This window comes from Cyrtonyx montezumae, unplaced genomic scaffold (assembly GCF_038088225.1).
Source record: "Cyrtonyx montezumae isolate F1298 unplaced genomic scaffold, pur_monq_1.0 scaffold_3, whole genome shotgun sequence".
Taxonomy (NCBI): Eukaryota; Metazoa; Chordata; class Aves; order Galliformes; family Odontophoridae; genus Cyrtonyx; species Cyrtonyx montezumae.
In genome coordinates this window covers 5,598,463-5,670,551 of record NW_027072034.1, presented here as the reverse complement: position 1 = coordinate 5,670,551, position 72,089 = coordinate 5,598,463, and positions in this window count along the sequence as shown.

Sequence of the window (72,089 nt, the reverse complement as noted above, 5' to 3'; positions counted from 1 at the left end):
CCAGGACAGATTAGAGGGGGAGGATCACCTCCCTCGACCTGCTGGCCACACTCTTTTTAATGCACCCCAGGATGCCATTGGCCTTCTTGGCCACCAGGGCACACTGCTGGCTCATGGCCAACCTGTCATCCACCAGGACACCCAGATCCCTCCCCTCAGAGCTCCTCTCCAGCAGCTCATCCCCCAACCTGTACCAGTGCATGCAGTTATTCCTCCGTGGGTGCAAGACACTACACTTGTTGTTGTTAAACCTCATTCGGTTTTATTTTGTTCAGCTCTCCAACCTGTCCAGGTCTCATTGAATTGCAACATATTCTGGCATATCAGTCATTCCTCCCAGCTATATATCATCAGAAAACTTGCTGAGGGTGGACTCTATCAGGACTCTATCAGGACTAGACCCAGCACCGATCCCTGAAGAATACTGCTAAGTACAGGCCTCCAACTCAACACTTGTTCCCAAGTTTTACATTCAGTCAGCATAGTCAGTCTTCTGCATTCAGATCTCTGTTGGAAGCTGAGAGTAGCCATTTCTTATCAGAAACTACAGAACTTCTTGAACATAAATTATTCTACCTCCATAAAAATATATTAAAGAGCACTCAGATAACATGATCCTTGGATACTGAAAAGAACTACGGATTTGAAATTATGGTCACCATTGAAAGATTTCTTCATAGCTAGTGAAGACTTTTATATTCATTTTTCAAAGACTGTAAGTAAACCTGTTATTCTCAATTAAAAACTAGAACTAATCCATTAAGTCAAATTAAATTTTGAAAAATGGGGCCTTATGCACTGAGTTTATGCTGAAACTATTAGATCTGTGTGTAGGAACTCTAAAACACAACATCAGGAGAGGGAATCCAAATAATACCCTGCTGAGCTATACCCCAAAATCAGCAAAGGCCCATCTGTACAAATCAGAACAGCTTAGCAATGGCAAGCAGAAACCCAAATAAAGGACTTTGGAGCAACAAACCTCTCTGTCCAGTCTTGTGGGGATTACAAAAGTCTTATGGATTGTTCTGAGAAGGAACAAAAATTGAAAAAAGAGAGGGATTTAAGTGGTGTGGTGGGGAGGGGGTGGGAACAAAAACCTGGAAAAAGGAGAGGTAAGGGAACAGGAAAGGCCAGCAGCATTCAAATACCTTGCTAGTCTGTGTGTTTCTCCAACACTGCCTTGCACATGATCAGCGGTCTGTCCTGTCTTCTTATTTAAATCCTTTCCTAACACCTTCCCAGATGAGGGAATCACTATGCTGTGTGTGAATGGGAGTGTGAGTGCAGCAGCTGGACTCAGCATGTGTCAGAAGACCCATGCATACATGTTGCCAGGGAAGTGAATAGGCTCTAGCAAGATTTAAGCACAGCCTACGAGGAGAGGACTTGACCTGGAAGCCATGAGGGTACAATATATTTTCTTCTAACTCTAACAGAAATTATACTCTACAACATGTAAGAATTTTCTGTACTAGCAGCTATTTACCAGCCAAGCATTTAAATCCAAGGAAAACCTGGAATTTGTTCTATGGAAAGGAAAATGTTCTATGGAACTAAATTACAGAAAAACAACACATAAAGAAAAGCATCTGGAATTAAAGACTTTTGATGTTCTTTCACTCAACCCTGACTCCCATGTTCTTATTTTCTACGTATAATTTTATTCATGCATTTACATTTGTCAGAAATGACTGATGACACAGTATGTCAGCTCTCCATGATCCCCTTTGCTCCATGATCCCTTGTTATCTCCTGTAATTTACACGAAATTGTTTCATGAAGAGATGCAAAGATGCTAGGATAGAAATACTCCATATATATTTGTGGAAAAATAGCTTTCCATAGCCAAGTAACTAAGGAGATTCCAGCAAGAAGGAAGACAAACAACAATCACAGATTTAGAGAAAGATACACTGTATTTTTCAAAATTTCAAGGTATATTTCTGTATTAAAATATATAAACAGAGTTTCAGTGTTAAGGAGAAGGTTTGTTTTGATTGTTTACTGGTTAGTTTTTTGGTTTTTTTCCCCATTGTCTAGCATTGTCTAAATCACCTAAAAGCTTAACTGTTGTTTTTTTTTTTAATGAGTATTAGAAGTCATATTTTGGTGAATAACAACCTCAGAAAGAAAGCCTGGGCATTAGAATCTGATTTTCCTTTCCACTTAGTTTTTTTTTTCTTGGCCATACTCTGGGTGATTGCAACCCACTGTCTCCAAGGTGGAGCTTTGCACAATTGGACATCTCAGGGCATGCAATGTATATTCATATATGTTACAATGTTAGAACAGCATTTGAAGGCAGAACAATATAGCTGGGCCTTCATTTTCTGTTTTTTCAAACACTTTGAACTGAAAATTCACAAAAATAATTACATATTGTGTTCATGAGAGCAGCCAAAAGATCCTTGAGAGATGCAGGGTGAAGAGCTATTTCATGTGGGCACAGGAAGTCTGCTCTAGATTATGTATACTTTCAGCAGTGTGGGTGAAAGCCAATTCATGCCTCTTAACCTCTCTACCTGTGTATGGTTCCCCATCCCTTGGTCAGATAGTGAATAGATACATAGATACTAGTAATCACTGTCAGGGCAGAGATCCTTAGTACACTATGCTCAAACGTTGCTCACAGGAAATGGAATCCTATATAGGAGCAGAAGGTAAACCAACGCTAATCTTCCTGTTGAATTTTCTTTTACCTTTCCTTCCCCTTCATAAAAAAGTGAGATTTGTCTCTTTGGGGAGGCTTCTATTGAACTCTAGTAACTGAAGGAATGCATTAAAAAGGGAAACTGAAGGATCTGCTGTCATTTATATGGAACTGAGGACATATTCATCTAAATTAATTCGGAATTGTATTATAATTTCAACTACAATTATAACAACAGTTTTGAGCTAAACAAGGAGCCAGAAATGGGGTACTGAGGATTGTTTCTGTTATAATATGGTGATGAAGCCAATACCTTTTGATTTACTCACCAATGATATTTCTGAGCATGAGAAAAACAGTACATAATAAATTCAGTGCACTGACTGCAGAACTAGGAGTACTAAAATATGCAAATCTACTGGAGGTAGAGAACTAGCCTCCTTTCCTTCAACAAAAAATAGAACTTACCTGAGCGAAGAGACAAGATTGGCATGGAGAAAAAAAAAAGTATGACCAGTATTTATAGGTAAACAAACCAGAATAAATGTATGATTTTTTTTTTTGTTGTTGTTGTTTTGTTTTGTTTTGTTTGCTTATTTCTTCAGACTTTGGCTATGTCAGACATGGCATACCTCATTTGTTTCAGTCTTCAAATTGATCCAACTTCTCCTGAGGCAGGAAGGTATAGGATTTTTTTTTTATACCTCATCTTACCAGTTTATCCGGAACCTCTGATTTGGCCTAGAGATGATAAGAGCTATACAAACACAGACCTATCTACTGTTTCACAGTACTTTCAGGAAGTCTTTCTGGAACAATACTACAGCCTGTTTCTTATACACAGGACAGAATCTCAAAGGTATTGTTTAGCCAGGATAATCTCTGAGAGATTTAGCAGACTGGAACATATGCATTGAAGTGTATTTAGAATTTTGAAAAATGACACTCAATTCCAACTAAAAGTCTACAAAATAAAGCCTAATATACTACCATTCTGGAGAATAATGACTCTATATCAGTTAGAGCTGAGAATATAATTTATCAACATTAGCCTTGATGGGGCATCCAGTGTGGTGTGATTGATTTAAATGTGTAGATTTTTAACATTTTGAACAGGTGGCTAACTTATAACAACAGTTTAAACTTTTATAGCATCTTATCATGCTGAGTCAGTTCATGGTGTTTTACAATATTAAAATTAAAATATAATCTATCCTGCAGAGTTAATAATTAGAGAATGTCAGTTAAAAGTCAATGAAAACAAATCAATCTTAAATGTAGGCTTAATAAAGAAGAAATTAGGGATCTCCTGATATCAAGAATCAATGAGTTCCACCAAGGAGATGCATGGTGGTGAAAAGAGCAAGCACCCTAAGTGACATTTTAGTAGGGGTTAAAATTTCTAAAAGATAGGGTTTGATCTTGGTTGCTAGGTCATTTTATGACTTTATTCAGTTTTTGATTTATAAAACAGTATATCAGTCCTTGGAAACAGGGTTAAGAGGTAGTTGTCCTCTCCTCCAGCAGATGACTGCAGTCACTGAAATTCTACTTTTCTCTCTAGCTCAGTGAATTCTACAATTATTTCTGCAAAGTAGCACCATTTCAAAATGAAAAGATTCCTTGCTATCTTACAGCTACTTAGCTATGTGGATTTTATACCTTTGGTTTGAATCCCATTTAAATAGTAGGAACACTATATCCTGACCTCTATATTTTACAAGAAAGAGGTGCCTGTTATTTTGAAAAGAGAGACATAAGTGCATTAGTTCAGAAGAGGTTTCTGAGTTGTAAACCTAGTCTGACATAAGTGAAGGATTTAAGTCTTGACCTCCTCTATTATATAAACTGTGCACAGTGTGCTGTCTGTTGTGAATCCCATTTAATCTCTCTGTGCATTGTACAGAGAGTTAAGGTATTTAACTAGAATCTATGGATTGTATTTGAGAAACGAATTTTGTTTCTACCCTAAAGTATTCATTGTTGATGCCTGCCACCCTCTGTGGATCACAGAGATATCCTAGAAAACCAGTTTACTCCAGATTAGATCTCCAGTATGGCATGGCTAAAGAACATAGGTGTTGTGAGGTTCAGCGTTGTTAGGTTTCCTTGTGATCTAGACTTCAACTCACTTATCTTTTAGTTTTCTTCTTCAGTGGTCTGATTCTTACTTTCATTAGAACAGCGTAGTATCTGCAAGAAACTGGTTAATTATCTTTAGGCTTGGTCAAAACTGCAAGGAAAAGGTGCAAATGTAACAGATTAGCCTACTTTTGATATCTTAATCCATCTAACAGCTGTAATGAAAGATGGCAGTATGGGTACTTGCATGTATATTCCCAGAGCATCTGGGCAGCATGCGTTCACTACTTGTTGCTGTTTACACTAGCTTAATTAAGCCATAACAGGTGGGCTACATATCTGTTGAGTCTCATGCGTTGCAGGTGAAATTCCTGCTAAATTGCATTCTCACATTCTTCTGTAGTTCTGGCTACAGTTTCACATGAAGAAGACTGCAGAGATGTTGCTGTCTACTGAGCAGAGCAGAGGCAGATAGATAAATGAGTCTCTTTCTACTTCATGGAAGTGCTCATGTAAAGCACTCCTCTCTCCCCTATGGAGGTTATTGCCAAACTGCCCTGGTGACACAGTCCAGTGTTGCTGAAACACAAACACATGTACCAGACAAAGCTGGAAATTCTCTGCATTTGCATACTCTAAACTACTGCATTAATTAGTTATACAGGTTTAAGTTAGACAAGAAACCTCTACTTAATAAGCAAGTGATTTCTATTTCCTCAGCAAAGTTGCAGATATAGGAAAATCTTATAGGTTAGCACATATATTAGTGGGAAAATGTATGCAAAAGTATGTGCAGAAGAAACATAGCTCTCCAGTTCTTGTCAAGCTGCCAACAGGACATTAGTCTTGTAAAGTTTGGGCACCCTGTAGAGCTTTATATAACATCCTAAGCACCTAGTTAATGTTATAAAAATTGACTGATAATAAGTGTAATTAGGTCAAGAGAGAGATCATGTCTCTGAAGTGTTTAATGGCAAGATCTCGACAATAGGAGAAAGCAATACAAGGGGAGCATCAAAGAAGATACAAAAAATGCATAATTAAGGGGTGAAAGGTGTCAGCAATTACCACGTGGACATTTCTTCAGGATAGGATATTAGAAACAGAAGAGGATGTGAGTTCAGTTCTTACATATAAATAGGACAAAGATGCTGCTAGTTTCTCTGATATTTTTAAATTATTTTGATATGCATGTTATGCACATTATTCAAGTTTTTCTTTAATTTTTAATGAATAGGAAAAACCTAGGTATGTTTTTATGACTAAAGTATTTAAGGTGATTATTTACATGCTAATTACAGAGACAAAATAAGAGTTAACATGTTAAACTCCTTAAGTAGTTGCTGGTGCTTGTAGCTTAGAAAGACATGTACAACATGATAGCTTGGTATAAATTAAAATGCTTATTAAATGTCAGTAGTTCTAATAACTGATTGATATCTAATTAATGTGTCATATGTGATAATTTTAAAATGTTAATTAATGCCTAAAAACTTAATAAGTGCTGCTTGACCTATTAATTATATTACACAAAAACATACAGTAATTGTTTCCTAAATGAAATGCTTATATAAAGTGTTTAAAGTGTTACCATATGATGCCGACATTGTGTCAGGCTGATTTTATATAAGGTCTTGATTCAGTGATAACCTTTGAACTTCTCCTTCACACATAAAGGTAGAAGAAAGTTGAACTGTTTATAGCTTCATTGAAAGATTTAGTAGCCTCTTCATTCTCCTGAATGTGAGAAATTAGTACTGCGTGCTACACACTGCTATAATTCAGGCAGGAGTTGCGAAAATGTTTCCTTGAGTGTTTACAAGTGCAGATTGGTCTTTGGCTGCACTTGTCTTCCTGTCTCAGCTGTGGTTATCTCCTGAATGGACAGGCAGAAACGATACGCTCTGGTGTTCAGCATCACCTCTGAGAGAGACCAGCTTTAAGAGGGATGTGGCTATTAAGCAAAGAAATGGAGATGGAGTGTGGTTGAGAGACAAGTCTTTATAAAGGACAGGGGCTGTTTTCACAGGTTTCTTGTGTATCTGGGAGAAAGCCAATCTGCTCTCGTAAAGACTCTATGCTCTATTTTCCTTTACTTCCTCTGTAATATAAATGTAGAATTATCTGTTCATATAACTCTTTTGAAATTAAAATCATTAAATATTAGAAGGTGTTCATATGGTACGATAGTTGGTCAACAGAAAAGTTGTTGAAGTTTATGTATAATTACAGTGAAGTGATCACTGTTTCCAGACTCTTCATGGAAAGTTTGAGTTTCCTCAGAATTATTTTCACATTATTTATATATGCATATATATTATATATGCTTGATCAATAAATAATATGGTCTTTATCTAATGTATATATAGTGTATACAACTAATAACTTATGAGCACTTAATATCCAAAGTTTAATAGAAAAAAAATCTTAGTTTCATTAAATTAATCTTTTAAAAAAATGTTTTATCTGGAATTTTTATTTTGGTGTGTACTGATCAGATGGAAAGATCGTGTGAGGTCAATATTCTGATGCAAATAGTCTGATACCATCAGCTGAAGAAAAGAACCTTTTCTTGTGCTGTGACTGAGTATCCACTGGTGGTCAGTATCAGCAATAGGAAACTGGACCAGAACTGCGTTACATCTAGAATTTAATTTTCCACCTTTAGTAACATAACATGACATATATCTGGGGCAAAGATAAAAATCAGTTTTGTGAGTATTGGAAATGAGTTTATCATATTAGAGTCATAGAATCCTTAGAGTGTGAAGGGACCTCTAAAGGTCATCTAGTCTAACTCCCCTGCAACGAACAGGGACATCCACAGCTACATCAGGTTGCCAGGAGTGTGATCCAGCCTCACTTCGAATGTCTCCAGGGATGGGGCATCCACCACATCTCTGGTCAGCCTGTTCCAGTGCCTCACCACCCTCACTGTAAAAGACCTTTTCCTTATATCTAACCTAAATATATCCTCTTTAAGATTGAAACCATTCTCCCTTGTTTTATCACCACAGATCCTGCTAAAGACTCTGTCCCTTTCTTTCCTGTAGCTCCCCTTTAGATATTAAAAGGCAGTATGAGGTCACCTTGGGGCTTTCTATTCTCCAGGTCCCTCTCTCAGTCTGTCCTCATAAGAGAGGTGCTCCATTCCTTGGATCAGTTTTGTAGCCCTCCTCTGGATGCACTTCAACAGATCCATGTCTATCATGTACCCAAGGACTCCACATCTGGATGCTGTACTTCAGGTGAGGTCTCACTAGCACATAGTAGAGGAGAAGGATCACCTCCCTCTATCTGTTGCCCATGCTTATCTTGATGCAGACCAGGATATGATTGGCTTTCTGGGCTGAGTGCACATTGCTGGCTCATGTCCAGCTTGAGATCAACCAGTACCTTCGGGTCATTTTTGGCAGGGCTGCTCTCAATCGTTTCATTCCTCAGCTTGTATTGGTTGTTGCCCTGACCAAGATACAAGACCTTGCATTTGGATTTGTTGAACCTCATAAGGTTCACCTGGGCCAGTTGCTTAAGCCTGTCTAGATCTCTCTGGATAGCATCCTGTCCCTCTAGCATGTCAACTACACTTCATAGCTTGATGTCATCAACTTGCTGAGGGTGCACTCAACCCCACTGCCAATGCAAGACAAATTATAAAGATCCAATCCGTTTTGGAAGCATTCTGTTTCTTAGAGTGCTTTTGTACACTGACTTTCATACAAATATCCCTATTAGTGACTATTGCAATGTAATATCCTTTAGCATTCAGAATACTTGACTTGCAAACATAATATAGTAAGCGGTATGTGTGTTTGAGAGAGAAACAGAGAACGGAAGGGTAGCTAGTGTTTTCAGCCAGAAGATAGTACAGTTCACACATAAACCTGTTTAATGAACTAGAGTCATAAATAAAGTTATTGCTGCTAAAAACTAACAACTTTATACAATGTTGTATTTATTTTATTTTATTTAGCTATTAGGTAAGCAGCTGTTTAAATTTGACAATGAAATTAATCCCTGGCAAAGAAGTGCATAATGATGAGAACATCTGCAGCTACAGAAAGCAATAGATTTCTTGCCTTGATTTGTATCCTTTGAGTTATGACCTTGTGTCACTCTGATAGAAATGTACACGGCAAAGCACCACATTAGGAATCATAAATAGTATGATCAGCAGCTACAATGATTACTAATAGCAAAGAAAACCACAATCTCCCAGGTCACTGAAAGTAAACCAAGTCAAAACAACTGTGAATTTAGAGTAAGAATGAATTTGATCCTGAGGTTCATGATATACCTGAGAGTTGCATGAGTTTACATGAAAATGAGTCTGTGTAAAGTCCTGGGTTTATTACAAATAAATTACATGCAAATTGGGTGAGAATTAGGACCTCCCAAACAAGCTTTTTGCTGTGTGTAGACACCTGAGTTAACTTGTATACCTTCACAGTATGATCCAGAAGGCAAGGGACACTGGGTGTGTTGTGAGTCAGATGTATAGGACACTAAACATGCACAGCATGACCAGGATAATATAGAACAGTGTCTTGACAGTAGGAGCTGAACTATTGTAGGAGGTTTATATATGAAGTTCTTCAATGAGATCCAAAATGTGAATGGAAATGGCACTAATGTAGTGGACATGGGAAAAAGTGCCACTATTACAGAGGATATTTTTCCTTTTCCCATCCTTATTGTTTGTGGACATAACAACTTATTCCTTGTAAACCCAGAAGAACATATATAGCTGTACATTTGATACAAGTTTGGGCCCATAAGTGCATTTTAAGAAGTGAACTAGATTAATTTAAATGCTAATGTGCAACTTAAAATAACATGCATTTTAGCTCCTGGCTGCCATAAACAATAATTGTTGGTCTATTTACATTTTTCTTAGTGCAGTGCTAAGACTGAAATAGTCTTTAAGGGTGAATATGTTGATAAGATCAGTGTTAGGTGATTTTCCTGATGATTATTTTAGTGTTTGTTCATTGTTTTTCAGGTGCAGAAACTAATAAAGCTGGTCCCCTAGTTTTGTGTGTATAGTGGATACCTCTCCAATTATTTAAAAATAGGTTAAATTGTGCTCAGTTTATAAGCTTATCAATAGTGGAAGGGAGAGGTTAGCCTTTCTAATAGTTCCCATTTCAATTATGCAGACTGTTTAATAGATACTGAAGGTGCATCAAGTTAAAGATGAATTAGCTGGTAAGCTTTGCAGATCTAGGATAACTAGGGCTATCCTAGGGAAGCCTATCCTATGGGAGACAGTATCAAATGCCTTGCTGAAATCAAGGTAGACTACATCCACCACCCTGCCCCCATCCACCCAGCCAGTGACAACATCACAGAAGGCCACCAGGCTGGTCGAGCATGACCTCCCCTTGGTGAACCCATTCTGGCTACTTCTGATAACCTCCTTTTCTTCCAATTATCTGGAGATGGCATCCAGAACAAGCTGTTCCATCACCTTTCCAGGGACAGAGGTGAGGCTGACTGGCCTATAATTACCAGGATCTTCCTTCTTGCCCTTTTTGAAGACCGGAATGATATTGACTATCCTCCAGTCATCAGGCACATCCCCCATTCTCCAAGAATGAATACTTAAGTTAGGATGACTATCCATGAAACTGATAATGTGATTAAGTGGAAGAACTCTTAATCACAATGCAAATGGCTAAATTTGTCTTTAAAAATAGGAGCATCTTGAGAAATACATGTATTGAATGTCTAGCTGTACTGAACATGTCTAGCTGGCTTGCAGGAGGTGAGATTAGCCCTATCTTAAGCTGATCCATTGTAGGCTGGAGGCTGCACTGGATAGTAATCAAGTATATAATAGGAAGTATGTATAAAAAGAAGTCACAAAAATCCTGGGGTGCGTTAGCTTTGTGGGAGACCCCCTGGTATCCAAACTTACACAACTTTACAACAAATTAATGTCTTTGTGTGTGAGATTGCCGTACTGCAGATAGGGTAATGAATCCACCTTTGGATGATACTCTCACACAAACACAGGGGGTGTGGCATAGAAATGTGTCTATGCTCTTTCTCTCTGTGCTAAACTGCTTGGAGTAATGATGAGGTATGGTATGACGAGCACAGATAGAAAACATAAACCACATAAAGCAGTGGTTATCTTTGTATATGAGGTGACCAAACTATTTCAACATGTGTATTTGTTTTGCTATTGGAGGTAAATGATAAATAATGAATTCCATTCAGATCTAAATGAATTCAAATGAGACACAGATTAAAATTTTTATACTGCTTTCGCCAACTTACAGACCCAATCAGAGGTATAACAACTTAAGGAGTCACGGAAATGGGCTTGCTCCTTGGAGGTCTGTATGAGATTAAAAATAAAATACTCTACAGAAAATGAAATATCTTATTCTTGGAACTTCACGCAATACCATTTTGTAGTCCCAAAGGATTCTTATAAATGTTTTGGCCAAATTTGCAAATACGATTAGGAAGCGTTACTTTTCCATTTTCAAATCTGAAGAGTGTTGCAGGATTTTTGAAACACCTTTTTTGCTAATAGCTACGTTTTATATCTTTATATTCAAAACTGGTTCTAATAATAATAATATAAAAAAACATATAATAACAACTGTTATAAAGAAGTAAGAGTGAAGACATCTTAAGAAACACTACTTTTAATTAAGAAAAAGTTATTTTCCAACGTTAGAGTTAACTTGTATAACAGCAGTTACGTTAGGGAAATGATGCAGAGGGAAGAAATAAGAAGACTGGGACATCCACAAACACTATAATTAAAATATATATTAAAATGTAAAGCTTCTAATAATAGTTTGTTTTTTTTTCTTTATAACTCCATCCTGTCCTGAAATATATTCTTGAACATGACACATGACTGATTCTCACCTACCTAGAATCTATGCAGGTCATTGCCTCCCATATATAGAAACCTACAAGTATCTAACAGAAATTCAGAATTAGAAAACCTGCTTCTCTGCACCTGTTTCAACCTCATATTCCAGGCCCACCTGCAGATCACCAGATGTTCTGGTATTTCATTGCTTGCATGTGTACTTTATTGTGTTTACAAAAGAAAATGCTTTAGATAAAATTATTGGAGACATTTATTTTTTTCCCTGCTGAGTAACAAAACAGACTAGAGATTCTCAACAGATTTTCATCATACCCTATTCTACAAGTGTTAATAAAGAAAAAAACTTAATGCACATAAGGGAATATATGAGTCAATTTTGTGTGCAACATACTATAAAAATTACCTGTGGCTTCCCAAAATTCACATTTTATTGCATTCATTTAAAGTAAAAAAAAAAAAAAAAGTAACAATAAAAACAAAAAATAAATAAGGAAAGAGAATTGATATGAAAAATTACAAATTTCAAATGTGAAAAACGTTATGTTCATGAAAAATTACTGAGAGAATGGGAATGTAATCAAAGAAAGCCTTTATGAAAATGCAACAATTAAGGAAAAAAAAAAAGGTAGAAAAGACTTGGACTGCCTAAGGGTACTAGAAAATGATGATAAATCAATATGCCTGTGGTTTCCTAAGGAGGTTAGAGTTTCTCTTTTAAAAAACCTTCTGGCTAGTCATTTTAATTTAGATTGCTACCTTAAAGGGAATATTATAAATGATTACAAATCACAGTTAGATTTCCCCTGTACCACTAGGCAAAAATATATTAAATATCACAGTACTAAGAATTTCCAGATTTTCATTGTAAGCTTGTTGGATCATCATACCCCAACAAAATAGACTAAGAGTACATTACTTGTGTTCACTTGTTTCTAGGTGCTACACTTCCATAAAAGAGCACAGAAAACTCTTGGTTCTTTGGTCTGTAGTCACTGAGTGATGAAAAGCAGATTCTCAAGGAATTTTTAATACCTTTGATATTTATTTCTGCTCAGTAATTAAAAAGTGCTTGTATCAGACTGTATCAGACTACCTAAATAAATAATGTAAATACATTAATGCATACCACCACCATACTAATCAGGGTCATATCTTTTTGTACCTCCTGCGAGTCCAGCAAAAATGTGTGAATAATGACAGCTTAACTCAGGACTTATACTGCTGAAAATAATACAAAGAATATTCCTAAAGTAACTTTTGTGCCTGAGTTTGTTTGCAAATTGACCTGAACGATTCATGTAATGCAATAAATAATCCTGCATCTCATATTCATTACACATATTTGTTGACATGTCCAGCCCAAGGCAAAAGACAGACAATGCTTTTTGCAGATCCTTCAGAAAGCTCTGTTTACTTATTCAAGAAGTCTGTTTTTCAGTTTTACCATCAGTTGTTTTTGTTACTATGAACTAATAGATTTATTTGCTGAATACCACATAGTTCACATTCAACAAAGGTACCTGAAGTGTCTGTTGCCAATTGTTTTGTCACTATTTCTGTATCCATGCTGCTTCTGCCAGCATGCTGACAAGGAGAATAATTTCAGATTTATCGCAAAACAGAAATCACTGAAACAATCACTGTAATCAGTATGTGGTGGGAGTGCTAAAGAAAAACAAGGCACTGCTGCTGTTGACAATAATTGCAGAATATCTACAGGGGTCTTTTCCCAGAAACTGAAATTAGTCTTCTTTTTATTTTTTTTTTCCCTAACGGTCTTAATGGTCCAGATATTTGGGTTAGGAGCTACAAGGTTTGTTTATGAAGCTCTGCTGTAGTACATGCTGTTGCAGTCACACACTTTCTTGGTTGCTGACTTTTTTAAACTTGAGGGATCAAGGAATGTACCACTTTTACTATGTTTTTGGATTGACAGGATAGCAGACACTGGACCTTTAGGGGCTTCTATAAGGCCTCTGTGAAGAGGTATTACAAAGCCATGGCTTCCCATGAACTCAGAAACTTGAGGCTTCTTCCCCTCCCAAAATGCTGGAGCCCAGCCTATTGGAAAACCAGAAATTTGGATCTTTCCACACTAGACTGATGGACATGCCTGATATTTTCCTATTTGCACATTCAGCAAGGCTGAGCATGCCCCCCAGAGATGTGTGCCCACACAGATACACAACAAGGTTGCTTTTGTAAGCTGCCATACCAGCAGCCACAGAGAAGGAATTGCCTTCAACAACGCCCTGCCAGGACTCATATAAATATATAGACATGTAACTAACTTTCCTCCTTTTTTTTTTTTTTTTTTTTTTTTGTATCAGGACTGATCATCCCTGGTGCAGGCACATAGTCGTGCACTTCCAGGCTCACCAGGACATGCTTGCAGGTTCCCCAAGCACTGACATGACTCCTCTTCCCCCCAGGAATCCTGTTTGGATACCAGCCCCTGGTCTCTCTCAGCTACCCAAGGGTCTCCTATTTGTCAACTGTTCTGGCTTAGTGCTGTCCACACACGCACAGTACTCACATGCTCATCCCATAGGCACTCATACTCCTATGTCCCCTGAATACCAGGACAGACCCTCTTCCCATCTGATAAGCCAGCCAAGACCAGGACTTCCTTGTAGAGATTTTGAGTCTCTCTCGTACATATTCTCCTCCTGCTCAACTACTAGTCCAGCTTGAAATTTCCTACACAAATTACGTATACTCATCCATGCTAAGAGGATAAAGCAAAATGCAGTGATCAGGCACGGGGCTCAGGGAGACAGGCATACTGAGCAGTACCTACTTAACACACTACTGAACTCTCTGTCTTGCCTCCTACCTTCTTTTCCCACCCTTCACTTAGACATTCCTTAACAATTTTGCACTTTCCCCCTGAAATATCCCCGATGATCATGTTCCTCTTGTTTTCCTCTTCTTATCAGGTACAAAACCCAGGCTGGCCCTCTTCAAGGCTGTACCTTAATGGCCCCTCACTCAGTGCTTGAAGAGTTTTGGTGTCTGTTATTGCCTCTCTAATTTGTTTGCTTATCAGGTGTGTGTCCCTGTATGTTTTGTTTATCACTCTCTTTGTTATTATCCCCTTTGACCTGAAAAGCTTCCTGATCTGCTGGCCTTAATGAACCAGATTGCTCTCACATTCCAAGTGCCTCTACACCCATGACCCCTTCTTTTTAGCTTAGATTTCAAGCAATTGAATGTGTGCACGTGTGAGAAGAAAAAATATGAAGGAGAGGAGGAGAAAAAAAAAAAGGAAGATAGAAAAAAGAAAGAAAAAGCTTGCATAAGAACATATTCAAAAACTTTCATAATATCATCTTCCTATTTTTTGATAACTTCCCATTCTCTACAAGGTAGTCTAGGGAAGAATTAGGAAATGCAAAAGATACTACTGAGGAATTTTGATTCTGACACTCTGAGGTGAATATAACATACATTGCATTTAAGTATAAAAGCATTTAAGGAACAACATGATGGAGTCCTGCCACCATAAGCAGTTCTGCTCGGAGTCTGGAAAAATTTGTCAAGAGCAGTCTGCTTCTGTATACCAGCACCAGCACCAGTTCTTTGAGCACTGGCATGAAATGCCTCATGCTGGTGTTTGTCACTCAGCACCTCTGTTGCTGTCAGTGGACCCAGTGCTCACATTCCACAGTTCCTACAAAACAAAGACGACAAGTTTATTTCTGATCTCATCAGTGACAGAAACTTCACTCCCTTACAAAAAGTCATTCTGTCGCTGGTATTCCTGATCCCAACCAGTTTAATCCATTCTGCAGTTAGGCTTTCTTGCTTTCCTGTCAGATCATTTTTTGTCCGTGGATTAATTGTGAGCTACATCACGGTATGCAAATTGCTATAATGGAGGAATACATAAATAAATTAATAAATATTGTTTCATTTTCAGGTTGGACTTGAGATTTAAAGGATTAGAACACATATCTATAAAGATCTACCTTTGTACAAACTTACCCATCTTTGAAGTTATTGAAGTTGCTATTGAGATCCTATAAGAAACAATTTATATATACAAATTATACTTGCATAATTGGACACTAAAACTTAGGTTTTACAAGAGTTTTACAATGGACTTGAAGAAAGGAACTACCTAGTAGGAGAAATAAAACAGATGATATCAGGAAGGGAATAATAATTATGACAGCAGGCACAGAAGATCTATTGCTGCCTTCTGTAAAGAATGCCTTTTGCCTCTGCTTCAAAGCCAATTTTTCCCTCTTTCTATTTCTTCAGATATCACAACATCTTTATGGAGTACTAATCACTGCTAAAGAAGTGGATAGTTATAGGAAGTGAAGATAAATACTCTATCTTTATATGTAAAGTGCTCTCAATTTCTCTGATCTGCAGGGCTAAAAACATCAGTTTACTCTTTTTGTTGTATTAACTATGTTGGAAGAAAAAAGATACATTTAAAAGAACAGACAAACCTTTGATGAGTTAATAAGACCAAGAGGCATTCTCCTGGGTTTTTTGTTTTTTCTGGGTTAATGTTTCCTCAAAAGAGTTTGAGGACTTATAAATCACTTATAAGATAAGTAGCCACTTCCTTTTTCTCAAGTGCTCTTTACTCCTGCAGAAACACCCTCTGAGAATATTTCCTCAGTTTAAACAAAACAAAGAGACCAAAACTGGAGATGCAAAATTACCTAAGTTAAATCATAAAATCATAGAATCTTTTGAGTTGGATGTTACACTTAGAAGGTCATCTAGTCCAACTCCCATACAATTAACAGGAATATTCACAGCTAGATCAGATTGCTCAGAGCCCCATCCAGCCTGGATTTGAATGGCTCAAAGGATAGGGCACTCACCACCTCTCTGGACATCCTGTTTCAGTGCCTTACCACCGTTATTGCAAAAATCTTCTTATGTGCATTCAAAATATCCCCTCTTCCAGTTTGAAGACATTTCCCCTTGTCCTATCACAACAGATCCTGCTAAAGAGTCTGTGCCTTTCTTTCTTACAGCCACCCTTTAGATACTAAAATGCCACTACCAAGTCTCCCCGAAGCCTTCTCTTCTTCTGGGAGCCAGCTCTCCCAGCCTGTCCACACAGGAAAGATTCCATCCATTGGATCATTTTTGTGGACCTCTTCTAGACACACTCCAACAGGTCCATGTTTCTCCTGTACTGAGGACTCTATACCTGGATGCAGTACTTCAGGTGAGGCCTCACCAGCACAGAGAGGAGAGGAATCAACTCCCTTGGCCTGATGATCATGCTTCTTTTGATGCAGCCCAGGGTGTGACTGGATTTCTGGGCTGCAAGGGCACAGTGCAGGCTCATGTTCAGTTTCTCATCCACCAGTACCCCCAATTTCTTTTCAGTAGGGCTGTGCTCTATTCTTATATCCCCCTGCTTGCACTTATAGTAGGGTTTGGCTGCAATCCAGGAGCAAGACCTTGCACTTGAACTTTTTGAAGCTCATGAATTTCCTCTGGACCTACTCAAGCCTGTCTAGGTCTCTGTGAAGGACATCCTGTCCCTCTGGCACGTTGAGTGTATCACACAGATTAGCAATGAATGTTAATACCACCATCTGTGTGCTAATGGATACTTGTAAATAAATCTTTCATACTTTTCCTTTAGGTGTTAAAATGCTAATGTAATGTAACAATGGGGAAAAAAAGTGCCATTTTTAAACAGAAAAATATTTTCCAGTGTCTCAAATACATTTTTAAATAACTTTATTTTCTTTTTTAAATACATTAATGCAGCATTAGCAAAAGTTTTTTGTTTCTTTTTTAACATAGTTGTTATGAATTGATTTATACTACTTTTTTAGTAGATGCTCCTAGGAAAAGTGAATTTTAGAACCAGAAATTAGTGATTAGACTTGGGTAGCTTTTCAGTACATTTCAAAAATCTGTTTCTCAGTTTTCAATGTTTCATGATTTTATGATTTTTATTATTAGTATTCCACATCATAATATTATGCAAGGCATTGGGAGTTAAAGAGTTAATGCTCCAGCTCTATGGACTGATGAATTTCCAGGTACCTGGCTCTCAGGAGAGAGGAACTACATACTCCAGAGGACTCTGTGCTTCCATTTTCCACTCAGAGGGAAAAATAAAACTGCACGCAAGTCCCAAGACTTCCCTCCATTTGCTGGTTGTTTCAGCAGTGGAGATTCCCTAGCCGTCTTGCCTTCTCCTTTAGAGTAAGACCTTCAGTTTTGGACTCTCTTTCTTTCTCTCTCTCTCTCTCTCTTTGCTTGATTTATTAACTTCAATTCCAAATTTATTGTATTATACTGTGTTATTTTACATTCTAATGTCTTATTTAGTAAATTAATTTTCCTCCTCAGATTGTTGCCACTATTATGTTTTGTTGGTTTTTTAAGCTCATCTTCCTACCCTTTCCTTTTTTCCCTCTTCCCCTTTCCTGGGGCATGGGTCTGTGGGTCCCTTGTCCCATTAGTCACAGAACTGGGCCGAACCAGCCCACAAACCTCTGACACATGATGATGACATTTTCATTTCCTTGCATTTAACATACAATTTGCAATTAACTACAACAGACAAAATTGAGCCTGGGAATGTTTCTTAATAAACTGTGAACTAAAGCAGAGATTTCATAAAACCACAGGATCACTTAAGTTGGACAACATATATTCAAAGCCTATACAAACAGACAAAGATTCTCAGGGACCTTTCCAGTTAACTTCTGAATCTCTCCAAGGATAAATGTACCACAGTGTTGCCAAAAGCTCATCAATCATGTGCAAGCATACTCTATCTCCTTTGGTCTACTTTCCTTGTCCATTTACAGTTGCATGGATGTCTTAGGTGGTCTTATAAGAATAGAGTGGTAACACACCAATGCTTTCAGTTGCTGCAGAGCAATACATGCACAGTGCCAAGGCATTCAGGCTTTCATGCAGCCCTGCTAGTCTCAGGATGCACAAGGAGCTGGAAGGACCACAGCATGAATAGATCACCCCAACTCACCAAAGGGATGCTATATACTGTATGATGTCATGCATAGCAATAAATGATAGGGGAAAGAGGAAGGAGAATAAGATGTTCAAAATGGTGGTATTTGTCTTTCCAAGAAAACATCAAGTGAGACAAAGCCCTGCTTTCCTGAAAGTGGCTTAAACATGAGTCAGCTAATAGGAAGTAGTGAATAAATTCCTTGTTTTACTTCACTTGCAGGTGCAGATTCTCGTCCCCTAATTAACAGTCTTTATCTCAACCTATGATTTCTCACACTTTTAACTTTCCACTTCTCTCTCCCATTCCATTATGGGGTTAGTGAGCTGCCTGCTGGGGTTAAGCCACAACACTTGTGCATTTCTGAGAATAGTCCAGCTCCTTCTAATCAACATCCTTCAAATAAATAATTGAATTATTTTATATAATATATATAATTTATTTTGTATTTTTATTCTATATACACATAACAATATAATTGTATAGGTGAATGATGTAGAAAACCTACCAATAGGATTTCAATGGTACCCTCCATAGGTTGAATAAACTTTGATTTGATGTGACAGCACGTGTGAAATCTTGCTCTCTCAGACTGTCCTTCTACTTCAGGTGTTGCTTAATCATTTTTTCTGGCTGGAAAAATTAAGTGATTTAAGTCATTTGTCACTTGGCTATGCTAGCAATTCAAACTTCGTGTTTCGAGCCTGCATGAATATTTTGATGCTATAACAACATTTGAATAATGTTTGGCCCACTTCACTGAAGTGCAAGGTACTTCACCACTACAGTGGTGAATCTGTTTTTCGTCCATATTCATCTATTTGTTGAATACATGTGCTTCCATGTTGTCTCCCATCATATTCATTAGTTCAGTGTTTAGATCTTTTACTTGTGGAGCTAAATTTCAGAAGCCTACAAGCATTTTTGAATATTCCCATACTGTTTAACATTGCTTCTCCTAACACAAAGTAACTTATTTGTATTTCAAATAAGCAATGAGGAAAGAGTAAAGAAGTACAGTGTGACAAGACTGGATCACTGGTAAGGAAATTACTGAGGTACTCTTAGTCATTTGTTAATTAGTAATAACAGCATAATTCAAGGTTTGCAATTTGGCCTTTTACATAATAAAATGGTTACAGTTGATATTTTACAGGAGAAATTGATACCAGGAAATGGACACTCATAACTTAAGAGAACACTCTGTCGACATCCTACATCATTTTTGTCTCTTTGAAGGAATACCAAATACTTGATGAGGATTCGAGATAAATTACATGGAATAAATATGAAATGGTAAAAAGCAATATTTTATTCTATACTAGTTGCATCACAAGAAATGAATGCCTAACACTGGCAGCATAAATTAGAATACTATATTAAGAAAGTGATAATTTCAGTGAATTTAAGACCTGTTAGAAAAATTGGTAGATATATTTCTTGCCCAGGTACACCTGAAGCAAGACAGAACCAAGCTACTGGTCAGAACTGTTTGTCTGATTGGAATAATCCAAAATATATAAACTTTGCCATAATTCAAACTAGAGGATTTTTCATCTAAGGAAACACAACCTTGCTTCTGAGATAGACTGAAATCAACAGTTGTATTTGTACTGAGAGAATAACATGGTCAAGTCAGCCACTCATTTGGTTTCTAAGAAGCAAACTATCCAATTATGTTTAGGATATTGAAAATGAGTACAGAAAATGTCACTTTCTTGATTTGGTGCAAGAGAATAAGAAGTTACAAATCATTACAGTGTCATTACAAATTGCTGTAGTGAACAGGAATTTGAATGCATTATACCTATCCTTGAATATATGGAAAATAAGGAAGTGATTTTCACTATAACACAAAGGCAGGTGGCAAAGGCATACAAAGGGTCCCTACATACAAATGTTGAATGAAGAACATTCTTGGACATTAAATTATGTAGTACACTTTGGGGAGTGATGAGTTTGAGAATGTAGAGTCTGTTTTAGTAAGTCAACAAATACCTGAGAAAAAAAAAATCTAATAAGGAATATGTATCAATTTGCATGAGCCTTGGACAAAATGGATAGCATTAGTCTGGCTTGGTCATTGTGTCTAACAGTGCCAGCTAACAGTTTTGTAATTAATTTTCTGTACTCAGAAAAAGCTATTTTTTTTCCTCAATTGCTTTCCAGCATGTAAAGAATGAAGAATGTCGACAGAAAGAGAAGAACAAACTATCACTAAAAATAACATTGAGTCTCTGGAATTACAAAAAATTGGTTTAAAAATGAAAATACAGGAAAAAAAATGTTATAATTCAATAAGAGATTATGTTGATAGATTTTTCTTTTATACCACTGTTCAGATATTGCTCATAGAACTTCCATGTTCGTCTGTATAGAAGTAATAAGCCATCAAATGATGTAAAGTACACAGAAATTATGTTCTGCTTTTAGAAATAACAAAGGACATGATGCGACACTGAAAAACACTGCTTACAGCTTCCTCATTAGAGTTTTATACTTCTACCTCAATCTTTAATTAGAATTTAAAGTTGAGATCTAAAGCACTAGTTAAAGCCAAATTACAGCTGGATTTCCTGACCTTTAGCTGAAGTGTCCCTTTTATCTGAGGCTGCGGTAACTTTTCCACTTTTAAGAGAAGGAGCAATTTGCTCTGGGATAATGTGATTGTCTGCCTAAAGGCAAATTTTCAAAACATGTTAGATGCAAATATTACATGTGTAAGGATCTGTATTTCTACAGGCAAGCTGACATTTGCAAGTGCAAATTAGATGGCAGGAAATAGTGTTATCCAGTTTACACATTCAAGAGATTAAAGTTGTTCTCAGAATATTTGGGCAGATTTGTGTCATAGCAATGGGAAGGCATTCTTGGGGGTGGTAGTTTACAGAGTATTCCCAGCAAAATATACAAGCAGACAGCTTGAACTGGTAAGGGAATAAATACATGCAATTTCTATGTAGGCAAGTGAAATATGGTATCGAAGTTATTTCAAGTTTAAATATACTTTTAGAAAACACGACCATCAGATCCTCTTTACCAAATCACTGTTTATTAAAGAAGCTTTAAAAAGAAAGTGGAGAGACTTTATGCAAAGTGGAAAAACAAGGAGAAGAAGTCTGTTACTTAAGAAATACTCTAGCATAAAATTACCAGAGAAAACGTAGAAAAGGGAATGTTTTGTCCATGTCAGTTCTGTCAACCAGAATAATGGTCTTGGGGTTGCAGTTATAGGCTTTCTGTTTTGTTTTGTTTTTCCATAAAATACTCAAATTTCAACAGCTAAAATTCTTGCTGGGATTACTGTGCTTCAAATTTATGCAAGCAAATTAGTAATCTATATCTAAGATACTTTCATGGCCTCTGTTATCCAAGAGGAGACAAATATCCCTCTGGAGACTCCTCTTCCTTACTATTGATAATAAAAAGACATTAGAGTGATAAACTAGGATTTTATGGCTATGTTTAAAATAGATGATCTAACTACTGAACATCTAAGTAAGACAGATGAATCCCACCCAAGACTACCTATAGACATTTGGAAAGCAATGGCTGTACCAGATGCTGCAGAATGTGAAAACTCAGGAACCAGACTGTGCTGCACCTGAAACTGTTGTAAAATCTGTTTGTGATGACTTGAGACATTGAACCTACAGTGATGTTTGAAATCTGTTATTTTCTTTCTTTTTTTTCCTCCCTCCCTCCCTCCCTCCCTCCCTCCCTCCCTCCCTCCCTCCTTCTTGCCTCCCCTCCCCTCCCCTCCCCTCCCCTCCCCTCCCCTCCCTCCCCTCCCCTCCCCTCCCCTCCCCTCCCCTCCCCTCCCCTCCCCTCCCCTCCCCTCCCCTCCCCTCCCCTCCCCTCCCCTCCCCTCCCCTTCCTTTCCCTTTCCCTTTCCCTTTCCCTTCCCTTTCCCTTTCCCTTTCCCTTTCCCTTTCCCTTTCCCTTTCCCTTTCCCTTTCCCTTTCCCTTTCCCTTTCCCTTTCCCTTTCCCTTTCCCTTTCCCTTTCCCTTTCCCTTTCCCTTTCCCTTTCCCCTTCCCCTTCCCCTTCCCCTTCCCCTTCCCTTTCCTCTTCCCTTTCCTTTTTCCATTTATTTATTGAAGGGTACAGGAAGAAATAAGCCTGATTAAACTAATTTTCTCTAAATAATGGTTCTTGCCTCTCTGAAGTTCTGACTCTCTGACGACTGCTAGGAACTTTGTAAGATTTGCCTTTTTTTTTTCTCTCTCTCTCTCTCTTTTAATTTTTTTATTATACCTTAAGGAATGGAGATTTATTTAATGAGGTTATTCATGGACATGACTTGTAGAGGTATGTCTTGATGCATGTTGTAACATAATTTAATCCTATTTCTTTTGAAAAGAGTGCTCTGGTAAAAACCATGTTTCTACCATACTATTGTCAAAAAATTAACAATTACCTAGACTGCAAAGAACTTGCTTTTAGTACTTATATAATTTCTTAATGTATCCTTTCTAACAGGCTTTAGTATTTTTATTCTTAATGATTATAGTACATTCCAATCTTCCCAAGCAGTGTTCTGATCATACTCGTTACGGATTTTTTCACTACCCTTCACTTTTTACCATCTCATGGAAAAGACCTTCCACATCTCAAATAAAGAGACACTATGTTCTTTGTTTTATATAAGAGTTTGTTTTTCTCTTTTTTTTTTTTTTTTTGGGGGGGGAATACTAGTATGGAGCTATTCTCCACTAAATTCTTACTTTTCCCTTCCATTTCCTCTATGCTTCTTATTTTTATTCTTATATTCCTATATTCTTATTCTTATATATTTTATAGTCTTATTCTTATATTTCCTCTGTATTTCTTATTCCAACCCATCTTTGTCTGATTGATACAAGGCTATTAACTCACGATATCTGGCATATCAACCAGGTAAAACACCTGTCTGGTAATATTTGAACTTATCACATGAGATTCTTGAGCTTCAGAGACCCAATATGTTGTGAACGTAAAATTAATCATCTGATCTACCCTCTGTCTACATTTATATTTACAGACTTCAATGTAAGAAATCTTAACAAACCCCATGAAAACAGTGATGACAGTAAAAGGAAATCTTCAAGGGTTTAACTCAAAATAATTGGATGAGAATTCTCACCTGTCTTTACTCTAGAAGATGTTTCCAATGGTTACATTCAGAGAAGTTGTACTCTTTCTGCTTCCTGACTCCTCAAAGTGTATCTCTGGGCAAAAGATCAATGTGACTGCATCTTCCATCTGGGTCTGATTCCATAAAGATTGAATGATCCTAAAGAACATCTTTATTATCATTTATTTCTTGTATAATGGACATTTATTTTGCCATTTCTGAACAACTCCTAATTTTATGTAATAGGTAAAAACTGAATAAAATAAAAAATAAATAGAAGTTAAAAAGGAGGTCTCACATCTATCAAAATAATGCCACATTACTTTTTCTCTGCAGCTATTTTTTCTACTCAAATGTCACTGTTAATAGGTTTTAGAAGATCACTTTTCTTCATTACTTTGATTTCAATGGTTCCTTAATTGCATTCTGTTTCAAGTTGGACTGTTTTTGTTTCTTCTTTCTTTGTGACATGTACTCCAATCTCAAATTATTGTCTTTCTTTCTGTTCCCAGACACATAAATGATAATTTTTGTCTTTTTTTGTGTTTTACAAAGTTTTCTTTAATTTTAGCTTGCCTATCAGTGACATTTTCATCAGAGTATCCTAGTTCAGTTTACATTATCTTCTTTTCTTTTCTTTTCTTTTCTTTTCTTTTCTTTTCTTTTCTTTTCTTTTCTTTTCTTTTCTTTTCTTTTCTTTTCTTTCTTTTCTTTTCTTTTCTTTTCTTTTCTTTTCTTTTCTTTTCTTTTCTTTTCTTTTCTTTTCTTTTCTTTTCTTTTCTTTTCTTTTCTTTTCTTTTCTTTTCTTTTCTTTTCTTTTCTTTTCTTTTCTTTTCTTTTCTTTTCTTTTCTTTTTTCTTTTCCTCTCCTCTCCTCTCCTCTCCTCCCCTCTCCTCTCCTCCCCTCCCCTCCCCTCCCCTCCCCTCCCCTCCCCTCCCCTCCCCTCCCCTCCCCTCCCCTCCCCTCCCCTCCCCTCTTTTCTTTTTCTTTTTCTTTTTCTTTTTCTTTTTCTTTTTCTTTTTCTTTTTCTTTTTCTTTTTCTTTTTCTTTTCTTTTTCTTTTTCTTTTTCTTTTTCTTTTTCTTTTTCTTTTTCTTTTTCTTTTTCTTTTTCTTTTTCTTTTTCTTTTTCTTTTTCTTTTTCTTTTTCTTTTTCTTTTTCTTTTTCATCTTTTTTTCCCAGTGTCTATCACTACTGTTTTCTGATTACTGTTAAGTTCCTCATCTACAGCATCAGCATTTTTACCTTCATCATCTGACGGGATATATTTGGAAAAAAAGGAGAAAAAATCAGGAAAGAACTTTTCTGCTTCCACATTTTTGGCATCTTCTCTCATTTTCTATTTGGATGGGAAGTTTATTGGGTTTTTCTTTAGGATATAATTCATCTTTATGCTTTGGAGAGCATGAATGAAATTTTCTGTTATAAGTTGCCTCAGTGGCCTTAGATCTGTGCTTTTACATCTCTGTTGTATGCCCATATAATGTCTCATCCCATGAGACAACGCCAGATTTCAGAAACTGATACTAAATGTAATGGAAACAATTTTTTTTAACATTTTTTAATTTTTTCAGTGAAGGAATACTGCATGCTAGTCCACAGAAGGTGCTGACCCCCTTACCCATGTACGCTGAAAATGTATGGTTATTGTTACTTAAGTTTGGAGGTCACCAAATTCTTCATAATCACCCAGCCATTAGGAGGCTCTTACTTTGACACAGATTTCCAAGGAGGAGACTCCACAGCCTCTCTGGGCACCATATGCCAGTGCTCTGTCATACACATAGCAAAGTACTTCCTTGTGTTTGGATAGCATTACTGTATTCCAGTTTGTTCCCATTGCTTCTTTTACTGGCATCACTGAAAAGAACCTGACTGCAGCCTCTTCAGACCCTCCTTCTACATTTTTATTGACAATGATGAAATCCCACCTGAGCCTCATAGTCACCCCTAATTTTTCTGTGTAATTTTTCTGTAGAACTTCAAAAATTCAGATAGAACTGTGTTTCTACAGCCATTAAACCTTCAAGTTCACGGTGAGCAACATGGTAACTTAATCTCATAAAAAACTTATTTAGAAACTCTATTCTATTTCCCCTTTACTAACATTTAATTCTGTGAGAAAAAACAAAGGGAACTTGAATAACCTTGAGTGATCAGCTCTTTTAAGCTTCTGTGCACTCTACTGAGTATAGGCCCTTCATCAATGATGTTCCATCAAGGACCATTCTTAGTGTCATCTCGCTTATCTTGTACTGATGAGCTGCAGCGAAGGTTCTACATCTGCACTAGACAAGCTCATTAAAGTTTGTGAAATGCTCAGAGAATGTGTTAATAGAGGGCATGTAAGTATACAGATAGACAGAAACACTCACTAATTGCCTGGAAGAAGGCTGATTGTACTTCTGGCAAAGTACAATCTATACGCTGTCAGATTTATTATTTTTTTGAGGTGACCAAATGGTTGAACTACTCTGGTGCATCCCATTCTTCAAAACAGCTAGACATAGTGTTATGCTTAGGATATTATTCCTGTTTCTGAGATCAAGAATGTTGTGCTTGGGTCTGTTTTTAAAGAATTGAGATGTAAAGCTAATTTTTTTTTAGTTTCTCAATCTTACACATGATGTACACAATACGCTTACATTTGTAAAAGTATGTGCACTCCATCCATTCTGTGAGGTTTGATTTAAAGAGATATTTAAGAGTTTGAGCTAGAGTAGCTATTTGTAGTGTAATTAAATTATCTCACTTTGCTTCCCTGGAAACCTCAATTAGGAGAGACATATTTCTGTTGCAAATGGAGTGTGTGTTTTGTTGATGCGTAGGAGAAAAAGAACAAAGATGGAAGGGAAGCAGTGGTGTCTAATGATGGGGAGGGGAGCACGTAGCAGATATAGCCAAGAATTCTCCATCAAGAAGAGGATGTTAATGTCTCAAATAATGGCTGTAATATACATAATCCTTCAGGAATGACTATTATGGCTAATGTAATAAGAAATAAGTTAATAACACTTCAGCTCCTTCCAGCAATTCTGCTGTACTTACCTTATTTAACTGTCATATAATAGTGATGGGATGAATCAGAGATTATGGTGTCACGTTGACAGTGAACAGCTTCCTGTGGAAATACTAGCGTAAGAGGATCTTTTTCAGAAATCAAATTTCTTCCTTCTTTTTTTCTGTTAATACTAAAATGATTATTACTGTCATTGTAAGGGAAAGAGGGAAACTGTTATTCTTTCGGGAAGAACCTTCTGAATCCTAGCAACTTGGAAACACATCATTTTATGATACAGCAGGAATGTAAACATCTCACCCAATTCTGAAACATAATAGCAGCTTCAGGCAAGACATTCAGCAGTCTTAGGCTAACTTCTTAATCTTTGTCTTCTCAGATTCTATCCTAGCTCTAGAAAAATGAGAAGTTTATGAAGAGGTGAGGTGTTCACCTAGTTGAAAACTTCAGCTAATAGTGCTCTCAATATTAGCTGTATCCATATATACAGTGACCAATAAAATGATTGCTAAAACTAAAACAGATGTGTCACTGAAATCTGAGTTATGTCTGTACTACATGGCTAATGCAAGCTGAATTTGCTTTTTAAGCCTGTCCACCACTGCTTTTAAATGAGGATCTGGAAACCATCATCAATGGAGAGACAAACTAGAGTTTCTTTCCTGTCTTGTCCAGCACCAGGGCAAGGGACAGTGGGCACAAACTGGAAAACAGAAAGTTCCATAGGAACACGAGGAAGAACTTCTTGAAGGGTTCTAGAGCCCTGGAACAAGCTACATGTAGAGGTCATGGAGTCTCCTACACAGATATTCAAAACTCTTCTGGATTCTTTCCTGTGCAACCTACTGTAGGGAGTCTGCTTTAGTGGGTGAGCTGAGCTAGAGGTTTTCCAGAGGCCCCTCCCAACTCCTACAATTCTGTGATTCAGTGAACTGTGTGTAGAGATCTGAACTCTATGTACATTATACTCTACTATCTGAGATTAATAGTGACTATATGAATGTTTTGCTATCCTTTTATCCTGATATAAAATCACATAAGGCTTGCTCAAGCTCACATAGCTTAAGCTCACTGGAGGTTTGAGTGCAAATGGCCTGTGTTCATCAATTCAATATTTAATATAAGAGTAAAACAGAAAGAAAATCTCTCTAGAGGTAGTGGTTTACATTCATCCACTTGACTTGGAACTGCAATGACATATAGAAAAAACACACACTGGTCTAGATGTTTAATAAATTCCAATATAGAGGAATCAACAATAGGCAAGACATAATGTACCTGAATAAAGATTGTATTCTCTGCCTAATCCAGTACTGTACCCACTGCACAAGACCATAACAAAACTTTAGATGTCAGTGGGCTCACAATTAAATTCTTTTTTTGTCTCTGAAACCTATTTTCTTTGTTAACAGATTCTAATACCTGGGCTTGAGTAATAAATTGGTGAGAACTGTGTATTCATCACCTCTAATTTTATAATTCAGAAATTTGTTATGATGCTAGAAATAATGACTTATTCTAGACAGATATCAGCGTAGCAGAGGCTGGTATTTTATTTTGTTTTGCATTACCGAGCTACATCTGCTAGTCAGTTCTGTCGTCTCTACAGATAAGAAACTGCACAATTTATGTTTATAAACTCTTGATTCCCTTCATCACATAGCAGTGCAACCCCAAAAATCAAACCTTATATTCAGTCGTTATGTATTGATAATATAGAAGTTAATTAAAATATACATATGCTTTATTTTTGCTGTATTGCACTGTCAGGATCAACATTATGCCAGAATTTGTTTTTCAAACTCCCTTTGGTTTTGAACAAATCATTCATCAGAAAATTATTCTAGACTAGAATGTGAGCATGTTTTGTAGAACCAATGAATTGGGAAATCAAATGTGTTACAGTAAAGGTCCTTAAGTATAGGATCTCTTAATATAATAATCATAAGATTCAGTCAGAGAATTACCTGAAGAATATCAATAAACTTGAAATTCCGGTGTTGCTACTGTTTCATAGTCATTTTAGGCTGTTACATTTGTGCATTGTCGTAAGCAGATAAGTTTTTTCTTGTGCTGTATACTATAAATTGATATTGAACTATAGAAGTTAACATATATTTTTAATTACAAATGAACAATATAAAGGTTTTCAGGGAACAAATCCAAGATTCTAAGATGATAGATATCAGTAATACAAGTACTGTTTACTGTTTGTTTACTTGAGCCCTCATTTGTCTGTTGCACTAAGTATTCAAAACTGAGTATTTGTTACTCTAATGATCAGTTCAGAAAGACAACATAGTTATCTCCCAGAATACACCCTTCATACAGCACAGAAGAAACTTTCTTTTGACCACTCCCCAAGTCTTTTCAAAAATCATTGAAAAGCTAAGGATAACAGACATTTAAAACTGCATTTAACCATTGCACAGGTTATGATAAAAGGCAGGCTGCTTGCTTTTTTCCCCTTCAATCCTTCTTGAATGCTGCTGTGAAAGTCAGTTTTATCTCCTGAAACTCAGGCCATGAAACTCCCCAATTAAAATTCTTTCCCTGCTTACCATCCCTTTAGTCATGTTCAAGGTCCTCATCTTCCCCATCAAGGCTGTGCTTTCATTTCTGCCTGGTGCACTTTTCTGCACACAAGATTCCCACCTATCTGGTGCTTTCAAATCCTTCTTCTACTTTTATCTTTGTGGTTATTTTTTTTCCTGCCCATTTAAGTTGGAACTGCAGATGAAATTCTTCACTGACAGAGATTCCTGTAGTGTTTGTGCATAAGCTCCTTGTCAGCTGTACCGTACACCTTTGCCTGTTCATCCTCAGATGATAAGAATGTTTTACAGTCCTATACTTTTGCCATGATGGATACATGGAGGACTTTGAGAGCTGAAAGTACTCTTCTCTGTAGCTTAATTTAGGTAGACGTGCTCTGTGGTTGGGAGTGAGAATTTCTCACATTCTCTTTGGACTGCCTTTAGGAAAAGATCATAGCACAAAAAGACTAGTGGATTACACAGAGACTGCTTTATCTTCCATCAGCTGCCATCTGCAGTGGTACAGAGAGCTGTGCGAAATCTTGAAGGAATGAGGTTTCAAAGTTTTGGGGCTTCTATGCAGTTTTAATGGCAAATATTCATCATTAACCAACTTCAATTTTTTCTCTTCCTTAAAAATAATAGGAAGATTTGCTTCGGTGAAATGTAGCTTTTGTTGTTATCATGCCCCTGGTTTGCAAAAGCCTCAGATCAGGAAGAAGATTGCACATATTCTGATGTGGCATAATTTCAAAGTAAAACTATAAGAATTGTTGATTAAGATGAAAGTATATGTTCTAAAGCCTGTCTTATGCTTGCTATCTGTAGGAATAGAAGATATAAAGAGATGAATGTGGTGAGTTTGGTTTGATGGCTTGACTTTGTATGGTTTGTGCTTAAAGCATAATTTTGAGTTTTCAGATCATGTCACAGCCAGCTGATCTATCTACGTATAAGTACCTGTGGGCATAGAAGTAATATGTAAAAATCAAATACTGTATCACCAGGTTAAAATAGCTTATTTGATCCTAAGTGGAAAAACCCATTATTTTGACTGAAATTTAAGTATGAAGAGCAGATGCAAACTTAATTGCGAGCAAATTGAAGTAATTTGTTCAAGAATACTAAGAGAGTATGCAGGTGAAAACATGAGAGTTAGTGTGTGTAACTGTAATGTTGATATTATAGCAAGTAATTTCTTCTGCAAAGACTGTGAGGATGGAGAAACAAACAAAAGTCATCAATTTATACATGGGAACAAGATCATTGCCTGACATTATGTAATATAGAAGTCAGTTAAAGCTATAAATGCTAATATTGTAATTTCACAGAATTAATCAAAATTCTGATTAAAGAATTGAAAATAAAACCAGAAGAATGCAAACAAAAAAGGAACAATATTTAAAAGGAATATATTGAATAGGCAATTAAAGGTACACTTTAACCAAAATTTCCTTCCTCAGCAGGAAAAAATTTTGATTTAAGTGTACCTTTCTGGCAATGGCCAAGAAAGTTAGAAATGTAAAAAGTAGAAATATAAAAAAAATAATCTAAACCAAAGAAAGGAAAAAGGGCAAGCAGATACAAAATAATACAAATACATTTAGCAAAAAACAACAAAAACAACAAACAAACAAACAAACAAAATCAGGTTGAAAATCCAGAAAGATTAAAGAAATAAATGTGGGTTTTTTTGAATTAAAAAAAAAATATTTTAAACATAGCAGGAATGCAAGAAGTATAATCAGTAATCTTTAATTGGTGAAGTTACTAAATTATGCTTATGCATTAAGTTGTAGATACACAAATGCTTCATTAGTATTTCTCTTCCATATTTTGGTAGAAATATATGAGGATAATGATACGGTTTTCTTCCCATTGATAACTCAAGGAAGATGTATGTAGCATCTACAGGAAGTATAACAAAATACTCTGAAATGTTCACAACCTGAATAATATGTCTAATATGAACATAAGATCTATACTTTTCCTATCCTTCTTCTGAATAAATCTGAGTATTTCAAGGGAAGAAAAGATATCTTCTATTAAGATAATTAAAAACAGATTGACAAAGCAAGTAAAATGGTCAGGTAATTGGAACACTGAGAAGAATCCAACAGAAAGCAATGAAAAACTTCAACAGAGTTCAATTGATTGAGTAATGAAATACACAGATATAATTAAGCACTAACATTTTAATGAAAAATTAGTCCTGTCAAACCTTGATACTAATAAAAAATTTGCTGATAAAATTAGTAACATACATAATAATCTTACACTTTTATCAATGTTTAACAGCATGACATGAAATTCTGATTTAAAAATTAATCCTATACAATAGCAGAATACCATACAGAATGTGAATTAGTGAATGAATAGTGAGTGAATATTTCAAATGAGGAAACATCCTTTTTATTCTCTTTCTTGCCAATGGTGTTCTCTAGGAAAATCCAATTTCCTCTTAATATCTTTATCTGTAGCAAACAATAAATAAATAAATAAATAAATAAATATTCATTGAGCAGATAATACCTATGCTCTCTCCAGTTGGTGATCCCTGAATTATTTAGAAGTTGTCCACTTAGGTTGCCCTCACACTATAGAGACTGATAAAATTATTGTTTTGTATATGTATCCTTCAGTTTTAATTAACATGAAAACTGTACTACATACTTTCAAGATTAGTTTTTTATAACATCAAACTGATGATAAATGTGTTCATGAAATCATGGATGTGAGATAATGGATGATGTAGAACTACACAGGGCTAGGAAACCAGACACGGAACTGCATCCTTACTACCTGCTGAAGCTAGTTTTTAGAGCCATCTATCTTCAGAATCATACCTAAGTCTAGCTTTGGAAAAAATAAATTACTATAGAAATATTTGGGCAGAAAAGTTAATTTTAAGTACTATCAAATGCTTAAGGCCCAACACACACCAAGAAATTCAGTGGGTAGGGGTTCTATCTTTGGAAGTGGCATCTTGAGAAGCTTTTAAAAGTAGTATTATGAAGCAATTAAAAATGATTTGACAGTAAAATGTTGTACATTAAAAATATAACTTCAGGAGTAATAAAAGTCTTTGAAGTCCACATATGAAATAAAGGATATCAATAAAGGATTTCTGCATAGACTTGTGATATGAAGAGTCTTCAGAATGGCCAACAAATTAGAGTGGGTACAGCAAAGAAGTAAACTAGAGAAAATCCCTCATCAAACTGAAAAAATACTCTCTATTTGTCTTAGTGAAGTAAAAGCTGAAAGTTGCTTTGACTACAGTGTCTGAACATCTTTACAGAGAGAAGTTACTAAATGCCAGAGTACTCTTTCATCTGCTGGACAGAAGAAAAACAAATATTATTGGTTAAAAAAGAGTAGCTAGAAAATTGTATATGAGATATTAACAATACAGATTTTGAAAAAAAAAAAAAGAAGGTAATTAAAGAAAAATAAATATAAATATGACTCATTTTAATACTTTCTTTTCTTTACACAATTCTCAGTAAGAAGTCAAAATATTATTTTTTAAAAACCTTTCCAATTTCTGAAACACTTGCAAGTCCCTGTTGACAGCTAGATAAGATAATGTAGATGTTTTAGTACATTAAGACTTTTAAATACACTGTCAGTAAAACACCAAATATAAAAAAAAAACCTGAAGATTTTTTCTCAAATCTATTTATGCAACTAATGTAAACAATATTGCTCACAGGTAGACTGTAGTGGATTTTGAGTTAGAACTCCTTTAAGATAAAATTTAAGCTTTGACTGGGGCTACTGGATCAGTGAAAAAACAGACTTACTAGTATATATGTTTTTAATTAAAAGCTTTTAATTAGAAAGTCCTTGCAGCCCAGAAAGCCAGCAGTATCATGGTCCATTTCAAAAGAAGTGTGGCCAGCAGTGCAAGGGAGGTCATCCTGCCCCTCTATTCTGTGCTGGTGAGACCTCACCTGGAGTACTGCGTCCAGATGTGGAGTCCTCAGTAACAGAAGAGACATGGACCTGGAGGGTGTCCAGTGGAGAGCCACAAAAGTGGTCTAAGGAATATCCTGCAAGGACAGGCTGAGAGAGCTGGGGCTGTTAAGTCTGAAGAAGAGAAGGTTTGGGGGAAACCTGAGAGTGGCATTTCAGTATCTGAAGGGTGGCTGTAAGAAGGAACAGATTCTTCAGCAAGGTCTGTTGTGCTAGGACAAGGGGAAATGGTTTCAAACTTAAAGAGGGAAGATTTTGATTGAAAGAAGTATCTTCTTCATAAGGAAGAAGTATCTTTTACAGTGGGGGTGAGTAAGGTACTGGAATAGGTTGCCCAGAAAGCTAGTAGATGCTCCATCCCTGAGACATTCAAGGTCACACTGGATCAGGCTCTGAGCAACATGATCTAGCTGTAGGTATTGCTGTTTATTGTAGGGGAGTTGGAACAGATGATCTTTAAGGGTCCCTTCTAACTTAAACAATTCTATGATTCCATGGTTCTAAAAAGGAAATAAAATACATTACTTCAGGAAGAGCAAGTTACTTTTGACATGTATCTGAAGCCATTCAAAATGAAGTCCTAGCATTCAAGCTGTAACAATTTCTAACAAACAGAAGAATGGGGATTTGGAACAGCTTTATAGCAGTAGTAGCGAGAAACAAACAAACTCCTATTTATTCTTAAGATGGATTATTTTATGTACGGATTGTATAATAGTGATCTGTGATGGCAAAGGTTTGAATTTAATAAGCCAGGAATTCACTTCCAATTCCCTGTGTTTATTCCATAAAGTAAAATATCAGGTAGAGGGAGACAATATCTGAGATTGGCTGTAGGCTTCAATTCATAAAATTTAAGGAATAAATGGGAAAGTGTGTTCCCTATGCTTCTTCAGAAATATTAAATACTGTGATATATAGATATGATACTTTGTTCATTCATGTAGGACAAGCGTGTTTAAAACTCTCACATCTCTTAAATTTATAGATAAATACTGAAATTCTTCAATTTCAAACAGTTTCAGAACAACACATTCTAGTACTTTTGTTTATAACTGATTCATGCTAAGGTTTTATGACCATTTGTGAAGGAATGTTCAGTACTTATTTAATAGAACTCTGAAGCTAACTTTGTAGAAGAAATACTCTGCACAAAGAATTTTACTGTGAATCTTTTGTAGCCAGATTTATGCAGTTCACACAGATGTGTACACATGGTGACATGAGACTGTTTCTAATTGTTCATTGAAATTAGTGCAGGCATAAAACTATCGGCTGCAGTGCTCAAACTCTTGACTTTTTAATCTCTTTCCTGAAGGTATCCATTTCTCATTGTAGCTGAGAGATGAATGCATAGCTGCTAAGCGTGATGAGGATAGCAACGGAAATCAGTAATGTTAATTCAATTACAAGAATTAACATATCTGGTATTTCTTGCTCCTCTAAGCTTTTGCAGGTGATAACAAGAGGTTAACTAGTGAAAATTATTTATGATTCCTTCCTTCTCACAGAATGATCTATTTCCAAGCTTATTGCCAAGACAGAGTTGAAATTCTCACTGGTTGTTCCTTTGTTTGTTCTGGACTCCTCCCTCTTCTCAATAGAATCAGTATTGAAAAGAAAAAATAAATCCAAAACAACAGATAGCATAAATGAACATCTTTCTATTGATCTTAGTGGGAGAAAACTTGAACCCTACATCTTTTTGTGGTAAAAAAAAAACCAAAACAAAAACAAATAAAAAAAAACCACACATATAATTCCACTCCTTGAGAAAATAACTAATAAAAAAACCTTTTTTACACTATTTTGCTTGTATGCAAAGTTGGTCAAGCTTAGAAAATATATATTTTAAAGTACTCTAGAACTAATTTAATTGCTCTTTAAATGTCTTTAAACTGATATTCTGCTGAAAGGAGACAAGTAGGTAAGAGTCTCACTAAGTAGCTTAAGCAGATATTGTTTTCTACATTCTTTTGTCCTCATTTCAGCAAGATATTTAATATTTCTGTAGGAGTCTTATCTACTCAGAGATACCCTTTATTTTACTATTGTTGTAGACGAGTTAATATTTGTAGTGTAATATTTTGCAATATGTTTGAGGTTAAAGTAAGTAAATAAATAAATAATCTCAAATTCTAGGTATTACAGATTTCTCTTCACATAGTAATTTACATCTACTTTTTTAGTTAGCATATGTTCCTCCATCTGCTTATATTTAACATTTATTATTGAGGTTAATCGTTGTTTTCAGTCATTGTTGGGATTACGATTTGTCCTTTTTGAATCTATCATCTAAATGAGGCACATTTATAAACATGCTTACAACTCGACGTTTCATCACTGTTACAGAGGAAGACATGATATTGTAGAAATTTGTAATTGTTTTGGTAATTTTTAGTTCTGAAAAATTTTCCATTTTCCATTGAATTCTATTGGTATTAAAACTGAAAGCCAAACAGAACCAATGAAGTTAGTGTGATACTGTAGACAGAAGAAGGATGAAATAAATGACAAATACCCCTTTTTGCATATAATTGTTGGGAATAAGATACACAGTACTTACTCTCTGGAAAATTCCAGCAGATTTCAAGAGGACCAGCAGTTTTTGAGTCAGAGTATGACCTGTTATTCAATGATAATGCATTAGAAAACAAAACCAACCAACCAAACAAAATTCATTTGATGAAAAAATAGAGCTGTATTAAGTCTAAAATCAAATACAAGACATCTTCACTATTTTAAAAGGTCTATCTTCCTTCTTAATGATATTAAAAACAGATATGATTGATAACTAAATTAATAACATTTTGAAAAGCTTTTACAGGGAATTCGTGTGCCATATCCAAACCAAAAGAATCATCTTGTAAGTATTACTCAATTTGTGACGTGAAGAAATATAATGATTAGGTAAAGGGCTTTTTCTTGCTACACATGGCAAATTTCTTTTCTTGACAGAAATCAGTCTTCCAGAAACAAGCACTCATTGTCTCAGCAATCTTAAGACCAACATGAAACGAGGATTGACACAAAAAGCATTAAAGAACAATGTTAATTACATTTTATCTATCCTTCCTTCTTAAAATTTTCTGAGGCTTTATATTTTCAGAAATTTTTTTGCAACTCACCTTGAAATACTCTTCTTCCATCTCATTCATATGTTATCTTCTGTGCCATTCTCACAGTATAAATACATGCATTTCAAACATTTATCCAAAGCTTGTCTTCTGACTTATGACTGTTATCATTTTCATGCCACAGTACTTTTTTTTCCCAAACAGTAATCTTGCTTCACTAGTAGAATCAGCAATTTGACCTTCAGTACCTTTTTCTTTATTCACTTGGGAACTGAACTCCTGTTGTTAGAAGATACTTGCTCGTACCATTCCTTGAAATTATGCCAGAGTTCTGTGTAGGGGAATGTATACCTGTGTCATAAGTGTTAACCTGTGAATGCTAACAGGAGGCATATAATTGGATATATGTATGTGAGTGTGAATATGGAGAAGTGAACTTTTGAACTTCCAAACAAGAAGCCTGGTACCGCTAGCTGGAAGAGGTATTGACTGGTTGTAAATTTTCATAACATCTGGACTAAACAGATTTGGCAGGTCCTGAATCCTTCAGTTAACAGATATGAGAGAGAATCATAATTTAGGAGGCTGGTCACGTATTATATTTCTGCACATAGACTACCTAGTTGGTGAAAACTAGGGGTTTAGAATGCCTAACAGGTAGAACTGACAAATTAAAAAAGGTTCACAAAAAGAAGAAGTGATTTCAGAAGGAAGGAGTAGCCTTGGAACAATGGTGATAAAGATCTTTCTTTCTGGAAGAAAGATTAACTGCAGAAAGATCACAGAGATCGGAGCTGCATGAAGAGGGATTGTGGGAGAGCTCCAGTGAGAAGCCTTACAGCAGACACAGTGCTGTGTGCTAACAACCAAGTAAGTAGCTGAGATAATTAAGTAGGATAAAAGTGCTACTTTAGTTTTGAAATAAATTCCTGTACCCAGATCCACTCCCTGCTGTCATTTACTTTGCCTCTTCTTAGATAAAAGTGCAGGAATGAAGACGCTAAATGTACAGTATTTCCAAAATCAGTGAGTAAAACAAACCTGAAATAAGATTTCCAACGTGTAACTTCCATTAGTTCTTATCACCTGTGCATGTACATGAACAGTTCTTAAAAGGAGAGAAAAGGGAATCTACCTGTTTCATACACCATCATGACAACATCTTAGGCTATTATTAGTTAGTCATCTTTCTAAAGTGAATACCTTTTGTGTCATTAAACAGAAAGAAGCAACTATTCATATACTCCTAACATTAGTAGATAGGTAGAAAATAAAATACTCTGGATCTATTTCAAAACCACTGTTTTTCTCTCTCGAATACTTGTTCAATAATCACCTAAAGCTGAGTGGTTTTGACTACATTCCATCTTCAAAGATGAAATACAATTTAAATGGCCATACGATGTTTAAAACAGAACATAGCAAGACTTTTTCATATTTTTCATATTTTTCAATATTTTTCAAATATTACCCTACTGTTGCTGGAAATCATAAATCAGGAATATTTTAAATGATAAGTGACTTTTTCAAATATCTGTGATTTTAATACACTGGAGTTGGGCTCAATAGCTTGATAGTGATGAGGAAATGAAATATCTACCTATGTTAGAAACAGTGTAATGTAGACAACAAGATTTTGAGGAAAAAAAATGCCCAAATGCATCACTTTAGATAGCATCTGATTTGCCTATATTTGTTTTTGAAAATGAATCTCTCATGTGCTCTATGTGTTATGCTTTGGTTAACATCAGAAGGTTAATCTCAGAATACACCAAGTGCTTTCCTGCCTGCTGAAAATACATTGGAAGTTGTGTGGCAGAAGTGCATCTAACAGATCCTGCCTACCTCCTGCTGTACACTCAGACCATGGGGGAGGCTTCCTCTGACATAAAACACCATCAGCATAAACAGCATCAAAGTTGAGTTCTTCCCAGCAGCTCCTTCACTAACTTCAGATTCTTCCTGCAGAGCCACAGTATTGTAGCACGAGCATAACTACAGAGTATTGTAGAGATCTTGCTTTTTACTGGCTTTGCATTCATTCCTCTCTCTCTCATTTTCCAAGTTCATAATGCTTATTTTTGTATTGATACAGGAAATGATTTCTCACCACAATAGCATAGAATTTATTAAAAAAAAAAAAAAAGAAAAAGTAAAAAGTTAGGATTATTGCTAGTTACTGTCTCTCCTATAGAATCTAGAGATAAATCTATGACCAGCAATTGCCTTTAAAGTACAATGTGCCCAGTGAGACTCAAATAAGTCATTTACTCATATTTGGGATATTGCTAAAATCAGACCATAAAAAAATGAGGTGAATAAAATAAAATCTCAAGTAAAAAAAAAAGAAAAAAGAAAAAAGGCTTCAGAATTTCACTTTGGTCTTTACTTTCAGAAGGGACTGAAAAACAGAGAGTATAAAAGTAATATCCAGAATTACATATGTCATTCACACACACACACACACACACACACACACACACACACAAAGTAAGAAGAGTTTTGTATATTTTTAGTGTGTATTTTACTGACAAGATCCTTTTTTTCCTTTTTTTTTTTCTTTTGTCTGCAGGAAAGATGATAGTTCTGTCAGTTATAAGTTGGGTTAATGAGTTCTCTTAAAATCTTTACTTTGATATTTTATCCTTGCACTATCACACTGAGAGTGACAGTTCTATGCCGTTAGAATTATTGTACTATATCACTGCACCAAAGGAGCAAAACCAGGTGGTTAAACTTTGACTATTAAGTTCCATTTACCTTGTTCCAAGCTGATTGCAGTATCAGCTTTTTATTGAGTCTCCTAGATGCTACTTACAGGAAAAATACTACACAAACATATTTGCCAACAAAAAAATTAATGACTGACAAAGGTAAACCAAGAATTTGGCTACTATGACTTCTCACTTGTAAGGATATTCCCAATTAATAATAATTAAAAAAAAAAAGAAACAAAAGTCATTAACAGTTAAGTCTGACTGATTAAATAGGCTAAACATATTAGAATATTAGAACCCTTTAATTTATTTTAGATATATTATAGGAAAAAATACTTCTTCACAGAATCACTTTAAAGTGAAGCTTGATAGTGTGTTTTTATTTTTGACAAAAAAATTGTCAGAAATTATCCACTAGTTTTAAATCCTACTGATATCGCTGTCAACAACAAAGAAGAAATGGTGCTTAAATTCTTACTGAAATGAGAAAAAGAAAAAAAGCTATATGATTGGCATAATGACCTGCTTTCATCAGATATATTTTAATTCCCGCATTGATTCAGGTATAGTATTTACACAAAATAAGGAAGGGAAAACTGAAAGACATTTCTGTGTTCTGCCCATTGCACTAGTAGCCTTCTGGACAGGGGCTGGTCCACTATGGGAGAGATGACAATTGGAGTCCTTCCCATGTCTGATGAGTTCTCACCCACCAGAATTAATCCATTTTGGGCTGTGCAGAGAATATCCTGGGTTTAGGTAAGGGTGAAATAAAGTCTCTGTTTCTGCATATGAAAGCAGTTTTATAACATATGAGAGCTGAAAACTGGCAGACAACTCTAAGACACAGTGATGAAATCATGTGAATGGATACATTTGGCTCATACAAATTTTATTTGAATTAATTACAGTTTCATATGTTATACAGTTATTTGCCTGGTACTAGTAAAAAACAAAAACAAAACAACCACTCTTTCATCAAAAAACAAAACAAAACAAAAAGGCATGCAAATGAATAAACAAAAACACAGAACAAGACAGCACTCAAAATGAAAAGCCAAATCAAGACAAACAAAATTATTTAGAAACTTTAGAAGAAAAGAAGAACTTTCCTAAGTATGTTGAAGTCTTTTGGCATTTTGCTTCTTTGAATAGCTGATTGGAGGCTATAGGTTTATTCAAAAACAGTACCATGAAACATAAGAAAATTTACAACTCAATGAAGAATATTAATTCTTGCTTCCAGTATTTTTAAGAATCTCCTAGACTTCTAATCTTATACTTTTTCTGTTTTCTTCAAGCTGAAGGTGGTGACTGTGGTTTAGTCCAACCCTCTGAAATAGCAACTGGGAATGAATAAGCTAAAGCAGTCCATCTCTTGCTACTGAGACTGGCAAGGGCATATTTGAAAAAGGCAAACAGGAGAAAAACAAGCATCAGACCTGCAACAATCTTGACAGCATACTACAACTCTGATAGGCAGCCTGTGCAGAGGGGAGAGTACAAAGACAGTTACAAATGGCAAGGTGCACATTTATGAATACCAATAAAGTTCCCCTTCTGCTCTATCATCTCTTTGAGGTTCTATTTTTCAAATAACCATTTTAAAAGCAGCTTTATAATTCCTTTCACTTTAAATACTTAAATTAAATATACGTATATAAAATAAGGAGCATTTGTCTCACACCTTTTTTTATTCAGAAGCATGGCACTTTTTAAAGTAGAGTTGCTGATTTATAAGCAATATGACTGACTTTTAAGTGATGTCTATGATTTATAGGTCAAGACTTCTTGCTTTGTGAGTATTAAGATCTATTTTATGAAACCCAGTTTATTTGTTAAAAAAAAAAAAGACTGATTTACTAGGCAGATTCATTCATCTTGCCTTGGAAATTTAAACCAAAGTCTTATTTTAAACTCTTCTATTTATAAATTAGACACTTAAATAAAATTCCAATTTATACATAATGAGATTGGTTCTAGAGATGTCCAAATAGTAAAATATCCAATCCCATTCCTACCTGCAGGTAACAATGACCCTGTTTTAGGAAGTAATTTGATGATTACCAGCACTCATGGAAAATTACCTATCTTTGACTTCAGACATGAAAAATTATGTAATCAATACATGAAACATACCATACTATTTTGTCCAATACACTGGAATTTCATCTTTTAATCCTTCAGCAGTGTCTTGCAGCATTATCTTTGACCTACTACTTCTTAATACATCCCTTAATTCTGAAGACGTTGCCTTCAGGAATAAATAAAAAAATAAATCTTGATCTTGAAAGATGAAGCCTTGAGATGGTTCTATGAGCATGTTCTGTACGTTCTGCAAACATAGATCCTTTCTGAACTTACAGTTACACAATTTGTTAAGAGCTCCCTGGTTTCCTATGTTCACAGAGATACACCATCAGTCTGAAGGTTGTGTGTCACACCATTAAAATCAGAGAGGAAAATTTGTTAAAATAATAGGAATCAGGCAGCTTTTCATTCTGTTTTGTAAATGGAGTTGATACACAGAAGGATAAAATGCCTTCTGTTCTAGTGCATCCCTCAAATACTTTGTACCTTGTGCCAAAGTGAAAAACATGAGTAGGTAACATCAAGGGACTGATTGACTGAGGACAGTCTGAGTGGCATAACAGAGTCCTTCTCAACCCATCCTCTCTCATGACACTCTTCACTGAAGCATGCTTTCCTTTTGTATTTGTCCAGGTTCTTTTTCCTTTTTCTGCAGAAATCCCAACACATCTGTTCAACAACCCCACCTCCAGCTGAGAGAAAGGTAGTGATGGATTGCAGGATCCTGCTCCACATTCTGTTAATCTTGGCACTGCCTTCCTATTCAGACTCAAAGTACAGGAACTGCAAGTTGCTTTTGTTTTACCATTCTGTCCTCTTGCAGTGTCAAAAAACAAAAGGGGGGGAAAAACGGGGGAGAGGTGGGGGCTGGAGGGGAGCTACTTTGGTTTGACTTGATCCTTGATTTGGCTATCAGCTGTCAGTGTAAAGCAGTCTAAGTAGGAGGCGATGCTAAGGCATAGGTGTGGCAAACACTTGAGAACTAGGGCAAAGTTTTGTGAAATGTTACAAAATGTTTCCAGGAGCACTTTCTCCTGACAACTGCAAAATGAAAATTAAGCTACGCTTTCAAAAGAGGAATTCACCGTGGATTTTGGACGACATGCAGTTGTGGATTTTGTTTGTTTTGTTTTGTTTCGTTGTGTCTTGCTTTGTTTTCCACTGTCATTAAAGAAGTTATTACAGAACAGGCTCAAATCTCAGTTCTCCCTAAATCCAATTGCAAACTTCAGTATGAAATGAACTCTCATACCTCTTTAGCTTTTAAAAATCTCCTAATAGCTCATTTTCTCTAATGGACTGCTCTTCATTTGTAAATTTCTTGGAACTGGTGTAGTTGAGGTGGTGACCTCCCTAGTCAGTGTGAAAAGGCAGAGCATTATGCCTGACCAAAATACAGGTCTGGATCTTTTAGTAGTCTGACAGTCCTGCTATCTATTAGTATTCTGGAAATAGAAAAGGAACATGAAAAAACAAGTGCAAATGAGAATTAAGAATTATTTTAATAAACAAAAAGGAGAATAGCAAGGGAATTAAAAAAAAAAAAAAGATCTTTTCCCTGTGAAATTATTCCTTGTCTACATCAAGGAATGTGAAGTCAGAGGGCTAATTGCTGTTTCATCATGAAAACAGTAGAGGACCTACCTAAAAACAAACAAACAAACAAAAAAACAACACCCTCCCTCCACATCTTCAATTTAGACAAATATTCCATCTTACGAGATTAGCTATATTTATTTCTAGAAGTGTACCAGTGACTGAGCTTTGGTAGTTGAACACTGGGATTATTTTAACTGGGGATAAAGTAGTCAAGGGAAAGCAGAAAATTCTTTTCCACAGTCAGAACAAGGTCTGAAGAACCTGCCATGTTTATTGAGGTGGGCAGGTTCTCTTTCCTCTTTTGTGGCTCTAAGGAAATCAAGATGAAGAAGAATGCAGGACTATCGGGTATCAAGTGGAGACCCTCTGAGTTCCTTATAGATGTAGCTATTATCTTTACAGAGTAAACTTACCCTATGCCATTTTCCCATGTACTGATTTAAAAGGAGGTCACTATTCTAAAGATCTCAGGTTCCAATAGTACAATAAGAGAGCAAGGTTTGGTACAGACATTTGCTCTTTTCGCTCTTAAACTTTTAACTGTGCCACTGAATTGAAAGGAGCGATGATTTTGAGTAACTAGTTGCCATTTCATCACCAAAAACATCCTATATGCTCAGGTGAGATACATTTCAATCTGAGAAAAGGAGAAAGACTTTATTGGATTTATCACAAGGGGAAAAGACAAGGCAAACTAAATATTAAAACAAACACATAAAAGAGACAAACAGTGAGTGCAATATAAATACCTGAAAAGAGTAATAAGGTAAATCCTAGAGGAGAAAAAATATAAGGAAATAAAAATGAAGAGAAACTCTAAAAGAATGTATTAACAGAAGAAAGATATTAAGTGAATAGCATAAATATTGGGGAGAAGGTAAAATAACAAAGAATGTAGTGAGGGAATAGGAAAATAATAAAATACAGGTACACCAACTGAATATAATAAAACAATTCACTAAAGTAAGACAAATATTACTCAAACAGAAAGGAAAAACTATGAAAGCTACTGGAAAGAAAGACTTGAAATAAGATGTATATTGCAAATTTAGCCATCAGAACACTGCATGAGGCTTGATGCAGGTGGAGTGAAAACAAAAGTAGAGATATATTTTGTATAAGTGAAGCTGTGAAAGGTTTGACTGACAGACATTTGATTATACAAGCGAGAGAATATCCAAAATTTACCGAAAGAAATGTTTCAAAAGCAGCTTGAGCTTTTCTCAAGTTATCTCAGTGTTTTTCAAACTGTGATATACTGTGAACATAACAGAAAAGAATTTGCTTATTTGTAAGATTAAGAAGGAAATAAAACAAAGTATGTGTGATCTGAAGTGTTTCACTGAAATACTATTCTCTATGCTGAGTGTGACTCCCACACAGGACTCATAAATACTTATCCTGCTGTTGCAGTGGATTTATTTACATTATATGAGTGTCCTAAGGGAATGGAAAGGTCAGAGCACTTGTTGCTCTCCACAAACTATTTACAGGCTTCTGAATGTGTGGGTGGTGAAAGGGGCCTTAATGCAGCAGAAGACAGGCTAGGCACTCAAGCCATCTGTGAAGAGCTTATTAAACCAGGAAAAGTGTATGAACAGAGTAAGAATGCATGTCATCTGAAACAGCATTTGAACAGTTTAGTGGTGCCAAGACTCCTGAAATCCACGCTCTGTTTTGATCAATTTTAGGGGAATTAAAATCCCTTGATGTTGCTAGGAATCTAACGAATGGAAATGGCCACAGATGATCTATTCCAAGTAACCACAGCACTCATATCAGAGCCCTTGGAGCTCACCCAGCTGAGCCTGATCCTTTCCAACCAGGAGAAAAAGCCAAGACCAAGATCTCTTCTGGAGTCAAGTGGCTTGCCCAAAGCATATGCAGTCTTTCTACTACTAAGGATTAATCTTCATCCAAACCTTCCAGGAGAAATTCAGTTTTGAAGTGACAAAAGGAAAGGGACATAATCCTCTAAAGTATCAGAACTAGCAGGAATGTCTTTCACAGTTAGAGGCTGCTGGTTACACAGGAGGATAAAGGAAAGATCAAAGCCTGAGTTAATTCTTCCTCTCCTTTCTCCCTTATGAGCTACCAAATATAATTGTCCAACAAGCTGCCTGCCAATTGTGCTTGCAACCAATAAATTCAATAAAATTCACTGGTTCATTGATTTTTCTGTCTTATTTGTCTTAATCTGTTCAATAATGGATTTAAACTTGTTTTATGCTGTCATCACATAACAGGGTGGAAAGTAATGCTGAATAAGTGCTTGGGTAGGAACTGGCTCTGAGAAAACTCCTAGGAGATCTCAAATCTGCTTTGGTTTTATCCAGGGATATTTTCATGACAAGAGTGCTTCCCAGTTTTGGTATGCTATTCATTTAAAAGAGCTTTGAAAAACACCACAAAAGCTGTTTGCCTCTGTCACTATACGTTGCTTCATATTGCTGCTGCTCACTCAGCTGAGATCCATCCTGCAGGCCAAAAAATTGTAGAAGCTGCACTTCACTGCTGCTCTTGGCTCCTCCTTTCTGCTCGGGAAGAACAGTCCCAAGCAGGCTTTGCCCTAGAGCGGCTCAGGAGCAGCACAGAGTATAACATAGTATCCCTCACTTTCCTTAAATGAATGGACTGCTCTGTGTAGCTCCGCCCTAGCAATCAAAACAGTGTAAAAGAAAACAAGGTTTTCTCTGACTGTATTTGGGATTACCCTAGTTGAGGTGCAGGACTCGTTGAATTTTATGAGGTCTACACTAGCCTACCTTTCCATGCCTGTCAAGATCCCTCTGGATGGCTTCCTTTCTCCCAGCGTATCAACTGCAGCACTGAGCTTAGTGCCATCCACAAACTTGCTGAGAATGCACTCAAATCCCACTGTTAATCTTGCTGAGGAATATGTTAAATAGCATGGTCTTGGTACCAATGCCTTAGGAACACCACTTGTCATTCTTTTCCAAACTGAAATCAGGTCGCAATCACCCAGACAATTCCTTATCCAGCAGGTGGTTCATTCATCAAATCCACGTCTATCCAATTGAGAAATGTCATGCAGGTCAGAGTCAACTGCTTTGCACAAGTACAGAGTCAAAATATCAGTGCCTATTCCCTTGTTAACCAATGCTGTAAACCCCATTGTAGAAGGACGGCAAATTTGTTATGCACAGTTTATACTTAGTGAAGCCATGCTGTCACCTCCGTTTTCCACATAATTTCCAGAATAAAATGCTCCATGATCTTGAAAGGAAGGAGGTAAGATTGTCTGGCCTGTATCTCTCCGGGCTCTGGGTCTTCTTGTCTTCGATTATTATTATTTATTTATTTATTTATTTCCTTAAAGAATGGGAGTAACGTCTTCAGTTACTGAGAACTTCACTGGACTGTCACAACTTTTCAAATAGGATGGATGTAAAAACTTCATCTGCCAGTTCCCTCCAGATTCACAGATGCATCTCATCAGGTTATCTGAACTTGTGCACCTGCAGGTACCTTTTTCTTTGCTTTAGCTTGCCTTGTATTTCCTTTCCTGTTTTTCCACCCCAAGCTGTCTTTCAGTCCTTCTGTCATCTGTTCCTGGATGACATCTTGCCTGCAAGCTAGGCTTTACACATACAACAAAACCCATCTCTTCACTTTTCCTTTCAGGCCACTCCAGTTCCCATCAGCGTTGACAATCCCATCCCCCTCATTGTCACTCAGTCTCATAACCTAGTATTCATCTTTAGCTTGTTCATCTTTCACAGTTCACAGACCATAGCCCGTTCCTAATCCATTAACTTTCCTTGTGTAACATTTCTAGTTCCTGACCTTTTCTTTTTTTTTATTCATTCCTTGAGCCCTGACTCTTGTCTTCACTACTGCAACTTCTTCTGTTCTGCCATCCGTGACATCCTCATGCCCTGCTCCAGACTGTAAAAGGCACAGCTGCTAAGATTGCCTTCCTTGCACATCAGTTTGCTCAGTGTCACGTTTCCAACCTTTTAATCATTGCACAAATTTCCTGTGTTTCACAGCAATAATTTTTAACAGTTCACCCTAACATCCATCACAACTCTGACCCTTTTTATCTTTTTATTGCATCTTCTGTCCATCTGTAAAACTGGCTTTGTAAAAATACTCATCTAACTCTTCAGTTATTCCTGAGCTTTTTCTCACACTGGCTCAGTGCAAAGCATATAGCATCTTTCCAATTGTTTTCTACAATAATTTCATATATATTTTTTTATGTTGCTTTCCTTTTCAACAGCCACTATTTGTTCTGATTCCTCTAATGGAAGAATTACTTGCCTGAGCTGTAGGTAGGTAAGGATAGAAGGTGAGTCATCATGGGTGATTCCCTTTTGCAAGGAATGAAGGGCCCTGTATCTCAGCTAGACAGATCCAATCCATAGGGCAGTGTGCTGTCTCCCTGTGACCCTAATAAGAGACAGTACTAAGAGTCTCTCAAGCCTGGTTCACCCCTCTGAATACTATCTCTTACTGACGTTTCAGGCAGTGATGCATTCTCTGAGAGAATGAGGGCTATCAATTGGGACTTCAGGGCACTGGGACACTTAGTTGTTGGAGCAGGAGTTTAGGGGAGTTTTTCTCTATACCTTTAGTGGCAGGGAGGGATACTGTGAGGACCAGGAAAACCCATCTGATAAACACATTCCTAAGAGGCTGGTACCACCACAGGAGTTCTGGCTTTTTTGATCATGGGGAAGTTTACATGGTGCCTGGCTTCATGGCTGCAGACGGGGTCCACCTAAGTCAAAGAGGGAAAAGAGTTCTGACCCAGGATCTATCTAGGCTCACTGTCACACTAGTTTGGAAGGGGAAAAGGGGTGATAGCAAGACACAACTGAACACAACAAGATGTGAAAGAGCATAGCTAAATTAGAAGGACAAGGCACTAGCAGGGGCTCTCAACCTGCTGCATCTTATGATGATGAAGTCAACAGAGATGCTAAAGATAAATACCTCAGAAGAATTAATTTAGAGATACAATTGGAGTTACAGCATCAGTGGATAAAGGAAGAGCAACTGGTGTCATCTATCTGGACTTGTGGAAAACATTTAACACTGTCCTGAATGACATTCTGATCACCAAATTGGAGAAAAAAAAATGGATTTGAGACATGGATCACTCACTGGATAGGGATTTGGCTGGATGATTGCACTCAGAGAGTTGTGGTCAATACCTTCATATCCAAGCAGAAACTGTTGATGAGAGGCATTTCTCAGGGATAGATGTTGTGACTGATGCTATTTAAAATCTTTGTAGAAAACGACAGTGGGATTGAATGCAATTTCAGCAAGTCTGCAGATGACACCATGCTGAGTGGTACAGCTGAATGGATGCTATCCAGAGGGACCTGGACACCTTGAACAGTAGGCCTGTGCCAGCACCTCAATGTTCAACAAGGCAAGTGCAGAATCCTTCACCTGGGTTGGGGCAGTCCCAATCCCAAATACAGGTCAGGCAGAAAATTACTTGAGAGCAGCCCTGAGGAGAAGGATTTGGGAGCAATGGTTGATGAACATGGGCTCAACATGAGCTATGTACAATTGCAGCCCTGAAGGCCACCCATATCCTGGGTTGCATCAAGAGAAGTGTGACCAGCAGGTTGAGGGAGATGATTCTGCCCCCGTATTCCACTCTTGTGAGACTACACCTGGAATCCTGCATCCTGTTTTAGAGCCTTTGGCACGAGGACATTAAGCTGCTGGAGCAGGTCCACAGGAGGGCCACAAAGATGTTCAGAGGGCTGGAACACCTCCCCAATGAGGACAGGCTGAGAAAGCTGGGGCTTTTCAGCCTGGAGAAGAGAAGGTTCCAGGGAGACCCTATAGCAGACACCCAGTGCCTGAAGGGGGCCTCCAGGAAAACTGGACAGGGACTTTTTACAAGGGTATGTAGTGACAGAACGAAATGAAATAACTTTAAACTGGAAGAAGGTAGATTTAGACTAGATATAAGGAAGATATTATTTAATGTGATAGTGATGAGACATTGGAACAGTTTGCTCAGAGAGGATGTGGATGCCCCCTCCCTAGAAGCATTCAAGGCCAGGATGGATGCGGCTTTGTACAACTTCATCTACTGGGAGGTGTTGCTGCCTACAGCAGTGGGGTTGAAAATAGATCTTAAAGGTCCCTTCTGACCCAAACCATTCTATAATTCCATGAATTAAGGAGTTATCCTCCAAGAAGGTAATGAGTCTGGCTGCCTAGATGAAGTGCCTCTTCACCAGTGCTCACAGCTTTAGAAACAAATGAGGAACTGGAAACCACTGGGCTACTAGAAAACCATGATGTAGTTGCTGTCACCAAAATCTGGTGAGATGATACCCTTGACTGGAATGTGACTACTGACAGGTACAACATGTTAAGAAGGGGCAGACAAGAAAGGACAGGAGTAGACACTGCTCTCAACATCAAGAAAAAAATAGAATGAGCTCTCATCAAAGAACGGCCTGAGCAAGTCAAATGCCTATGAGAGAATTAGAAACAATAAAGGGAGCCTTGTGGTTGGTGACTACAACTGACCACTTGGTCAAGCAGAGCCTGTAGATGAAGCCTTCCTCCTACAGGATGCATTTCATTTGCATCCTGCTGGGGAATTCAAACACCCTGACATCCACTGGAAAAATATCACAGTGAGGTGTAGGCAATCCAGGAGGCTCCTGGAATCACAGAATCACAGAAGTGTAGGGGTTGGAAGGGACTTCTGGAGATCATCTAGTCCAGCCCCCCTGCCAAAGCAGCTCCCTAGACCAGGTGGCACAGGTAGTCATCCAGGCAGGTCTTGAATGTCTCTAGAGAAGGAGACTTGGCAACCTCTCTGGGCAGTCTGTTCCTGTGCTCCATCATCCAGAAAAGGTTTAGATTGGACATAAGGAAAAATTTCTTCTCTCAGAGAGTGGTCAGGCACTGGAATATTCTGCCCAGGGAGCTGGTGGAGTTGCCATCCCTGGTAGCGTTCTAGAGGCATCTGGATGAGAAGCTATGAGATATGATTTAGTAGCTTGTGGTAATAATGGTAATGGGTGGACAGTTGGACAAGATGATCTAGTAGGTTCTTTCAAACCTTGTGTTTCTATCATTCTATGATCAATGGTTCAATGCCCAGATGGTGCTCAGCAATGAGTGATGTCCCTCAGGAATTGGTATGAGGACAGCTGCTTTTTAACATCTTCATCAATTATATCAATGCTGAGATTGAATGCACCCTCACCAATTTTTGCTAATGACTCCAAGCTTCAAGCTCTGTGGTGTGGTTGATGTGCCAGAGGGACAAGATGCCATCCAGAGAGACCTAGACAGGTTTGAACAGTGGGTCTGGGCAAATCTCATAAGGTTCAACAAATCCAAGTTCAAGGTTTTGCATCTGGGTCATAGCAAACCCTGCAATGAATACAAGCTGTAGGATATAAGGATAGAGCACAGCCCTGCTGAAAAGGACCTGGGGGTACTTGTGGATGAGAAGCTGGACATCAGCAAGCAGAATGCCCTTGCAGCACAGAAAACCAACTGCATCAGAGGAAGCATGATTAGAAGGTTGAGGGTGGTGTTCTGGCTCCTCTACTTTTTGCTGGCAAGAGTGCTGCATTGAAATGTGGAACTCTCAGCACAGGAGAGACATGGATCTGTTGTAGAGTGTTGAGAGGAGGGCCACAAAAATGTCCAAGAGATGGAACACCTCCTTTATTTGGACAGGCTGAGAGAGCTGAAGCTATTCAGTGTGGAGAAGGCTCCAGGGAAATCTGATAGCAGCCTTTCAGTATTTAAAGGGGTGCTTTAAAAAAGGAAGGGAACAGACTCTTTAGGAAGGACTGTTGTAACAAGACAAGGGGAGATGGTTTCAAATGAAAAGAGGGGAGATTTACACTGGATATAAGGACAATTTTTTTTTTAGTAAGGATAACGAGGCACTAGAACAGGTAGCACAGACATTCAAAACAAACATGCAGACATTCAAGATCAGACTGGACAGGGCTCTGAGAAACCTGATCTAACTGAAGATGTCCCTGTTCACTGCAGAGGAGTCATACTAGGTGACTTTTACAAGTCCCTTCCAACTCAAACAAATCTATGATTCTGTCTCTATAGTTGTTTTTAAAGTAAATCAGTATTAGGATGATTTGAGACCTCTAAAAACGTGAAAAATCTTACTGTTAATAGTGATTATTGTAATTCATATGAATTGTCATTAATTATTTTAAAAAATAATAGGGACTAAGGATCTTTAATATCTGCATGTGTTTCTACATATCTTTGCAAAATAGTACCTGAAGTTAATGCGAACTCTCATAGTATTGTCATTCTTTTGTGGTTTTACTGAATCATGTTCTGACAATTCTTTGTAACAAGGTGTAATACAGGTAAATGCACACTGAGAAGCAAAGAAAGCATGTGGAAAAATGTATAACTTCCTGCTTACATGCAAAACACACATACATTTTTAATCATCCACTGTTAGATTTAATATAGAATATTTTCTTTCAGTGTCAAATCTCCTCTTTTATCTGGTTAGAGTTCAAGTGACTTTAAAGAAAAAGTTTGAAGGCTTCTTAGATGTTAAGTTGACTTTGAAAAATAAAGCATTAGAGTCACAAGAGACAATAGAAAATATCCCATTACAGTGAACAATATTACCCATACTTCATCACATATATATGTCCCATGAATAAACCCATTTAAAGATAGAATGCTAATTCAGTAACATAATATGTTAGATGCATACTAATGCCTTAAAGTAAAAGCTTGTAAAGTATCTGCCACACAACACATGCACAAATAGAAGAAGTATTTTCAGTACCTGGACACTTGAGGATATACAACATCTTGAACTTAACTAATGCTAGTTTTTCAGTGACAGTAATGAATGCTCCAAGGGGTACATACATGATCTGTAGTCAAACAGTCTTGGTATAGCAAAATTAGTAAATTACGTTTAAAAAATTATTGTATATATACATATATTAGTTATGAAATATTTTTAAAGAAATAAACATTGCTATTGATATTGAGAGAAATTATCTTTTATTTGGTTTACAACTAAGGAAATACTTCCAATATGTTCTCGAGAGTGCTTGAAAAGACTAGACATAAATAACCTGCAGAAATGGAGAATATAATATTGCTGCAGTCCTAAATCATGAAAACAGATCTCAAAGGACATTGCAAAAAAATATTGTTTCTCTTATATTAAGATCATAATGTAAAACAGGCATTCTTCCTGCAAATTTCCTTCCTAAGACATAAAGAAAAGATGTTAAAACAATATTATAAGAATAACAGTATATTAAATCATCTAGAGAAAGATAAATATACACTTTAAATATACTTGATAGGGAAAGAGTACACTAAGAATAGACAATATTAGCTTGAGCATACATTTAGACTAAAAAATATAAGTGGTTGTTATTTGAATTGTAACAAACAAGAATTTACAAAATTTATTATGTTACACTTAATACCTGCAGGAGACAGGAATGGAAACTAATATTCAGGAATTCTTTTTATACAGGAAGGAGGTTGTTTATGTATTCTCTTGGCTTAACATGATGTTAGTGGAAGTATTGTGAACGTTCACAAGCTCTGACACAATAGCATCAATAGTACTGAATACTCTTCTAACTGAGGGCTAGGTTGACTGTGGCTGCAAATGAACACAAAGAAACCATCCTCCTATTTTGAGATACTAAATTTGTTATAGATACTACTATTATTCAGATAACAATAGCATTTGCTCTGTGTTGCATAAATAAAATGAATCAACACACTTAAAGTATAATTTTTATGAAGTGTAAGTGTTTTGATGAACTTCATTATCTTTTTTCATTACTAAGAGAAATGTTGGTTGTCTAGTTTCTTACTATGCAATGTGATGTAAGTATATAGGAAAGAAAATTTTCCATTTTGTATTTCTGACTCTAGTCTATGTTCCCGAGTTTACAAAATAGGTGGTTAATTAGGTGTTTTTCCCCTCCCCCCCTTTTAAATATTCATCTCTTCCATAAACCAAAGCATTATGGAATTTTTTAATGTCACAGCTGTGTTTGAAATCTTTGTGATATTTTGTATTTTCCCAGTTAAAAGTGCAGTTTACTCTTAAATATTGCATTGCACTTAAACACATATTCTTCTAAGCACTACACACAAGCACATAAAATGACTTTGCCTAACAGGAATATACATGCAAAAGTAACTACTCAGCACTAGGAACTGGTCCAATGAAATCTGCTAAGATATATGTTTAAAGGACTTTATCAGACTGAGACAGCGCTAAAAGTGAATGGACTCATCTGTACTCCTAATAGAAATAAAGAAGACACTGTGACTATTCCCTTATAATAAAATTGCTAGAAATATATAATTAAGGGAGTTTCTCATTTGGAACTGTAGCTACTTTGTGAATATGCTTGAAAGTAAACATGCAGCAAACTCACTGAAATATCCTCTAATACTATTTCATTACTTGTGCACAGATTGTAACTCGAAACCAAAACTGTGAAGAAGTTACTCTTGTCTCTGTAAAAAGACATATGATCTGAAAGTTCTCACCTCTACAGCTAATCTGATAATGAAACCAAACTTTCAGATAACTTCATAAATCATTGTAACGTTTGACAGTCAGGGAACTAATGGGTGAAACTGTGTCCAGTTCTGGGTTTCCCTGTACAAAAAAGACAGGGATCCCCTCAAAGTAGTCCAGTGGATTGCCACAAAGATGATAAAGGGCCTGGAGCACCTCTCTTATGAGGAAAGGCTAAGGGACCTGGGTCTGTTCAGCTTTGAAAAAAGAAGACTCAGAGGGGATCTGATCCTGATTCATGTCTATAAATGTCGAAGGAGTGTGAGACAAAGGGATGAGGCCAGACTCTTCTCTGCAGTATGTGGTGATAGGCAAGGGGAAATGGCCACAAACTGATGTGTAGGAAGTTCTGCACAAATGTATGTGGGAACTTCTTCACATTGCAGGTGACGGAGCACTGGCACAGCTGCACAGAGGAAGAAGCAACCTGTCCAGCAAAGACTGTCGTAACTGGGCCTCAGGCCTAGTGTCAAGCTAACAGAAGCAACTCTCAAGGAGCACTTTCTCAGAGGGCTTTCTCTGTCTGTAATTGTATGGAATGTTAAGATATTTGGGTGAAAAAATATTTCAGGATTACATAAGACTTTATGGGATGTTGAAGGGAGGAAAAAGAGACAGGAAAACATGTAAGTGATCTGGGAAGGAACAAGCATGATGAAACATAGGAATAGAAAACACTAACATGTAAACAGGTTGTTGGTGGAAGGAACTGTCTGATCTTGTCCTGTGCCTCATCAGCACCATCAGTTCTATCTTATTATTAAACTTTTTTTTTCCCCCGTGTGAAAAACTGTTCTTTCTATGGGGATCTGAGTGCCAGCACCTGGGGTGGGAACAAAGGTCAGTGGTTCTTGGGACACTGGAGAGCATGCAAACTTAGGTCATTAGTGAGTATCAACCTGTACTAGCACTCTAGGTGAAGTTGCTTGGGAGCCAGAGGTGATTCTATTTGCAACTAGAGAGGTGTGTGTTGTGTGTGTACTTGTCTGTGCATCCCTTGTAGGATCATAGAATCACAAGGTTGGAAAGGATCTACAAGATCTAGTCCAACCATCTACCCATTACCATTGCTACCACAAGCTACTAAACCGTATCTTGCAGCTCCTCAGCCAGATGCCTCTTGAACACTGCCAGGGACAGCGACTCTACCAGCTTCTTGGGCAGGCCATTCCAGTGCCTGACCACTCTCTGAGAGAGGTTTTCCTTATGTCCAATCTAAACCTCCTCTGGTGCAGCTTGTGGCCATTTCCTCAGGTCCTGTTTCTTGCCTGGAAGAAGAGGCTGAAGCCCTCCTCATCGCAACCTCCCTTCACGAAGTTGAGGAGTGTGATGAGGTCTCCCTGGAGCCTCCTCTTCTTCAGAATAAACAGTCCCAGCTCCCTCAGCTGCTCTTCATAAAACTTGTGCTCCAAACCCCTCACCTATTTTGTTGCCCTTCTCTGGATGTGTTCAGAGTCTCAGTGTCTTTCTTGTAGTGAGGGGCCCAGAACTGACCACATTCGAGGTGTGGCCTCACTAGTGCTGCGTACAGGGGGATGATTAACTCCTTGATCCTGCTGGCCATGCTATTTCTAATGCAGGCCAGGTTGCTGTTGGCCTTCTTGGCCACCTAGGCATGCTGTTAGCTCATACTCAGCTGAGCATCAACTAACACCCCCTAGGTCTCTTTCCCCTTCACAGTCATCCAGCCACCCATCCCCAATCCTGTAGCACTGCATGGGTTATTGTGGCCAAAGTGCAGGACCTGGCACTTGGCCTTGTTGAACCTAATCCTGTTTACCTTAGCCCACCAATGCGGCTTATTTAGATCCTCTCTGAAGGGTGTCCTTACACTCAGGTAGATTGATGCTGCTTCCCAACTTGGTGTCATCTGTAAACTTATGAAGGGTACAGTCAATCCTGTCATCTAGGTCATCAATAAAGATATTAAACAGGATGGGCCCCAAAACTGACCTCTGGGGAACACCACTTGTAATAGGTCACCAGATGGACTTAACTCTATTAACCATTACCCATTGGGCATGGTGCTCTAGCCAGGTCCTTACCCAAAGAAGCGTATACCTATCCAGGCCACAATCAGTTTTCCCATGAGAGTACTGTGAGAGACAGTGTCAGAGGCTTTGCTGAAGTCTAGGTAGACTACATCAACAGCCTCCCCCACATCTACTGAACTGGTCACCCAGTTGTGAAAGGAGATGGGGTTGGTCAAGCATGACCTGCATTTTGTGAACCCCTGTTGGCTGGGCCTGATTACCCTGGATGCCACACAGATGCTGTGTGATCTCACCCAAGATGATTTGCTCCTTAAATTTCTCTGTTTCTGAGGTCATACTGATAGCCATATAGTCCCCCAGATCCTCCTTACAGCCTTTCTTGTAGATGGGAGTCATGTTGGTGAGCCTCTAATTCTCTGGGACCTCTCCAGTTAACCAAGAGTGCTGGTAGATGGCTGAGAGTAGCTCAGAAATAGCCCCTGCCAGCTCCCTCAGCTCCCTAGGATGAAGCCTGTCCAGTTTCATGGATTTGTGACAGTCTAGATGGAGGAGGAGCTCCCTAACTGTCTCCACCTGAAACAGCAGGGGGGTATTCTGCATAGCATCCCAGACTTCCAGATCAGAGCATAAAGTGTCCTGAGGATAACTGATCTGCCTATTAAAGGCAACTGTAAAGAAGATGTTGGAGACATCAGCTTTTTCCTTATCCTCAGAGGTTGCATTCCCCACTGAATCAAGTAAAGGATAGAAATTCAACTTGTTTTTTCTTTTACCATTGATATATTTGTAGAAGAATTTCTTATTCTCTTACTGCAGTGACCAATCTGAGTTCAAGTTGGACTTTTGCCTTCCTAACTTCCTCCCTGGATACCTTAGTAAATTCCTTATAATCTCCCTAAGTATCCTGTCCCTTCTTCTGGAAAGGACTATTTTTCTTCCAGAGTCTTGACAGTAGTTCCCAGTTCATCCACACCAGTCTTATTCCATTACAGCTCAGCTTACGGCATTCAGGAACAGACTGTTCTTGTACCTTTAAGATTTCTATCTTGAAGAGTGTCCAGGCTTCCTGGACTCCTTTACTCTTAAGGAGCAACTCCCAAGGGAGCCTTGCAACAAGCATCCTGAACAGGTCAAAGTCCACCCTCTTGAAGTTGAAGATAACAGTTTTGCTAGTCACCCTTCTGACATCTCTAAGAATAGAAAATTCTACGATTTCACGGTCACTCTGCCCAAGACAGTCCCTAACCTTTACACCTCCCATCAGTCCTTCACTGTTAGTAAAGAGCAGGTCTAGCAGGGCACAACCCCTGGTAGGCTCTTGTAGCAGCTGTGTGAGGAAGCTATCTTCCACACACTCTTGAAACTACTTGGACTGCTTCCTCTGTGCTGTATTGTACTTCCAACATATATTAGGGAAGTTGAAGTTTCCCACTAGAACGAGTGCTGGCAATCGCATGACTTCTGCAAGCTGCTCATAGTATGCCTCATCCATCTCTTCATCCTGATTAAGTGGTCTATAACAGACCCCCACCAAGATGTCACTCCTACAGGCCTTCCCTATGATTCTTACCCAGAATCACTAAACTTTATCATTCCCAAGATCTTCAACATTAAAACTATCTTAAATATAAAGTGCCACACCACCACTCTTCCTTCTTCGTCTATCTCTTCTGAAGAGCTTGTAGCTATCTATCACAGCACTTCAGATCTTCAACTTGGGCACCTCAGGAGAACAGGGTGCCCAGGAAGGTGGCAGAGTCATCACCCCTGGAGGTTTTCAGGAAGAGTGTAGATGTTGTGCTGAATGATGTTTTAGTGGGCTTGGTGGTGATGGGTTGACGATTAGACTTGATGATTTTAGTGATCTTTTCCAACCTTATTCATTCTACAATTCTTTGAACATGTCATCAAATCCCCTTGCTGTAGCAGGGTCAGCTACATCAGGTTGATCAAAACTGCCCAGATTGTCTTTGAGTATCTTCAACAATGGTGACTCCATGACTTCTCTCGATAATTTATTCCAATGCTTGAACAACCTCACAGCAATACTAAAATATAACAAATCAAACACGCATACAAACAAAAAGCAAAAGAACAACAACAAAAAAAAAAAAAAAACACTTTTTTTCTGATGTTTAAATGGAATTTCTTCAGTTTGTGGCAACTGCCTCTTGCCTTCTCTCTGGACACCTCGGAGAAGCATGTGTTCTATCTTTCTTCCCTCCAGCTTATTTATTCAGATAGTTAAGATCCCCTTGAGCATTCTATTCTTCAGGCTGAGCAGTACCAGCTCTCTCATTCTCCATTCCTGTAATCACTTTCATCATCCTTTGCAGTACTTGCTCCAGTATGTCCATGTCTCTTTTTGTACTGTAGACCTTTGCACTGGACCCAGTACTCCAGATTTGTATCACCAGTTCTGAGGAGAGATGAAGGATCACCTCACTTAACCTGTTGGCAAGAAATCTCCCTAATGTAGCCTAGGTTGTTGTTGGCCTTCTTTGCTACAAACAAGCAAACAAACAAACAAAAACATTGCTTATCCACAGTCAGCTTGTTATCTCTCAGTATTCCCCAGTTTTTTCTTTACAAAAATTGCTAATTGTCTTCCGGACTGTGCTACTGTTTTGTGCTATTTCACCAGGTGTATATCCCACTGTTGAACTTTGTGAGGTTCCTATTAGTTTATTTTCTTATCCTCTGAGATCTCTGAATTCCAGCATAAATATTTGTTATATGAACTACTTCCAGTTTTGTATTTTCTGTAAACTTATTTAGGGTTCAATTGGTCACATTATCCATGTCATTAGTGAAGATGTTAAGCAGCAGACACCTCAGTATTTCTTCCTGGGGTGTACTGTGTCTGGTTGGACTTTGAGCCATTGCTCATGATCCTTCCTGTCGCATCTGATCTTCTAGTTACCTTCACCTTAGCAATGTCCTTCTGTCATATGTTCAAAGTTTGGAGCTCAATAGAAATCTGTCTGCTAGAAGGACTCCAGCTGAATACTTAAGCATCACCATTATCAAAACCCTTGTTAACAATAACACAATCATATTGAATAGTGATCTTCCATTTTAAGTACATCAGTAAGAGTACTAAATCATCTTTAGAAACATGAAATATGTTCTGGAAAAAGGCATAGCAGTATCTTTCAAATGAACCAGGCTTATCAGAAACTACAGGGGTTATGCAAGCTAATCACAGCATGTTACCAAGTTTCAGCGTCCTTATCAGTGATTTCAGGAAATGATGGTTACCTTGCACTTAGGCACAGATATCACAGGAAATCATTCAATAATAACAGTAAAGTGATTTGACATTCATGAATTAAAATCATCAAATGATTAAGAGAAAATTGCTTGGATGGCAGTGAAACAGTGCAGCATATAGAGACAGTTCACCCCACATGTAGAGAACCTTAAAATCTGCTAAGTTGTGTAAATCTCTGCTTAAAAAAATACAGCTCTCCCTCGGTGCTGTTTTCTGTGCTTGTCCAGTTGACTTGGGATGACAGCAGGGCAATGTCACTGCAGAATCTTTCAGTGTTTAGGTCTGATAGGAAACACTTGTTAAATGACACTGTGTCAGGCAGAGACAGAAGCCAAAGGGAAGAGTTTTCTCTGTCTTTAGAGAAATTTGTTACTCTGAATCAGATTAGGAACATGACTTTAGTATAACAGCAATTGACTTGTGGAGGTGTAAGAAAGATATGGATGCTACTGCAACGATAACCCTATGAAGCCAAAAGTCAAAGAAAAAAGATTAGCATAGACACCTGCATAACTCTCTGATTTTTGCAAATGAGTAATGTACAATATGTGTCAGGCTCGTAAAAGACTTCTCCTTCCTTCTGGGTCAGTCTGGTAGAACTAACAGTTTAAGTGTAACATGCTTCTGTTTGTTAAGCCATGTATTATTTATCAGTAATAAATTAGGAATTTTAAGCTCAGCTACACTTACAACTCTTCAGTACCAGTCACATTTAACATATGTATCTTGAGAAAATGATATTTATAAAATCAGTTTTAATAATGTTGCTGCAGGAATAAGGACAGGGTGTAACAACAGAAATGAATTAAAAATGCTCATGCATTATTAATACTGAATATTTAATGCCTATCAAGGAAGGAACTGCAATAGTTTAATAAGATACTATTCTATGGATATTGATATGTCAATAACTCTCAAGTGATTGGTATATTCATTCACACCTCATTAAAGATTTACTAGTGTTTAATTCTAAGCAAACTCAAATATGAGACACGTGGAAAAAGAGGCAAACTTTTAATAATATCTCCTCTTTTGTTTAATTTTAATATAATTTATCCAGTATTACTTTTCCAGCAAAGTGTTTGTCACCCAGACTGAAATGTTGTTCATGGTTTATTAAAGATTTATTGCTGCTTCATCCCAGAGGAATGTTTGCATGAAGTGTATTATAGAATTCTAAAATGAACAAAGTAACAACAAAGAATAGCCCTATTCATTAATATGCTTTTGTATGATTTTAAAGTATGACACTAACTTTGGGACGTGGCATTTATTCACTGAAAATGGGATAAATGCTTTTCATATTTTATTAAGTTTCCTGGGGAATTTCATTGCTGAATATTGTTGAGCCTCATACTATTGACTGAAGTTCCACTGCCCCCATCTATTTTGGATGTAGCACCAAAACAGCGGAGCAGTTAATACTATGCAAGAAAATCAGATTTTCTTGAAGTACACTAATGTGAAAACAAAATCAAATCAAAACAAAACAAAATCAGCAGTATGTAGGAGAAGAAAATGCGAATGCAGAAGAGAGGACATTAGATTAAACTTAATTCCTGTTGTGGAAATTTGCAAATTTAGAACTGCAGCTGAAAGACAGTAGGATACAATAAGAGTCTGATATGATTCATTGATGGAAACAGAGATACCCATAACCTCAGTATAGGTCATATGCTTTCAGGATGTTGTAGCATTACACAAAGCTTTTTATGGCCTATGAAATGAAAAGGTTGTGTTTGGTACAGCTGTCAAATGAGAAGTTCTTGTACTAAAGTGAGCTTTTCACAGTTTATCATATATACCAGGTAGTTTTGTACATCTTGTAAAGTGAGAATAAAACGATAACATTCTGTTGCGGTATTATAAATCCATCTTTCACTCACTTTTCAAAGACAAATATGTCTGCGTCGGGTGTAAGTCAGTAAATTATCAGTCTCCTAGTATATCATTGCAGATCCCATTAGATATGCCAGATAAAGTTCTTCCCTGCTCTCAAATGCCTTATTTGAATCTATACCTACATAGAAAGGTATGCAGTACGTTAACATGTGTGAGATCCAAGGGAAGAATTAATATATCCCTAGACACCTTTCTGGCTGTGAGAAAACTTAGTGTCCTTCAACAACAACAAATGTTTGCCCTTCAAATTCTTTCTGTAATCCATTTTCACTGTGAACCTTTGTAGGTTTATGCAGATTAAGTGCTTCTTCTCAGCTATCATGTATTAATTTCCAAAACACTTAACAATTCAGTCTTCTAGCAGTTCACTGCATGTTTTGAAGACTCACACTTTAAAATAGTAAAACAAAAAAACAATACAGTGATTTCTAAGCATCAAAAGTTGACTGAAAAAAAAATTACACAGTTTAGCAGCCTATAAAAATGCAAGTACAAGTAAGCAGATATTGTAAATCACTAATAGAATGCTGAAACTTTTCAGAACATAATGTAACTAGGCTAAAAAGTACTGCAGATATAACTCTTAGCAAATTTCTCAAAGCAGCCTCAATTAATCTTAATTTTTAGTGTAACATTTATCAGAATTAACACACAAAAGATTATATATGTGGGCTATTTATATGATAATGAAATTGTATAAAATCTGCACTATGCACAAATTAAGCATTTATATTTGCTTGCTTTCTTGCTGTGTTTATTTAGCTCTGTTTGCAATATCATAATTTATTTTCATATGCCATATTTATGAATTAGGAAAAGCAATCTACAGAAGTTTTTATCCATAAAAGGGGGCATACAGAGGACTTTTATATTTCCTAGAGTAACCACAGATCAGCTGTGTCAGCTTAGGCAAGTGATAATCATTGTGCTCCTTTATTTTCATCTGTAAATTGAGGCTTTCACTTCTCTCCATGGGTATTGCAGTCAATAGACTTCACGAGAATAAAAAAATCACAGTGGTTATATGGATATGCTGATTGTGATATATGCTGTAAGATTAGATAGGTAAAGCACAGTTTCATGTAACTTATTTTTCAAGTTAAAATGTTGTACGTCCAGTGAAATTTTCTGTATTTTAAAAACATTTAAGGATACTTTGACTTACTACATTTAATTTCTGGAAAGATGCATAGATCTATACTTTATAAATCTCCACTTTTAATTTTAGAGTTATTGATGCTCAATCTGCATCATATATAGAAGCAGAATCTTACACAAATATTTATCAACTGTAACAAATTCTGTTGATGGGGATATTGACACTATTTGAGAAGGTGGAGATATCAGTAGTTATTTTCATTGTCAACTGCTTGGAAATGACAAGAAATGAAAATAAACCAAGATATATGAAGAACAAACTCCATATTCAGTGTCTGGACAGTTGGTGATTTCTGGTGGTGAGAAATAAGTGGACTGGTGTCACCGGTTTGCGGGACAGTTCGACCCGGTACCGTGACAATTGAGGCAGGGGACCCACGGGCCCACACCCCGGGGAAGGGGAAGGGGGAAAAGGGAAAAAGGAGAAGGGAGATGGGCCCAGGAACAAAACAACGGCAGCGATCTGAGGAGGAAAGCTAATTTACTAAATAAGATATCAGAAAGGAAAATAACACAATATAATATAATATAATTGGAATTGAGGCAAATGAATCAAATAAAATGAGCAAGAGAGAGAGTGTCCGATAAACCGAAGGCCTTACGCTAACGCTGAAGGCGGACGGCTGCAACAAACACCCACTGCCGAGCTCGATCCCGAAGGGAAGAGAGAGTCCCGTGACTGCAGACAGTTTTTATCTTTCCCTCTGAGCGTAAACACGTAAGAACGCAAAGCATCGCAAAGTCCTCTGGGGAATGGAGTTCTTCTTCTCTTCTGAGACAGGCATACCTGGAACTATCGATGATCCACGGAGCTGGAGCATTAACTCTTTAACTCTAAATGCACTACATGATGTTATGATGTGGAATACCATTACCAAAAATCATAAAACCATGACATTCCACCCCTTATTCAACATCATTACGTCATGCTTAATATATATATATATACATAAAGAAACAATGATTAACAAGCATTAAATACAAACACATACAACATATATATATACATATATACATATATACATAGTAATAGAATTACTGAGGGCGCTCTCCCCACATCAAATTCCCTTGTGGTACACATTGAACATCCCCATTCTTCTGCATCACCCACCAGGTAGACCCAGGTCCCTGAGCAAAAACAGTTCCACGGAGAGGTTTGCCCTCTCCAGAAGCTGGAAGAACCCAAACCGCTTTTCCCAACATGTTCTTCACATGTACTACAGGAACCTTATCTCCTTCTACAGTAGGTAGAGAGCTGGATTGGGCAGGACCATCGCGATTGATGGATCCTCTGGTGTTGACCAACCAGGTGGCTTCTGACAAATTCTTCTCCCAGTGCTTAAATGTTCCACCACCCATTGCTTTCAACATTGTTTTTAACAACCCATTGTACCTTTCAATTTTACCAGAAGCTGGTGCATGATAGGGGATATGATAAATCCACTCGATGCCATGATCTTTGGCCCAAGTATTTACAAGAGAATTTTTGAAATGAGTTCCATTATCTGACTCAATTCTCTCTGGAGTGCCATGCCGCCATAGGACTTGTTTCTCGAGCCCTAAGATGGTGTTCCGGGCGGTAGCATGGGGTACTGCGTATGTTTCAAGCCACCCAGTAGTTGCCTCTACCATAGTGAGCACATAACGCTTACCACTGCGAGATCATGGTAAGGTGATATAATCAACCTGCCACGCCTCCCCATATTTATACTTTTGCCATCGCCCTTCCTCCCAAAGAGGTTTCATCCTCTTGGCCTGTTTAATTGCGGCGCATGTGTCACAGTCATGGATAACCTGTGCAATAACATCCATAGTTAAGTCCACCCCTCGGTCTCTAGCCCACTTATATGTTGCATCTCTTCCTTGATGGCCCGAGGTCTCATGGGCCCACCGAGCTAGAAATAATTCACTTTTGTGTTGCCAGTCCAAGTCTACTTGGGCCACCTTAACTTTGGCAGCTCGATCTACCTGATGGTTATTTTGCTGCTCTTCAGTTGCCCGGCTCTTAGGAACATGAGCATCTACATGGCGCACCTTTACAACCATATTCTTTATTCGGGCAGCAATGTTTCCTAGTTGGCGAGCTTCATTACTGTCGAGGGACACGCTGTTGGCCCCGTTGTCCCAACACCGAAGCAACCAAGTGACAATACTCTCATCTGGACGTCGAATAAACTCCTTTCTTGAGCCTTGGATCTCAGACATTTTCATGGGTCGACGAAACGTGGTAATTTTGACTCTCTCATCATCCTCATCATCACTATGTCCATGCCTCTCACTTTTCTTTGTTGCCTTTCTTGGTGGTGGTGGTGTTGAGGACCCCCCCTCGCCTGGATCTTCCTCTTCTTTCGCCACCTCTTCTTTGCGTTCTAGGCGTGAGGACACACGTTTCCATTTCTGGCCTTCCACCGGGGCAACTGACTTTGATACCGGTGCTTTCTCTGGATGGTCAGATGTGCCTGGGAGGTTTTCCTCTTTGGTCTGAGCCTCAGTTTGGACACACTCTCTCTCCAGCACAGTATATATGCCTCGGTAAGCATAAGCCAAGCCCCAGATAAGCTGTTCCACCTCAGATCTTTCTGAGCCGCAACACCCATTACTCAGATACAGGCCTAGCTCCTCAGGATCCTGTAAGTGCTCAGGAGTAAAATCCCATGGCACCGGGGGTCCCCATGCTTCTAATTTCTTTCCTAAAACTCTCCACTTTCCCTGCCATTCAGCATTCTCTGTTTCTGGGAAAAGCTTCCTCCATGCAATGTAAAATCCTATTACAGAGAGTACATTCAGGAGGACTAATATCCCAAATGCTAACATAGTCCCTAAGCTGTAATCTTGAAAATTCATAAGGAACTGAGAGGAGAAACTGGACACCCATTCAAATATTGTTTGGTTTGTTAACATGGTATCGTTTGTTACATCAGCCGGGGTGCCCAGGTATCTGGTAGATGCCACCATCACTGCTTTTAGTTTGTCATATAGGGACCAGGCTCCATAGATCAGACTGGCAAGCTTAACCAAGTTCCAGTACGTTTTGAGCATTAAAAGGGAAAAAGCAATGAAATACAATCCCTGTAAGGGCAGTTTTAACAGAAACAGTAAAAACATTTTTTTTTTTTTTTTTTCTTTTACTCAAACAAGCTGGCAGCACCCGAAAAGTTTACAAATATTCCAGGAGAACTGGCAGTACGCCTGGACTTCAAGGTCGTGTTTTGCCGTACAGGACCTGCAGTACAGATAAGCTTCCGAACAAAAGACAGAGATTCACTCTAAAAGTATGTCTCTGCCCAGCTAAGGTAGCTAGTCGTGCCCCACGTTGGGCGCCAAAATTGTCACCGGTTTGCGGGACAGTTCGACCCGGTACCGTGACAATTGAGGCAGGGGACCCACGGGCCCACACCCCGGGGAAGGGGAAGGGGGAAAAGGGAAAAAGGAGAAGGGAGATGGGCCCAGGAACAAAACAACGGCAGCGATCTGAGGAGGAAAGCTAATTTACTAAATAAGATATCAGAAAGGAAAATAACACAATATAATATAATATAATTGGAATTGAGGCAAATGAATCAAATAAAATGAGCAAGAGAGAGAGTGTCCGATAAACCGAAGGCCTTACGCTAACGCTGAAGGCGGACGGCTGCAACAAACACCCACTGCCGAGCTCGATCCCGAAGGGAAGAGAGAGTCCCGTGACTGCAGACAGTTTTTATCTTTCCCTCTGAGCGTAAACACGTAAGAACGCAAAGCATCGCAAAGTCCTCTGGGGAATGGAGTTCTTCTTCTCTTCTGAGACAGGCATACCTGGAACTATCGATGATCCACGGAGCTGGAGCATTAACTCTTTAACTCTAAATGCACTACATGATGTTATGATGTGGAATACCATTACCAAAAATCATAAAACCATGACAACTGGAAATAACTTGTTACTTCTTTTATGATTATTATAATTATTTTACTGCTTCATTCATGAAAATTAAACTTATTCATAGACTGAAAACTCCATTTGCTTGGATTGTTCCAGTCATCAGACAGGAGCTAAAAAGATACTTTGTCCCTCTTTCCTTGATGTTTCATTTTTCATATAATGCCTACAGAGTCATGGTGAAAACAAGTAATGAAGGAAATGAAATACAGAAGCAAACTGTCAGATATTTTTGCTTTTTACTGGCCTTCATCCAGTCCCACAGTCATCACTCCTTGGTTCAGACAACATCGTTCTAAGGCCAGTTTAGATAACTTTTAGAGTAGCAAAAAATTTAGACTAAGAAATCTTACTTTATCTCATACAGATTTGCACAATATTTGTCTCAGTTGGTCTCTTAACAGATAATCTTTCTTCCCTCTTCCTCATCCATGAATTTCCAGATAGCAGAAGCAGATTGTATACTATTGCTTCAGAAATACTAGAATGAAAAAGTGGAAACATTAAAGCGCAAAAGATAGTGATGAATAAGGAAATTTTATCAATTAGATCTGTAACATTATTGCTACATTTAATACAAGTGCCTATAACAAAATGAAGTAATTTCTTTAACATTATGAGTAAAATCCATTTTATGGTGGTAAAATCCCAGATAAACTGAAGAAAATAAGAAAGTTTTCATGGAATTAAAAGGATGCAAATAAGAAAATAATTTTAATGGTCATGTTTATTTAGTCTTGGAATGAGCTGTCAAGAGAACTAAAAATTCTGTTTTTGTATTTGAGCAAATGTCTCGGAAACACAGAGACATATAATCATTGTATGATTTTTTGTAAAATTAAAGGTATGCTTTATTAATTACTTGGTAAAAATTATTATGATTGCACCTGGCAAATGTAAAATTCAGAGGGCAGAATTCTCTTCAGATATTTATTGTTCTTATAACTTTAATATTTCAAATATAATTCTTGTCACCTAACTTTTATTAGAGAAGAAAGTATTGATATTATTATTATCATCTGGAATACTGTGTCCAGTTCAGGGCTCCCCAGTACAAAAGAGACAGGGATCTCTTGGAAAGAGTCCAGTGGAGGGCCACAAAGATGGTGAAGGGCCTGGAGGATCTCCCCTATGAAGAAAGGCTAAGTGAGCTGGGTCTCTGTAGCCTTGAGAAAAGAAGACAGAGGGGACCTGATCCAGGTTTAGAAATATCTAAGGTGTGGGGGACAAAGTGACAAGGCTAGGCTGTTTTCAGCAGTGTGTGGAGACAGGACAAGGGGAAATGGACAGAAACTGCAGCACAGGAGGTTCCATGTGCACGAATGTGCACAAGAACTTCTTTACGGTGAGGGTGACGGAGCACTGGCACAGCTGCACAGAGGGGTTGTGGGGTCTCCTTCTCTGGAGATATTCGAGACCCGCCTGGACGCCTACCTGTGTGACCTGGTGTAGGGAACCTGCTTTGGCAGGGGGATGGGACTTGATAGTCCCTTTCAACACCTATGATTCTGTGGATCTATGATTCTGTAATTATACTCACATATAGCATATATATATGCTATTGCATGTAGAAATGTAACATGAATGATTCAAAATATTTGAATTGTGATAAATGTTTCCAAATGTTTTAAATGCTTCTTTTTCTCTTCAGCTCTATATCTTTTATTATAAAAACAGGTAAGCTGTTTTATGTTAAATTTTATTTGATTTTCTACTTATTATTTGCCTGAAACTGATGCACAAAGAATAAAGAAACTGGAAAAATGTAAAATTCATTTTTTTCTGTAAAAGTTTATCTAATTAACAGCCCTCTTCGTGCTTCAGACATTGTAGTACACATACATTTAACAAAAACACCATAGCTTCTGCTACGAGATGAGTATGATAAATTGAAGACCTATGACTTGAAGTATTTAATATAATATAACTTGCTCTATTTGCTGAATCATAAAGAAGGTCATATCCACACTCATGTTCTCTATAGAGACAATTTGAAAAGTGCAGTAATTTCCTCACTTCACTTTAAGACATTATAAGTAAATTGTTTTTTACTACTAGTTTTAATCTATTAAATTTAATGATATTATTCCATAATTATATTATTCTCAGGTTTCACTGACATTAATAAATAGTGTTAGGCTGATATTTTTTAATGTATTGACTTGTTTCTTGGATCCTGAAATGTTTAATCACTGCCCAACACTGCCAGTATGTTGTAGTAAGAATAAACAAAATGCTTCCCTCCAGATACTGGACATTCAAGGTCTGATACCTTCTAAGTATTCCTCCTGAATTAAATTGAGTTACATTTAATGTGAAAGCTTTGTAGATTTTAAGAGTTTTTAGAATTGGACAAACATTAGACAAGCACAAACAAAAAAGATCCTATATCGCTAATGAAGTGGGACTATCAGCTTTAGCGTATTGAGTTTTGGTTGAAATGATTTTGATGCTTATTTTCAATACCAAGAAACAGTGAACAGTGTTCCTAAGAGGCTGAAAATGTGAATATTTATGAATATGAATCAATGATTAAGATAAAAGCATCTCTTTGCTGATCACTGACTGCTCTCTTTGTGTAAAATAATAAAACAAAATTATGTTGCAACATAAAATAGTCAGAGCTTGCTGAAGGTCAGCAAATCTGCTGCAGGCATTGAATCTGATATTCACATCCATCCACAGGGTAAAGTTTTTCTGAAAAGCATTACAAAAGGCAGATACTATACCATGGGTTGTATCCGTAATCATGACACATTTTCATTAATAATGTTTAATGGCTCTTTAAAAGCAAAATAGTAGTAAATTTTTGTCAAGTTGTCACAGTTCATGGGAACTCAGAGGTAACTACTTGAACTTTGTTCAGAGAAACATAGTCTAAAATTGAGAGTTATAGATGTCCAGACTGTGTTTCTAAAATCAGAAATAGCTTTGTTGTTGTTGCTGGGTTGTTTTTTTTATATTTGTTTGTTTTTCCAGATAAGGTCATAGGCCAATTAAGGATAAATAGACTGTTGTACATATTTTTATTTTAAGTTTTCACTCTAATACCACCTCGGCATATAAAGAATGCATAAACATGTAATATAGTGCTGCATAACTGGTCACATTTTACTGGTAAGGATAGTCTTGCCTAAAGTAACGTTAATGGTATTTTAAAGGTGTGCATTCTGAAGCCTATTTTATTTTGCTGTAAGAATTACATACAGAAAAATCGGTCACATTCATCATTGAACATAGTTTATTGAACATAGTTTATTTCACTACTAGGCACAAAGTTATCATTGCCCCGTCTTCCTTCTTTTCTTCCTATTTTCTTGCTTATTCTATACACTTAACTCTGTACTTCAATTTTACCCGATTCATTACTTTGGAAGTGTTTGTGATTAAAGCCAATTTTAAGTTGTGTACATGCAAAAAATTTATCCAGTGACTATATTCCATATCTCCTGCTTCATGAATGAATGGATGAACGCTGAGAGCTGACCATCTCAGTTTTTGTGTGCTGTGTTAAAACTTCTCTTGCCCTGGATAATTGTCAATATAATATTATATTACCTGTCCATATAGTAAACAAGTACACCACAGGCAATAATCTATGCATTTTCACAATGTTCTTCTAAAATATTTGGCTGTATTATCTGTTTTACAAATAGGCAGTTGAGTGAACAAAAGTTTCTAATTTTGGTGCCTCACACAGTGTACTGAAAACACATTTTTTCAGTATTGTTACTACTGTAGAACTTATGATGTGTTCAAGGTACAGTAATTGTGGCCATTGCTTGTTGTTTTGTGAGCTCAGCAAATCAAATCCTGCCAATTCCCTTGTCACTATATGAACTGTGAAACAATATATTATTTTTTGTTCTGTGATTGCTTGAGTTGGACTGGTGGGAAAAATGGCATAGTGATAGGGAGGGGAAAAAATAATAACATAAACTCAAATCACAGTTTAAAACATGAAAAACGTTTTCTCTCTTTTTCATTCTCACCATCGAACTAATTGTATGTTTTAATAAAAAAGAAAAATATTCAATTATGAGCCATTTGAAAAGTTTCATAAATACACAGTTGGTATGCTACATGCATCAGTCATGAAATTGTATCCAACCAGTAAGAGTATATGGGAACATTAAGTAAGAGAGATTGTAAGTATCAGAGAAAGTCTTCTCATAACTTTGCTATTACTCTACTGTAAGTCTGACTTCTATAACACCATTCAGATATTTGAGCTGTAGTTGTGAAACCAGATAAGTTTTTGTTTATTTATATATTTTATCTCTGCTAGTCTTCATTTCAGTCATAGCTATTAGGTTAGCTATGTCCAACAAAAGGAAACTGTCCTATGTACCTGCTGTTATTTATTAGAAAGAAAAAAATGAAAGAAAGCTTATTAATTTATGCAGCCAAGTACAAAAAAGCCAAGCTGTCATTTCCCACTTTGGCCTTTCTGTTCACAATTCTTTTAACCTCTGCTATGCAATTCTCTGCTGTTGAATGGACAAATGGTGTACATGCAGTGGAGCATGTAGACAGGAAAAAAGAATGCAGGGAAAGAGGAGAAACTCCAACTCCTGAATTTAGATACTGGACAGTTCTGATAAGAATACTCACCTTTGATTGTTTATCTTTTCTTCCCCTCTTCAGTTTTCTTGAAGTTATGACTCATGAGTGTAAATGTTATTTGCTGCTTCATGAGAAAATAGGCATTAATATTCTATTATTCTCATGCTCAAAACTGCCAAAGCAATTGTGCGTAAATCCTAGGTAAGAGGATCACAGCTCTGCAGAGAATAAGCATGACAGCTTGCAACTTTAAACACAAGTATTTGAGAAGGTGACATAGAAGTATAGAAAAAATATGGGAATCCTTTTACAGGCAGGGATTGAATTTCCCTGTCAGGTAGAGTCATGTCTTCAATTAAGCTATGAAATCTTTACTTATGAAAAATGTATTTATAATTCAAAGGGAATTTTTTTCAACACGATAGTGATCTGCTAGTTTGTTCAAGAAGTTTCAGTTCAATATGAACAAATTCAAAGATGGGAAAAGGGCTGGAAGACATGTCCTACAAGGAAAAGCTGAGGGCATGTGGATTGTCTAATATGGAGGAAAGAAGGCTGAGAAGGGACCTCATTGCTATCTACAAATTTCTGAAGATGGAAAGTGGAGAGGAAGATACCAGTCACTTCTCCCTGGTAACTGATGATACAATTTGGCAATGTGGCAATGGCATAGAACTACACTGAGCTATCCTGGTTTTATCAGTATACCGTATCATGACATCATGCAGCAAAGCTGTTCAGTACTGGAACACAGAACCTTAGACCTGCATGCACTTCCTTGTTACTAGCTCCTGGCAGTCTCAGCTATTTTCACATGGGTTCCAGCTCTCTGAGAAGAAGATAAGCTGAGAAAGGACAGACTGCAGTTCCCAGAAGTCTCTACATCTACTCCCCATGTGATTTCTGATTCTGGGCAGTACAAGTGAAATCTATTCCTTTCTGGGACATGGGGATAGCAGCACAATCAGAAATCCTTTCTCTCCTATTTGCTTATTACTCATAACTCCCTATTCGTATCCTACTGTGTTAAATTCTTTCACCATTTGTAGTATATTAGTTATTTCTCCTTTTCTTAATCATGTTGACTTCATTTTCTTCTCCTTGAGAAAGGGGGAGAGGGGAAAAAAAAAAGAGGCCAGGAGTACTCTTGTACCCTTGTAACATCAAGCAAACTGCAACACGGGGAAACAGGGCATGGGGATAAAGTTATTTACTGTGTAGGTGGTCAAACATTGAACCAGGCTTCCTAGAGAGGTAATTGATGCCCCATGACTGTCAGTGTTCAAGAGGCATATGGATAAAACCCTCAATATGCTTTAGCCCCGAAGTGATCAGGCAGTTGGAATAGACAGTCTTTGAAGGTCTCTTCCAATTGAGCCACTTATTTCCTTTCCTTTCTCTTTCCTTTATTTTGCATGTAAAAATAACAAGACATTTAAATAAAGTATTATGCACATGCTGCCTCAACATTAAGGTTACTTCTTGTTGCTGATCCACCCAGTAGGAGAACACATACTTCTTTAACCAATATAATTTTCACCTTCTTGCTATTTATGGCTCTAGGATATCAGCTGATTTGGAAACTAGAGATCTAAGTCTGCAATTTATTTAAATATGTGCAAGCTTGCTTCTTCAACTTTTCAGCATAGTGCATTTTAAAGCTTTAAAGTCATTTTGTTTTTAGTGTTAGGCCCACAGCTTTTACTGAAAGAGTAATGAAATGAAATGTTTTCTAGATAAGTTCCTAAATATCAAGGGCAGATGTAAGGTAAGAAAACAGGGAATGGTAACACTGAGTAGATAAAATCTTGATTCTGCAAGGTGGGAAAACAGAGATTAGCTCTTCATTATTTTTATAGGGTTTTTCAGTACAGATTCTAAACTTATTACAGCAAAGAACTGAGTGTGAAAGCAAAAGTACACAAGAAGGAGGGTGAAAGGGAGGAAAGGAAGGAAAGGAAGAATTGTCTATAAAGGTGAGTAGAAAAAATGACA